The sequence below is a fragment of the Crinia signifera genome, chromosome 2 (assembly GCF_055691185.1).
Source record: "Crinia signifera chromosome 2, ASM5569118v1, whole genome shotgun sequence".
Lineage (NCBI taxonomy): Eukaryota > Metazoa > Chordata > Amphibia > Anura > Myobatrachidae > Crinia > Crinia signifera.
In genome coordinates, this window is record NC_139218.1 from 206574027 (window position 1) to 206641522 (window position 67496).

Here is a 67496-nt window from a genome sequence, read left to right on the forward strand (position 1 = left end):
TGTTCGCACACCATGAAATGCTTTCTTTGGGTGATGCTGCTGGAGCACAGCCGCCTCCTGCTCCTTTAATATACCACCTGAATATGCGGTTCCGTGCTTGTGTCCTGGTCATCAGCCGCCTCCTGCTCCGTTAATATACCACCTGAGTACGCGGTTCCGTGCTAGTGTCCTGGTCATCAGCCGATGACTAATAGGTCCTATAACGATTTATCTATCACAGATGGCAAGTTGTCTTTAATAAAATCCCCCCTCATTTATGGTTTTCAATAAAACAATCACTTGTATTCTTGTGCAGTATATATAGTACACAAGTTTACTGTATTTTTTTTTTGGGGGGGGGGGGGGGGGGCAGGGGGGTGTAAGAGGTTGCAAATTTGAAGCAACTCTGTATGTGTGTAAGAACGGCCAGCAAAACAAAACCTGTTTTTGGGCTGAGGTCCATATCTGCTGCACCCCCCCCCCATTACGAGAGCCTTTACCTCCTCCCTCACGGGTCCTCTTGGGGGGCACCATTAAGTTCCTCTGGGGCAGCAACATCGATAGGGGAGTGGGGGCGGGCTGCAGCAGTCCTCGGCCGGAAATCTCTGCCATCGCAGCCGGGGCTGCAGCCAGATGGAACTTAGACAAGGCCGCAGACAGTGCCCTGCCCGGAATCGGTTCGGTGTGCTCCCTAAGGTGCACAGACAGGCGCTACCAGTGGTGTTCCGCTAAGAGCTGCCACTTGACAATGGGGTTGTCAATCCCAATGTAACAAGAGCAACAAGAAAAGAGAAGTGGCGCTTGTTTGATGAAAGAGTATACAAGATATTTAATAACAATTAAAAAATCATATCACACAATTACATTGACAATAAAAAATTTAAATGGTAGATACACACTAAGAGCATGGGGGAAGGAGCTGGACCAGAATGAATAGGGGAATATAGCAAGATGGGTATTCCGTCTCAGCTGGTCAGAGATGTAACTGATGTTGGGGGGAAGTTTGATATGCCCACTGCCCGCACTGCTAGGTGCCAATGGAACGGCAAACAAGTAGTTCGCCGAGCCCACTCTCACCAAGTGGCTGTACGTGCGCATAATGGTATATGTGCATGCGCAGTCGCTCACCATCGATTCCCAGCGCGAACATGCAGGGGAAGGTGGCGATTAGAATAAGGGCCTATGTGTGTAACAGCGCCCAGCAAAACAAAACCTGTTGTAGGAAACATAAGAATCATCGGGCCTGTGAGCCTGGTTCAGAGGTGGATGCTACGTATGTATGTATGTACGTACAGTATGTATGTATGTACGTACAGTATGTATGTATGTATAAATGTATGTATGTATGTGTATATGTGCAGTTGTTGATTCTTATGTATTCATATCTGCAGAAATATACAGTTACCATCTCTACTGGCAGCAATGCCATGTGCAACTGTGCCCGCCATCGTACAGTTAGATTTACTGGTCTGCAGTAAGGGGTTTCCGGTACTTTCATGCATGCCGAAAATAGCAAAAGAAAATATCAGTACATGGGCCACCTCCGAATCAGGCCCATTGACAATGGTAGATCTCTTCTAAATATGTGAACTAAAAGTAGATCCCGGGACATAAAAATCAGGCCATCCCTGCCATAGACGCTCTGTTTTTGCCGGCTCCGTTCTGTACTATGCGATGCGCGCTCCCGCACATCACATAGTATGGTACAAAAAATATGTGCTGCACATACTTTTTGTACTAGGTACACATCATATCGAATCGCAACGCATGCGATCCGATACGATGTGTACTTTAAAAGTACAAAACGGACTTCAAAAACGGAGCGTGTATGGGGGGCTTTAGAGTCAGTTGCATGCCAGTTGAGGGGAGAAAGTGGGCAGAGTCTCTATGCATTCAGCGGCACTAGAGCACCATAACCAACACTGGCACCTAGTGCAACTACCATGGTTGTACGCCCTCCCCATTAATCCAGTCCTGGATACATGATAGGACAGCAAAGAGTTGCATAAAACAGGCTTTGAACTAAATAAAAATCCTGAACATAAGGCATTTCCGGCACATAAAATGGATGGCATGACCACACAAAGCAGATACTTCTGCCCTTTATGTGGATGACATGTTCATTTTTCTTGTGGGTGCATAGTCAACTGACTAGCGTACGTCAGGTAAAATCAACTGGACTAAAACCAATATATCTCCGAGCAGAAGGGATTGAATGTTACATTACCACCTACAGTGGTGTCCACAATAAAAATAGGTGACAATATCGGTGACTAACAATGTCATAGCATGTCGTCCTACATGCCCAAACGTTGAGAGTTCCTTAAAACCAAAATAAATACATGGAAAAAAAAATAACTCCTATTCATTAGTAATATCGATAACTCTGCCCACACTCTACTACAGGCTTTCCTGGATGAGAACATAGGAATACTATTTAACATGTTAAATTTTATTAACATTTCTGTTGAAAATTGCCAAGCAAACATTTTTATTCATCATAATGACTATATAAGGTAAATTATGATGTAACACAACATTTTTAGCTGATATTTTGCATATTTCTCAGAGATGTTGACACTCATATATTGCACATCTCTCACAGAGATGTTGGCCCTCAACGGGTTAAGTGCTGTACACAAAATTGGATAAATACCTTGAACATCCTCTTTATAGGAAATAACACTTTTGGAATGCTGTGATAAAACATGAGTGGAATTGGAGTCATTGTTCCCTTTCTATTGCCCCCAAAGTGTGTTTGTTTGGATATTTTAAAGGATCTTGAGGACCAGCCAACTTGGCAATGCATAATAAGCATTCCTTTTGCAGGACAATTGGACAACGCAAGACTGTTGAGCACAAGTTATATATACCAGAAGGCATTGCAAGATAAAGAAAACAAAATGACAGAGAATGTGTATGTGATGGAAGTCAGCCTACCTAAAGCGATGCGCTTGGATGCTGATCTTGAGTTACATAATATCATGTGTCGCATCTGTGTTTTATGTATTTCCGTAAGGGAAAAATGATGACAAAATGGACCTTCAGCACTGCTTTGAACATAGTAGATAATGAAATGGGAGTTCTATTGAAGAAAGGATGTTGCCCATGGCAACCAGATTCTATTATCTTCTAGAAGGTCCTAAATAAATAAGTAGTGGAATCTGATTGGTTGCTACGGGCAACATCCCATCTTCCATCTTAGTAAACATTGTTTTTGTGCGCATTGAAAGCACAGCGATATTGCATTATGCATAATCCTGTAGGCACCCTTTTAGTTCTTATCTGTATATCTGCAAGTAATGATAGTGTGAGTCTACAAGACAGTGTAATACTAGGAGACCTTTATGACATATTAAGACCAAGTATGTTAGCGATTTGTTTTCTATTTTTGGTGTTATTATTTCTCAATGCTTGTACTGATGTATAAACCCAAATATAGAGGATATATGTGATCCTTGTTCTGAGGACCGGACATCAAGAGTACTCATACAAATGTACAAGACCGGCTTTTCATGCAAACACTGTGTCTCTGCTCTATGTTTACGCTGATTCTGGGAGACGTTTTTACGTTGTAGGTACACTTTGTTCTTATGTAGGGTACACACCACGACGACCCGCTCACGATGCACATCGTGAGCGGGTCGTCAGTGTCTCGTCCGACCCGCTCACGATGTGCACCGTGAGCGGGTCCGATCCGATGGCGACCCGCACCCGGCTGTATGGTCGTTCTTCAGATCCTACCTGCAGCAGGTAGGATCTGAATAACGACCGACCCGCAGGGCCGCGCATCGGATCGGACCAGAACAGGGGAAAAAAGGGCCCAATCTACCTACAATCTACATCCAATTGGTCGGAATTGGATCGGGCCATAGTGCATGCTAGGTGTGTACCCAGCATTAGATGGTCACCCTGGTCTCGCTTTATACAACTAATCATGGTCATTTTATCTCAGAGGCTGGGTAAATTGCACTGGGCTAACTGAATGATGGTCATTTTTATTATTAACCGTGCTATGCCTTTGATACATGCTCCTCGGCATTCCCATCGGGACTCTCGGGTACTTCTAGAGAATCTCAGAATGCTTGCTGTTTGACACCTAAGGGGTAACACCTGATTTCTAAAAACTCACACTTTAGTAAATGTACCCCTTATTGAACAGTCAGAGTATACACAATACATCGCCCCGCACCTTGTGTACACATGCATCTATAGAATTATATCACAATCTCTAATGCACGCATTTTTATGGTTTCATTCCTTTAGCATTATCTGCTGTATAAACCTGCACAAGCCTACATGCCATTCTAGATGTTGGCATCCTGAAAATTCCATTTTTTTTTTTTTTTTTTACATCAATCATCTCACTGGGACATAATGGAAGCTAAGGACATTTTTGAGTTTATGGTCTCTAATGAGGTGGCCTTGGACTTCAACTTGGAGGCCTACATGGTAACAATCTTGGGTATTTTAACAGGTACAAACACCTCTAGGAAGATCTTTTTTTCTTGATTTAAAAACTGGCATCACTGATATTGCAGAACCAAATTATGTCCTTAGCAGATATTAATAGTCAAAATGACTCGAAGCCCAGTTTATTGCATTCGCATAAGTCTGCCAATACAACAAAGAAGCTGCAGTAGTATTTTTTATGATAAATCAGACTCAATGCTGTTAAACTTAATACAGAAACAAGTGCTTAAACTGATTAGCAAGCTTAAATGTTGTGCACTGGCCAACCAACGTCAAATTTCCGAAGAGTTAACCTATCTGTTCAGAATTCACCTGTGGGGTTCCCTTCCCCCTGGGGGCCCACCAGATAACCTAGACCTGGGGTAGCCAACCCTAGTCCTTGAGAGCTACCAACAGTGCATGTTTTGCAGGTCTCCTCACAGAATCACAAGTGATGTAATTAGCTCCATCTGTGTATCTTTTAAAATGTGTCAGTGATTAATGAGTGCAGCTGTGCAGCAGCTAGGATGTCTGGAAAATGTGAACTGTTGGTAGCTCTCGAGGGCTAGGGTTGGCTAACACTGACCTAGACCATTGGTAGCCAACTCCAGTCCTCGAGAGCTACCAACAGTTCATGTTTTTTTGATCACCAAGCTGGGGCACAGGTGCACTCATTACTGACTGACACATTATAAATGATCTACAGCTGGAGCTTATTACTTCACTTGTGATTCTGTGAGGAGACCTGGAAAATGTTAAGTGTTGGTAGCTCTTGAGGATGAAAGTTGGCTATCCCTGAGCTAGACCCTTATTTTACCCTGAGCCACTCTCTAAATGCACCTACAGCATTCTTATTATTCCAGTATTTCTTTAGAGGAGATCCACGCAGTGAATTAAAACACAAAAATCTTACTTGTCCCTGATCTGTAAACCCCTTGCACAGAAAAAAAAACACGATGTTCTAGACCAGTGGTTCTCAACCTCAGTCCTCAAGTACCCTCAACAGTGCAGGTCTTCCAGGTCACCCGGTAGGTGCACAGATGCACTCATTACTCACGGACACATTTTAAAAGAGCCACAGGTGGAGCTAATTATGGTACTTGTTTCCTAGCACGGCCACACCGATTTACATCGGGGTGGTCGTGTCGGAAAAATCGGGTCGATCGCATCGCATGCGATTTGGTCGCATGCGATGCGATCGACGCGACCGACCCGATTTTCGACCCGATTTTTTGATTGAATGAAATGTAAATCGGGTCCCTGGGACCCGATTTTACATTGGATTCAATGTAAAATATTCCCTAGACCCCCAAATTTAACGACGTAAACCCCACCCCACGATAGACGCCAACCCGAAGCGTGGCGAGCGCAGCGGTGCGCGTCCTCCGACCTTTTCATTCCCCTACCATCCACGTCGGCGTGGAGTTGAGAATAGAATAGTGTGGCGAGCGCAGCGAGCCACCGAGCCCGAAGCGTGGCGAGCGCAGCGAGCCCCGCGAGGGGGCGCGTATACCTGTGAAGTTATACGCGTGCGCTCGCCACGCTTCGGGCTCGGTGGCTCGCTGCGCTCGCCACACTATTCTATTCTCAACTCCACGCCGACGTGGATGGTAGGGGAATGAAAAGGTCGGAAGACGCGCACCGCTGCGCTCGCCACACTTCGGGTTCGCGTCTATCGTGGGGTGACGACGGGGACATCTATAATGTGAAATGGGTCATATTGGCCCATTTCACATTTTTTTAAAGGTGAGATGGACTTAATCAAGTCCATCTCATCTTGTGCCATTATAATGGCACAAGACCGACGCGATCCTCACGATTTCAATGTTAAAAAATATTTTAACATTGAAGCCTATGGGGAAATCGGGGCATCGCGTCGGTCGCGTCGGGACCAATGTTAATGGTCCCGAGCGACGCGATGCCCCCGATTTTGTACCTTTGCCGGCAAAATGGACCTGATTTCAAAGGAAATCGGGTCCATCGTGTGGAACGTGTACCTTAACTTAAAGGTACACGATCCACAAGATTGTGGCCGTGCTAGGAAACAAGTACCCTAATTATTTCACTTGTGATTCTATGCGGAGACCTGTAAAATATGCACTGTTGGGGGTTCTTGAGGATCGAGGTTGAGAATTACTGTTCTAGACCACTTTTTTAACCTTATCAAAATTATGTGGTCCCATTTGACCAGATAACATAAGGTGAACCACTGATCTGATGCACTGTATTCACCAACAGATTTGCCCTTCCTTAATTATGACACTAAAAAGGTTTTTGAACATCTCAGTTGGACGTAATTAGGGTACTCAGATCAAGGGGCTTTAATGGAATATTCCTGGCAGGGATGTTGGCCTAGTATCACACTTTTGCATGTGTGTCAGTCAATGGTGTTGCCTTGTCCTTTTTTTAAATCTCAAATGATTCTTCAGGGATGACCTCAACACCTATATTTGTTTTGCTCATAAAACCCCTGGTAATAAAGGCCTGAGCCCACCCGGATATGTCTGGTAATAAGAGGTGTGGGCAGGAATATAATATATAGTAAGTATGCTGGGTAAACACTTGGTGCTTTATTGTTAACGACATGGATGAGATTATTAACGATATATAGTGCAAATCGGCCAGTGTGTACACTCAATATCGTTAACAATGAGCGCTCCAATCATTAACAATAATCCCCTATCATCTACACATGCTATCAAATCTGACGATATCTTCATTAATTGCATGTTCGGCAGGGGTCCCACTGAAGTCACTGTACGCTATAGCTCATATTGTATTCAGGGTTTACTGGTGGGTCATTTATTTTCAAAGCACTGCTGGTATCGTTAAGGGGGTACAGGGCATCAGGGGTAAATTTATTAAATCTGATAAAAAAAAAAAAAATGAAATCCGACTGTATATTATATTCTAGGATGCTATAAAGAAGCGAGACAGAATCAGATTGGTTGCTTTGGAAAACCTCACCTCTTCATTTTTAGAAGCTTTAGTAAATGTAACCCTTACTGAGCCTTGAGGACTGAGGTTGTGAATGCCTGGACTGGACACACTATATCAGGTGAATTGCATAGATCTGGCCTGTTTTATATCCTTATTGTCCAAAAATCCTAATAGGGACCAAACAGGAGTCGTCGGATGCTATTGAGAGAGATTTTTTTCTTCTTCGATGCATAAGGGTGCAGTTGTGATTTGAGACATATTGGGTGAGATTTAATAGGATGAGAGATTCAGAAAGTGAGAGATTTGGTAAGAAATCTCCAGTTTTTTTAAAGCGGCAATCATTTACACTGCAAAACCAGTTTGATTTTGCAGTGAAAATGATTGCCTCTTTAAAAAAAAAAAAAACTGGAGATTTCTTACCAAATCCCTAACTTTCTGAATCTCTCATCCTATTAAATCTCACCCATAGTCTCAGAAATATCTTGAAAATGTATTGGGCATACCGCGAAGCGAGAGGAAGGTTACTATGCGGACTCACAGAAATGGTCTGTTTTATAGGCGTGTTACTAAAGCAAATGCAAACTCAGATGCATAATTGTTCTCTTGGAGCCCATACTGATCTACAAAAAAGGGCTAGTGTAAAGATTTCACGTTGTAACCGGTGTTTGTATCCAAAGGTGCACTAAGCTGTACATGGGCTTGAGGCCCATACACACTAGGAGATTCTAAATTCAAAAGACTTTGGTGAAAGATAGATCTTTCAGAGATTTTGGCAAAGTAGTGCATACTCACTGAGCTATTTTCCACAAGAGATTTTCAGGAGGCAAAAGAAAGACTTTACTGCGATAATAAAATTAGGGTTACCCCCTTTGTGTTGAGAGATTCCTGGACAGTGGCCTTATGTTTTTTAACCTTTGCTAAAATTCTATTCATGATCTTGCACACCGTAATGCCACACATTCTAATGCCCATTAGTCATAATGCCACATATTGTGATGCCCATTAAGATTATGCAACACACCTTGATCTTCATTGCATATTATACCACATACTATATTGGCTTTTAAATATTATGCCACATTAGTGCCGCTTACCTACATGCTAATTGCTAGTGTTTCACGCTCAATGCCATAGGGGAGTTTAAGAGCAGTGTGGGCAGAAAGCATTGCACAGACAGGAGTGAAATAGTTGCAGACTTGCTTGTCGGGCTAGCTATATCTCCCGATGGCGCACACACACACACACACACAACTCGTCTCATTCTGCGCAACTCTGCATCAGCGGCCGAGAAGAGCAAGCAACTAGTGCTGGCGCCGCTGCTAGACTGCTTGTTTCCAAGCATTCTATAACCCGGGAACACCACCTATCCGGACTCTGGACACCGACTAACCCTATACAAAATATACATTAGTGGCTAGTAACGTATACATGGCTGGCCTGTGCCAGCCATGTATAGGTTGCCACAATAAGAAATATAGATTGGTGGCCAGTGGTGACAGTAATATATACATTGCTGGTATGCGCCAGCAATGTATATATTACTGCATTAAAAAGCCATTGGTGGGCAGTGTATGCTCCACAGTGGAGCAGGAAGGAAAATGCAGTCAGCCGGGGGCGGGGCATTCTGGCCGGGCTGTGTACAGCGGGTGGCTATACATCGCTAGAGGAGAGTGGGCGGTGTAGGAGCAGGGCATGGTGAGTTAACTGGAGCAGGGAGAGTGAGTGGGCTGATCAACCAGGCTGAAAGTCATCTTTCTGACCGGTAGCCGTGCACACCTAGCGATGATGGCTGAACAAACATCATCGCTAGATGTGCTGGTAAAACCAGCAGACAGCCCACCTCGCTAGCGATGGTGCAGAAGTGCGCACCATCATTAGGTCAGCCATCACTGGAGCATACACACTAGGCAATTTTCAGCTGAAAATTTATAGGCATTTAGTCCTTGCTTGTATGTACACTATGCGAGGACATGTAGAGGTATTTAAGTTGCAGTAGCAATATTGGCAAAAGAGACACAGCATCCAACACCATGTCCCAAAAATCAAAAGGAGACATACTGTAGTTGCTGTAGCAGGCTCACGTAGACAAATAGTTGAGCCACACACAGAACTTACCAACGTGATACAGGAAGAAATACACCATATTGATATTTTATTTTGTAACAAATTACAGAACACTATTTAAAAATAATGATGATAGTGTCCCTTTAAATGAGTCAGACACCAACAGAAGCAGTCAAGCACGCATTGGTAGAAAACATGACTTCTTGAGAAGGACGAGTGTCACTACCTGCTGTAGCTGTATGAAGGCCAATGAAGATGCAAAAGCTACATGCTGCTAGGAAATAGCACTCTGCCATGAGTAAATATCTTTATTGATAACCTTCGTTATACATAATTCAGGGAAAGGAAATATAAATATAAAAGCTTTTCTCCACCCACGCCTTGTTGGCTTTTGCTCTGGTCCGCAAGAGGAGTCAAAAAAATAAAAATAAAACACTGTTAATTTGCAAAATACACTCTAGTCAACCAAACAAAGTGAAAGAGGTTCATACACAGACACGTCACAGTGGCACTTTGTTACATAGTGATCCAGCAAGAATGGGCCTTTGGTACATCAAAGGTGCAGAATTTAGGAATAGTCACCATACTAGAATACACCAGTGGATTTAACATGAAAACAGAAAAGATTAGCCTGGGAATTCTAAACTGCAAAAAGTGCCACAGGATAAAGAGAAAATATAAGTGAAAGTGATTCAATCAAATAGCATATAAAAAAAAACACAGTAGTGTTACTGTATACGTGTTAGCCATGACACAACCGGGGGGGGGGGGTTCAGAGTGTGTTTAAATAGGCAGAATTAAAAAGCATAAGTCCAGTTTGCCACAAACAAAAGGTGTTAAAATTAAAATATAAAAGTGATCCTTTATGCCACTAAATCTGAAAGTAAAAAGGTGCACAGTAACCCAAACTTACACCTGTAACCATTTTTTGCCATATTGGTGAATCCAAAATGAAATATTAAAATTTTCCCATATAGTTCATTAATCAGTGCAGTCGATTAGCAGCTGTCTCAAGTGTCCTTGCAGCATATTTTACAAACATTGTGTCATGTTTTTATTATTTCTCATACTGTGAACAGCAAAAGTGTATCTTTACTAAACTGTAAAACATCAAAATTCTAGCCAACACCAATATGGCACCTTTTGCTTACTCTGCAGTTTATTTCACAACAAAAAAATTATAATCAAATTTACAAGTAAAGAAATAAAGGAGGGAAAAAAACAAAATACCTTTCTCAATGTATAGGCACCTGCCCAAAAAGGCATTTGGAATTAATCAAATTGAGAGAGGAAAATGTTAATTTGTATGTGCGCTTGACTAAGAGCGATACAGTGAAGAACTACCCAAAGACACTCTCAGCTACTATCTTCAATGCTTTAAGGAGCAGAAAATCCACGACTCATTCATTTACCTGAAGTTCTTCAAAAGCCCAGTTTACAAATAGGAAGAAAATCACTTGATAAATGGCAGTTCATGTCTCAGACAGAAAAGGCAAGCACGTCCTTCTGGAATGTTCATCTTTTAATGAGATTGCAATCTGCAGGTTGAAAAACCCCAAATCCCCATGAGGGCGTGTTTTGCGTTTCCCAATGTTAATACAAAACATGTTAATGTCCAAATATTCTCCAGGTGGTCAGCAGTTTGACTTTTCGATGCTTTGAAGATTTTACCAGAGAAATAAAATTCCAAACCACATGGATTTTTTTTTTAAATGCAAAACAATGGAACCATTGAAGGAATGCAAGCATGTGACTAGGAACACGCATTTAAGGATTTTTGCACAGCAGATCATGGAAATCCACAAGGTTTGTTCCATCTGTAGTACCCTGCATTTCTTTCACTGGCCTTGCCACACTCCATATGGAGGCCACTGTCCTTGGGCTACTGGGTATAGACAGTCCACAAGGTTAGAGTCTAGACTACGTTTGCAGGTGTGCCATTTTGAGTCACTGCATTTAAATTTGGACTGTTGCCTTGATGACTGAAGGTCCTGTGTGTGGAAGCCCCCACCTCAAAAACCTCATGGATGGCTTTTCGAAAGCAATGAAAATTGTAGTCTATCAATCCTGTGTAGAAAAAATAAAATTAAGATTTATACCTTGCAGGCAAATGAGAACACTATACTACATTTGAATCTAATTTTTTCCTAATTCATTCTAAGACCATCATCACTCAATCAATTGATAGGGTCTCCACTCAATCATTTCCGCAGGGTGGTGCTGCACCCTGCCTGATCTTCGACTGTCAAAATGTAGCCTGTCCTCTTTATATGTGCCCATCTCCTAGAGAACTTGCTCCCTCCTAAAGTCAGAGGGAGATTGCATGCAGAAGTATCCAATGTCAGACAGAATGGATGGGTTTACTTTTGCTGGTCTCAGATAGAAAGGCAAGAAAAACCACTACTGACATAAACCCAAGAGATATTTGTGGGAAATGGAACTGGCTGAGTGTCTAGGCTCTGTGGACAGCCACAGCCGACAGATGGTGATCTGGTCGTCTTTCTGCCTACAGAAATGGCTTCTGGGGTGGTTTGAGGGGCATATGGGGTGACCAAATGCTGGGCACGACCCCATACTAATGGAAACATGGGGTGCCATAAGAACATGCCACTCCATGTGAGACCATGCCCCTTTTCAGACATTCACAGGTAAAATGTTACCGTCACAATTGAAAAAGTACTCTCCTCTGTGATCAGCACCCTGCCCTAATAAAATCCTACAGTGGACATAATTGTCACAGAAAACACACACAAAAAAAAAAAAAAACACATACCTAAAGAACTGCTTAACCTAAAACACAAATTTTCCCCACATGTACATTTGTTTAGGGGAGTGCAGGAGAAATGTGCATCAGAGAAAACATGCAGAACGTTTTTACTGATTAATATTATGCACTTACCTTTTCGTTCAAAGCTTTCTTCCCTAAGAATACAGACAAGTGAGAGAAATTTTGTCACTTCTTTTAAATAAAGCACTGTCGTGTTGTTGAGCTTGATAATGGCCATGGACTCCTTGTCATATGCAGTCCCATTGCACTCTGCATGCAAGCTGGGGAAATAAAGTAAAATAGAGATAAAGCCAAATAAGTTTATAGGTCAGAAACAAAAAAAAAAAAAAAAATTTCTATGCAAAAGAGAAAGCATTCCAATGATAAAAAAGGGAAAAAGCGAACAGTGCAATTTCATAACGTTTTCATGGGACATTTCTTTGTAAACTGAAGGACGCAGCAGAAGAACAATTTATTCCATAACTATGAATATATAAAGCATCATATAGGATTGTAAAAATTAAATGTTTACCTGTATATACAGGATACATCTATCACAACATCGATCATATCGCAGCACAGCTCATAGGATTGCATGTCTACAGGAGAACTGTCTGTGGCTATGTAGATCTTACTGACAACATCAAATAAAAAAGCCTTTTCAATGCCAGAATTCTGAAAACAAGCAATCAGATTAGTGAGAAAATGACGCAAGAGCAAGTGCACAATATACTACATCAGATTGTGACACGTTTTAGATAGGAATATTAGTTCAGAAACAGAAAACCACAATCTGAGTGATCCTGCCCTAAATCCCAGTCCAGCAATGTGCGACAACATTGACGATATCCAGTCGTGCTTCACTTGGTTCAAGCTGATAAATTAATGATAGTTCTGGTGTGTAGCATGGGTGTGGTATAGGGTTCAGACAGTCATTATCCCGACTGGCCGGACCAAGACAGCATGGCGATCGTAACAAAGCCCCTTGTGGGCTTGCTGCGCTCACCACCTATTCTATTCTCCCTGTATGGGGGTCGTCGGGCCCCCGTGTGTCTGGGTTTTGACTTTCGGGATCCCGACATCGAGCACTCGTGTAGCATGAAGGCAGTTTAACCCCTTCCTGACGCAGCCAGTTTTTGCCTTCCTGACAGAGCCCTTTTTTTCAAATCTGACATGTATCACTTAAGTGGGGATAACTTTTTTTTGCTTTTACTTATCCCAGTGATTTTGAGATTGTTTTCTCGTGACACATTGTACTTCAAATTAGTGGTAAATTTGGGTCGATACAGTCTGTGTTTTTTTGTGAAAAATACCAAAATGTCGTAAAAAAAAAATGGAAAATTTAGCAATTTGCAAAATGTTAAATTTTCTGCTTGTTAGACAAATAATCATACCACTCAAAATAGTTAATAACTAACATAGACCATATGTCTACTTTATGTTTCCATCATTATTTCAACTTCCTTTTAAATTTTTTGGACACTAGGAGGCTTAAAATATGAATAGCAAATTCTCAAATTTTCAAGAAAATTTCAAACACTGATTTTTTTAGGGACCAGTTCAGTTCTGATGTGACTTTGAGGGACTTGTATGTGAGACACCCCCATAAATGATGCCATTTCAAAAACTGCACCCCTCACAGTATTCAAAACAGCATTTTGGAAGTTTGTTAACCCTTTAGGTGTTTCACAGGAATTAAAACAAAGTGTAGGTGAAATTTCAAAATTTCATTTTTTTTGCAGATTTGCAATTTTAATACATTTTTCTAAGGAACACAGTAGATTTTACTAGAGAAATGTGACTAAAAATTGATTCCCCCAATTCTTTTGTTTTCATAAATATCCTATATGTGGCCCTAGTGTGCACGTTGACCAAACCACAGGCTTCATAATAGAAGGAGCACCTACTTGATTTTGGAGCCTCCTTTTTATGAGATTATTTTTTAGGCACCATGTAGGTTTCTAGGCACCATAAGATGCTAAAAGTTAGGAACCCCCCCCCACAAGTGACCCCATTTTGCAAACTACACCCCTCAGGGAATTCATCTAGGGGTATAGTGTACATTTCAAACCCCCAGGGGTTTCACCAATTGTGGTACAACTGGGCAGTGAAAATGAAAAATTACATTTTTTACACAAAAATGCAGTTCTGGCTCACAATTTTTCATTTTCCCAAGGAATGAAGGAGACAAAGCACCCCAAAATCTGTGCCCCAATTTCTCCCGAGTACGGCAATGCCTCATGTGTGACCAAAAAATGGCAGGACTCAGAAGGGAAGGAGTGATTTTTGGATTTTGCAGCACAGATTCTGGTGGAATGTTGGTGGGTGCTATGTCGCATTAGCAAGACCCCCAAAGCACCAATACAGTGGAACCCCCCCACAAGTGACCCCATTTTGCAAACTACACCCCTCAGGGAATTCATCTAGGGGTATAGTGTACATTTCAAACCCCCAGGGGTTTCACCAATTTTGATACAACTGGGCAGTGAAAATGAAAAATTACATTTTTTACACAAAAATGCAGTTCTGGCTCAAAATTTTTCATTTTCATAAGGTATGAAGGAGAAAAAGCACCCGAAAATCTATGCCCCAATTTCTCCCAAGTATGGCAATGCCTCATATGTGACCAAAAAATACCAGTTGGGTGCATGGCAGGACTCAGAAGGGAAGGAGTGATTTTTGGATTTTGCAGCTCAGATTCTGGTGGAATGAATGGTGGGTGCTATGTGGCATTAGCAAGACCCCCGAAGCACGGTGAAATGATGAACCTAATAATCCATAGATGTGTGGTATATTTTAAAACACTCCTTTATACATAGGCCGGGTTTGTCTGGGCAAGTTTCACAGTGGAAAATAGTATCCTTTCTTATTCCCTTTTTATAGCAAACTTTGCACCTTTTTTGTGTCCTGCCCTTTCTTGCAGTGGAGGGGATTTCGTTAGGAAAATGCTGCCCTGGTACAATACGGGGGCCAGTACTAGAAGTACTGGGGCCCTCTGCCTGCTGGTTCCCAAATATTAGGCCCTTTATGACTTCCTCTTGAAAGTGCATAAATGTCCCCCTCTGGCTGGTAGAACGGAATAGCACGTAAGCGTTATACAGTGCCATCTGGATGATATACACAGCCAGCTTCTTGTACCAGATTTTTGTTTTTTGCAGGGCACTGTACGGCTTCAGTACCTGATCTGAAAGATCCACTTCGCCCATGTACCTATTGTAATCTAGGATACAATTAGGTTTTGAGGTGTGGGTACTGGTACCTCGTACAGGGACGGAGGTGGTACTGTCTCCATGAATTGTTGTCAGTATAAGGACATCCCTCTTGTCCTTATATTTGACCAACAACATATTTTCGGTGCATATTCCCCTGCTTTCACCCCTTCTTAGGACTTGTGCAATGTGCGTTTTTGGGAGGCCTTTTTGGTTCTTGCGCACAGTACCGCAAGCTGCTGTACCTCTTGAACCAAGGGCCTTAAACAGGGGGATGCTAGTGTAAAAGTTATCCACATAGAGGTGATAACCTTTATCCAGGAAGGGGTGCACTAAATCCCAGACAATTTTTCCACTAACACCTACGAGGGAGGGGGGGCATTCTGCCGGTTCAATTGTTGAATCCTTCCCTTCATATACCCTAAACCTGTGGGTGTACCCTGAGGTGCTTTCACACAGCTTATACATTTTTATGCCATACCTTGCCCTCTTACTGGGAAGGTACTGGCGTAATTTAACCCTTCCTTTAAAATGTATAAGGGACTCGTCGATACAAATAAATTTTTCAGGGATGTACATCTCTGCAAATTTGGCACTGAAATGATCAATGACCGGCCTGACTTTGAATAGCCGGTCAAAGGTGGGATCATCTCTGGGTGGGCACTGTGCATTATCGGTGTAATGTAAAAATTTAAGGATTATCTCAAAACGAGTCCGAGTCATGGCCATACGGTAAAGTGGGGTGCTGTACAGAACATCTGTACTCCAATATTGCCTAATTTCTGGCTTTTTTACTATGCCCATATGTAACACCAGACCCCAAAACGTCATCATCTCTACTGCATCTACAGGGGTCCACCTAGCAAATGATGACGTGGGGTTTTGAGCAATAAACTGCTGGGCATATAAATTACTTTGGTCCACCATTAAATTTATAAAATCATCAGAGAAAAATAATTTGAAAAAGTCAATTTCTCTGACACCTGTTGAATCAAATTGGATTCCTGGGATGGCCAAAAACTCAGGAACCTGGGGCTCAAAATTGTCTGGTGGTGGGGTCCATACGGGATCAATCATTTGGGGGGGGGTCTCAGCTGCTCTACGGGGGCGTCTTTGAGGGGGTCCCTCATCACTAGAGGAGGAAGAGGAGCTTAAGACGAATCCTTCAAATTCCCCGCTTGCATCACTGGCTGTGTCAGAGTCAGAGGCAAGCATGGCATATGCCTCCTCCGCTGAATACATTCTTCTGGATGAGTGGGATGACATTTGGAATGCCATTTTTATTTTTGTGTTTCTGTAAGTGTAATGTTTCAACACGTGTATAGTGTAGGGGGGGTACAAACTTTATTTCAACACGGGGGGTATGTAGTGTGTAGTGTGTATGTAGTGCAGAAAAAAAAAATACTTTATACAGGAATTTGATCCCAATAAAAAAAAAAAAAAAATTGAAGGGGTTAAAAAAAAAAAAAAAAAACAAAGGTCCTGTGCCAAAAATTGAGCACAGATGTTGGTCAGTAACGTCCGTCACTGAACAGCGCTCAAAGGCAACAGGACACCCACAAAAGCAACGTGGGTGTAAAAACAAAAAAAAAAAACAATTTAAAAAAACTGCAGAAAAAAAATGATATCAACCCTGTGCCAAAAATGCTGTTCAGTGATTGTACGTCACTGATCAGCGGCCACAGGACACCCACAAAAGCAACGTGGGTGTAAAAACAATTTAAAAAAATATACCACAGCACTCTCCAAAAAAATAAACAATTTAAAAAAACTGCAGAAAAAAAATATCAACCCTGTGCCAAAAATGCTTGTACGTCACTGATCAGCGCTCAGCGGCCACAGGACACCCACAAAAGCAATGTGGGTGTAAAAACAAAACCCCACTGCACTCCAAAAAAAAAACTGCAGATCTGTGATGCAGTGATGCAACACTGATTAGCAGTGAGGGGCAGCAGGCACACAACCTGACAGGGTATATATAAAAAAAAAAACCTGGACCCCCAAAAAGTTGCTGATTAATTAATTTAAACTGATCAGCACAAAAGGGGGGGCAGCAGTCAGTTGCACACGCAGCACAACCTTTGGTGCAACTGACAGGTATATATATAAAAAAAAAAACCTGGACCCCCAAAAAGTTGCTGATCTTAATTTAAACTGATCAGCACAAAAGGGGGGGGGGCAGCAGTCAGTTGCACAGGCAGCACAACCTTTGGTGCAACTGACAGGTATATATATAAAAAAAAAACTCTGATATAGTGATCAGCACAAAAGGGGGTGCAGCAGACACAAAATATATCACTCTCTGTCACTCTCTGTCACTATCTCTGACTATCTGTCACTATCTGTCACTATCTGTCACTATCTGTCACTATCTGTCACTATCTGTCACTATCTGTCACTATCTGTCACTATCTGTCACTATCTGTCACTCTATGACACTGCAGCAGCAGCACACAGGAAGTCACAAGATCCAGGAAGCATCCAGCTGTTGGCAGCACGCTACCAGCGGTGATCAGCATTGATCAGGTAAGTATCAGGCAGGGTTCAGGTATGTATAGCAGGACAGAGTGGCCGGTGACCGCTCTGCACGCAATTCCAGACCGGAATGGCGTCTGCAGCGCAGTCACCGTTAGTTTAAATGGCGCGCCTTGGCTGTGATTGGCTCGTCGGTCCGACGAGCCAATCACAGCCTTGGGGGCAGGTGGGGTGAGGTGTCGTCGTCACCGATGACCCCCTCATGCCCCCTCACACCCGGCGGTGATTGACACCTGTGTTACCGAGCGTCTGATTCGCCGGTAACACAGGAAAACGCTGCGAATGGCTGTTCACATTGAACAGCCAATCACAGCGATCGCTGAAGTACATCCCGGCCATGACGTATATATACGTCAAATGTCGGGAAGGGGTTAAAAGGTCCACACATGCTGCAATCACATGATACCATAGCTAGACTGATGTCAATTGTTGTTAAAATTCAACAAACAAAAATGTGTAAATTATTTTGCAGCACATGTGATCCAGGTTTGAAAGAAAATCCACATATTAAAAGGAGAAGAAAATATCATTGTAAGTTCCATAAAATAGTGTATTCAATAACGCATTAGTTGCACAGGAGATGTACACCACAACTGTATGTACAGTAGGTGGAGATTCCTGTACTTTATAGGACACTGACAACACTCATTTCATTGCCAATCACAGAGCAATTTTGGGTTAACTGTGATGCACAATGACATCCATTTTGAAATTCTGAAATGATTATGGAGTGAACAGCTATTGAGGTATTCAATCCCAGGTCACGACTGACGGTCCGTCCTGACAGCCGCGACCCTGGCGTTTCCATTTTACCTGAACGCAAAATCGGCAGGTGGGATTCAATGTCCCGCCTGCCGATTTGCGAAAAGAGGGAGTGTAGGTGTAAACCTCTATGAATTGTCAAGATCCAGCTATGATCGCGACAATCCACTGCCGTTCTCTGCAAAACAGTCCGAGAATGTCCCGTTTTGTCGATTGGCTTGTTTAATGCTGTCAGGCAAGACAGCATTGAATAGGCGCCCGCTGCTATTTCCCCCATCGGAAGTAGAGGTGGGAATTGAATATTCCCCCTAGAATGTTCCAGTGAATCCCATATGCACACAGTATGGCTCATTTCCCTACCTTAAGCAACTAGCACCTTTCTTCATTTGATCCGACAATGAAGGTGAAGTATATACACTTATCTCATCATTCTATTCTACTACCCCTCTTCTTAATCCTATACATGCTCTCAAAACAGTAAAGCTCGGTCTCCTGTACTTATCTGTCATTTCTCGCTCTCTCTTTTTACAGTCATCTTTCCATCACCATTCTAGCATGCAGAAATTACTCCCATTCTGAAAAAATCTGAGCCCAATTCTCTCAAGATCCCATGCCTCTACAAACTATGTGACTTACACACATTAATAACTCACACAATTTATGGGACTTACGCCAGTCAAGCTTTAATTTGCAAGACTCCACAGAGACAGCAATGACTAAGGTGGTGAATTATATGGTTACTGCTAAGCATAAAGGCCATTATTCACTTTAGGGGTGTACACATGGTAAGATTGCCTTGCTAGTTAATCCCAATGTGATTGGGATCGAATCGCAAGGCAAACCTATTTGACCTGTACTATATAGCTCAGTCTACCTTTCTGTTCGATTTCAATGCTGTGGGGGCTGCACATCGGGATCAAATCTAAAGCGTTCCATTTTGATTACATTTTGCTTATACAGTATAAGAAAAAAGTCAAATCAAAAGAGAACACATTGAACCATGTGTACAGGGCATTTAGGGATGCAGTCAAACTTCCAGCAGTTGGGATCCCAATGACCAGAATCCAAAGACATCCCAGAGGTAAGTACTGGGATTAAGCATAGGCACTAGGGGGAAGTTAGGTATTCGGTTACTTGGTTCTAATCCTTCCAAACTAATTGCATTTTCAGTATTAAAATCTCTTCTTTGTACACTCAATCAGGTGGAGTACCTCAAGGCTCAGCCTTAGCCTCTGCTTTTCTCAATCTATTCCACATTTCTTTGCAAAATAATCACCTTTTTCAGATTTCAGTATCCGCTAATCTACCTATCCTCCCAAGATTTGTCACTATCTGTATTGGTCAATGTCACTAAAATGCAATTCTGCAATTTCATCTTGGATGTCATATTGCCACTTCACACTTAATATTTCCAGAACAGAATTAATGATATTGCCACTGAACAATGGTAGTTACCAACCTGATATCATTACCATTATTCATCATTCAACCGCCAACCCTACCCCACAGGATCGCTGCCTCTGTCATCTTGACTGGACTGTCCTCTGTGCCCCGCATTCAGTCTGTCTCAAATTCATGTTACATAACATCTTTTGATGTGGAAATAAGGACAAGTGGCTCAACTACTAATGAAAACACAGGAACTAGGGTGCGAAAAAAAATGGCAGCAAGTGCTCTGGACTGTGAAGACAAATTTTAAACATTTGGCTGTAAAAATGCAGTTTGTTTGCCAAAATGGCTGAACAGCGGCACAATAATGAGTAGAGGTTCCTTGAAAGTTTGGGGCTGCAGTTCAGAAAATGAAGCTGGAGATTTGGTATTAACGGTGCAGCATTAACTCTGAGAAAATACAGACAGGTGCATATATATCATGCAATACCATCAGGGAGGAGTCTGATTAGTTGCAAAATAAATTTGGAGCCAAACAAACCCAAACTTACAGCCAAAGGTGATAATATAGCCCCCACGGAGCCCTGATTTTAACACCAGAAGGATTAGTTCTCCAAGGTGTTTAGAACACCCTCCCTTTAGAGCTCCTCCAAAAACTGTATGCAAGTGTACCTAGAAGAATTCATGCTGTTTTGATGGCAAAAGGTTGGTCACACCAAATATTGATTTGATTTAGATTTCTCTTATTCATTCGCTTTGCATTTTGTTAATTGATAAAAATAAAACTATTAAAACACCTTTATTTATGGAAAGTATTTTTGCTTTGCAGAATTTTCCACACCTACATAAAAAAACTTTTGCACAGTACTGTATATAAAATAAAAAGTTGGCACATTTCTGAGATCAGGTCATTGGCAATACAAACAGTGTACATATTTAGCACTTTCGTAAAAGGTACACAGGATATGCACAAAGGATTTTCTTTGCTTGCAGGATAAAGGGATAATGCGTGTGAAATGCAGATTTACTACAGATATAAACGATTGGATAGATATGAGAATATTGGTTCATTCATATCAAATGCATAAAAATGATGAATCAGTCTGCTGCTGCTACCAAATAAAACATTTAAAAAAAAAAAAGGGGAAAACAAATGAAATAGAGGAATAACTAAACATAATAAAACTAAACTGATTTTACTCTATGATCAAACAGATTATAAAAAGGTAAACATATCAAAGTCTGCTCTCTGATACCCCTTTCACATCGCACTTTTAAAACGGTAAATTGCCGTTTTTTTCCCTTTTTAAAACGTTTAAGCCTGCACTGTGAATGCCGAATTACCGTTTAAAGTTAACTGGCATTTCGAACCGTGTAAAAAGCAGAGTCCTACACGGTTCCTTGCCATTTTTTGTGCAATGTGAATGTGTACAATGTGTCTGAAACGGTATTTCAGGCAAACAACACAAGCTACAGAGCAAAATGACAGGCAATGTTGACACTCTGGCTTGAAACGTGTTCGTGATGAACCGGTTTCACTGCCATGTTGAATGAGACTTAACCGGTATTTAAAACGGTAATCTGCGGCAATGTTAAGGCTCTGACCCGTTTCAATTACCATTTTAAAATACCGGTTTTTAAAACGTGTCGGCGATGTGAAAGTGGTATGACAATGTTGTTTACAATGAAAAATAATAAGAATACCAATTATAAAAAAAGAATGTGCGCAAATTCAAATATGATAGGTAATTATATACACACAATCATTCTGCATTTTAACAAAATCGATTTACTTTTAACTAAAAGGCATTTGTACAAAGCTTTTTCCCATAAAACTGTAAGCTGCTGTGTTTTCAGGCCTTAGAGTGGTTGTTTCCTGTTAAACATTCAAGGAGTACTGTTTAATTAAACCTCACTTTAGAACACCACAAAGTAATGCTAACAGCCACACAAACTGGTAATCCCCTAAATCTGAGAATAGCAGTGCTCACTGAGGTGGAGCATACAATTTCCAATAAGCGTATAAGAACAAAACACAAATAGCTTCTAACAAATGTTTAAAAATAGATCTTTATCTAGTGTTTCTGTATTACACAGCATACCATTACCTGTAGATTAACTGTAGTAGGAATTCAATGTTTACATTAAAATGTAACCATGACTAAAAGTGTTCAAATAAAAAGATCATCCTTTCTTTATATTACTAGTATACATTTTATTTAAACAGATAGCAGATTAATATTGTGCAGTAACAGACAACCGTATAGGGTTTTAACTGCGGTACCTTGTGTTGCTGGCATCATCAATTACCAATTGTAAGTTTTACATCGTTCCTCTATGGGTTGTGAAGCAAAACTTGTGATCCAGACCAATGATACCCAGAAAGGCAAATCACATCCATCGCCATCCAAAAAGGTGTCAAATTTATATTTACCAACTACTATATTGGAGGTGGACATATTTTTTATTAATAATATAATTGTATGCAATGAAACTGAAAATAAATCCAGACATATTTGTGGGGTTTTCTTTCTTAGTTTCAGGGACTGCTTTATTCAAAATAGCTATTTGGGTACTTATGTAGTAACTGGGCTGCCGATTTCTAAATCGGGTCGGATCGGGAGATCGCATCGCATCGCATGCGACCATGCGATTCGATGCGATGCGATGCGATGCGATGACCCGATTTTTCCATAGGAATCAATGTTAAAATGGACTGAGTCCATTTTAACATGGAATTCAATGGGAAAAATGGGTCCTTTTCATACCCCTACTATCCAAGTGGGCATGGAGTTGGATATAAACCTGTGGCGAGCGTAGCGAGCCACCGAGCCCGAAGCGTGGCGAGCGAAGCGAGCCCCGCGAGGGGACGAATACCGTCCCCTCGCGGGGCTCGCTTCGCTCGCCACGCTTCGGGCTCGGTGGCTCGCTACGCTCGCCACAGGTTTATATCCAACTCCATGCCCACTTGGATAGTAGGGGTATGAAAAGGACCCATTTTTCCATAGGAATCATTTTAACATTGATTCCTATGGAAAAATCGGGTCATCGCATCCGATATCGGATGCGATATCGGATGCGATGCGATGCGATATCGCATCGCATCGCATCTGATTGTATGCCTTAACTTAAGGCATACAATCAAAAAATCGGCAGCCCAGTTACTACATAAGTACCGCTATTTGTGTTAACCCTACTGAATATTGTTGTCCGCAATCCATAGATTGAGTCAAACATTGTAGAAAACTAGCTGCTGCACTAGCCTCAACACCAGTGAATACTGTAAATGTGAAAGTTTAATGTGTCACTGATTGCCAGAAATCACCTGATATTTAAATAAATAGAAATGATCATAACAATTAGCATTTGAAAAAAATATATATACACACACACACACACACACACACACAACATGTGCATTATTATAGCTGGGATAAAACAAAATATACTCACAGATATAAAAATGTTTAGTAAGTTTTCTAGAGTTGGCAGCTGCGGGATAAGTTTCTGCACAACTTTACTGAATGCTTCAAATATAGAGTGGTCATAAATACTGGTCAAGTAGAAGCTGGAAAAAATGTAAAACAGACATAGAAACTGGCATCATTGGAACATAAGATACAAGCACATGGGTAACCTTAAGTGTTGACACACATTTTTGAAGGCATGGCTTGTAAGCAGACAGAAATCAATTGCTTCGCAAAACACAAAAATAAACCACAACACTGCTTATAAAAGGGGAAAGAATAAAGCAGCCATGAAAACAGAATCTGATCAGCTAATAAAGACATCTGGAGAAAGACAAGAAAACAACCTTGTGAAGCTGCCAATACTAAAAAGGTGCCTGCCCTGGCTAAATAACCCATTTGTTTTATTAATAACAATTACTTATAGAGCAACAGCATATTCCATTACTTTACAATTCAGGCGAGAGGACTTAACCAACAAGGGCAGATATTCAATTGATGTCGAACCGGCCGTCTTGCCGAAAAGACGGCAGTTTTTGATTAGAATAGGTCAAAAAGGGTTCCAACCTATTTAACGCTAGCCATTTATTTTCTGATAGGTTGCAACATTCCGACTTGCCGAAAACCAGATGGAATGGCGGAAGAGCCACAAATCCATCTGCTTTTGATGGAAACAGACAAAACCGGAAGGTTTTGGCCACATTTCCGGCAATCTCAATCTGACAAGAAAAGATGTCGGATTGAGACAGGGAGGACGGCTCCGGTAAACCGCAGTAGTTTTCACAGCGCTTTCCTCCTGTCCTGCCACCAAGCCAGGTGAGAGCAGCTCACCTGGACCCATCCCAGCTCCCATCCGGTCCCCTCACTGGCCCGGTGAGCATCAATCAGCCGCCAAATCAAACATTCGGAATTTCAGAATGGATCTGACATCAATGGAATATACCCCAAGGATGGGAACAGAGGCCCATTAGAAGCTAAGATACCCTGCTACACTGTACTGCAGCTGCGGATGGAAACCACTTTAATTGCCCCCTTAAAGCTCTGCTAAAATTAACCAAGCTAATGTAATCTATTGTATAGGTCTGTATGAATAATTACCTCACAGATATTGGTTTGCATCAGTACTGGCATTAGGTTTAAATAAAATAATGGTGATTATTATGATTGTGGACACTTTACCAACCTTTTCCCCTCCACCTACACTGTGTATCCATACTGCATACATATAGGTTTATCTTCATGATGCCTAATGATAATTGCAGACCACAGAACAGCGAATGACCATTTTTGTACAAGACAATCATTTTATAAACAATTTCACTCACCAATCCACTTTAAACATTTTCTACCCAATGCCTGGTAGGCATATTTTGAAGGTGTAGAACCGAATAGTGAATAGGAAAATCACTATCTTAAAATAATTAATTTACACTAAAATATGTCACTAAGCACATAACAAGCTCTTTGCTAGAACCTTTTAAAATGGATCAAGAAACATTGTTGCTTTAAGAAGTGGATTATTATACCCAGCTCCAAATCACACATTAATGAATTAGAGATATTACTATCTACAATAAAAATAATAATCATTTAAAAAAAAAAAAAGTTCAAAAAAACTTGTTTGTTATAGCTAGCCACCTACATATGGTAGAGTATTTTCCATCGGTCTCACCAGCTATAGCCCTAGAATTGTGTAACAAAAATGCAGTCTATTTACAGAAAAACACTGCTGCTCCGAGCAAGGAATGTACCAATGCATCAACTACTTGGCAAATTTGGACTTTCTGAATGGAGTCTAAACTGAAAACTACAAAACAACTAAAGGTGCCCACACACTAGAAAGATCTGCGATCGTAAGATGTGCGCATAAATTAGCCTTGAAATCTTTTTTCCGTCCTGGACAAAAGATTTCAGGCAAGCGCACATCTTTACCAAAGATTTTTCTTAAAATCCTGTGTGCGTTCCTATGGATCTTTTGTTAAATCTTCTGATTTTTTGTGCAGCACGTAAGATCAGAAGATTCAGCTAAAGATCCACGGGAGCGTGCATCGGACCAAAATCGGACGATTTTCGACTGATTATCGGTAAACATCGGACGATATATCGGCCGATTTATCGGAAATCGGCCCAAAAATCGTTCTAGTGTGTGGGCACCTTAAAACAAGAGGCAAATTTGAAGAGATGTTGTTCCAAGTGCGAGTCGCAAACAAAACTTGCATTACACATGGCAGCAGCTCACCTCAGATGAAGCTTTTCTAGCCCAACATCTGCAAGGTCATCATTAGCTCTCTGGTGAATGTCCCTTTGAGTTTCTATCTTATGGTCATCAGATAAACCGTCTACTTTGTGAATAAAGACCTCAAAATTCATGTCAGGATTTGCTTTGTAGGCTTTGGTAACTGTGACATGAAGTCTTGCAAGGGCTTCCATGTAATCATCCTGCAAGCACATAAAAAAAAGAAACCATAAAAATTTTATTTTTTTAAGGACTTCAACTTGTAATGTATTCCATTGCAATGCAAGTCTCGTCTACATGTGTTCTATTACACGTGGTGGTCGTTCTCTCTTGTAGCAATCCCTTTTGGCCTACTGTTTTTCAAGCTCACAACTCAACCACAAACATTTAATAAGGTCTACCAACTGGTAAACAAAGAATATATTCACTGTATCATTTTCATTAAAAAGATCAAATTTATATTAATATACATTTTCTGACTTCAATCTATATCTGATGCAGACAGTGAATCAGTTGTGCGACCAACCAAGGTGGCTGAAGTCAAAGTAAATTAAAAGTAAAAGGCTTTTTGGATGTAATGACTGAGTGCACAGAGCACCCGCTCTCCAGCATCATCAGATTTGCTAAGAGCAACACAAATCTATATACCCTACCTACACAATACAATTGTACATCAGATTTTATAGAATTAAATAACCAATGCACATAGGCATTGAAGTCAAGTGACTATAAAATTATGCACAGTCCTCCAGCACTGTAAAAAGTACTCTGTGGGAGTTTTTGATACCAGAAAAGATGGAATGCAGAATTAAGGCATGTGAAACCACCACCAATAAAATAATTATATCCTGACCATCTGTAAAAAGGTAACCTATACACTGACTTATTTTCACAACTATAAAATAGCCTGCAATAACAATACTTGAATTGAAGGGGAAAAAAAAAAAAAACCACAGCTACACAACTTCACAATTGGCAGGGTAACTCATCTGCGGGTCTCCTTGTCAAGACAGTTTGCTCTGTAATGAGGATATTCCCAAACCAGACAGATTGCATGGCTATAAATAGGCCATAAAAAAATGGGGATGAGGAATGAAGTAGTGGCCACAAGTGGTGGGTTTAGCTACGAAAAGCGGCTAAACCAGTCTAAAATACTGCTTTGGGCACCTAAACTCCCATCCGAGTACTTTAAGTGTGCTAACTTATCACACATTATAGCTCACATATAAGGAGGCCGCGAGCTAAAATGTGTCCCCTTTGTGGCTATTTCCATGAACAAAAATTTAATTGTTTTATTCAGTACCATCTAGTGGCAACTACAGGGAAGAACAATTGAAAGCGTCCCATTCGTCTTTTTTATTTATTTACTATAAACAAAGCTACACTGACCATAAGAGTATATAACTGAGAAAAGTAAAAATCACCTGAGCATCAATCACATATATTAATGCTCCTGTCCCTCTGAAAATCATTTCATAGTCAAAGGTAGGGTCAAAGAAGTCCACTTGTCCTGGAAAGTCCCATATTTGGAAATTGACAAAAGAACTATTGGAGATGTCATCTTTGTAGATCTTGTTGGTGCTTTCCAAGAATAAAGTTTCATTTGGTGACATCTTGTGAAAAACTACCTGTAATACAAAAATACAGCATGTCAGATAAAAGGGAGAAAAGTGACTTATTCCATATCACACAACTTCAAGAAAATATCTGGATACCAACCAAACATTCAGGCTTAACCAGGAGTTTTTATTCCAGCATATGCATGTAAAGAAGTTAGTTTCAGGACCTATGGGTTCCAGTACTCAAATAACCACTCTGCTTTTCTATTTCACTGCGTTCACAACTCAACTCAATGCAGGGAGGTCTCTATGGTGTCCCAAGTACTGGATAGAACATGACTGATGGAACCGTGATATCAGGAGGTAAATGACTGAATTCTCAAAAGGGGTCTAGGGCATAGTGATGTAAATGAGCAAATGGACAAACGATAAGCAAATTCTATCAGCAATTAAGTGGACAAAGTGCCTATCACAGTACAACCTCCCACCTAAAATGACCAGAAGCTATTCTGTTATTTTTTTTAGCATTTATTTACTAAACACTTGATTCCATGCACTTTTTGGGAGCATGAAACAGTGATCGTGACGTGTGCCCAAACAGAACTGAATCCCTTCCAGTCACTTTAGACAGAAGCGGTGGCTGCAATAAACAGTTGTCCCCTCCCAACAGATCTTAGAATGTGGCTTGTGTTCACATTTTACTTTGTATTGCTTTCCTTATTTATTCTTTCTTATACCAAATACCATTTGTAGCATGGTAATCCCAAAATCCAATCATTTGCTATAATTTCAGGGACTGAAATTCCCAGTATATGTACATGCGGTCTGTAAACTCCACTGGGCAGGGATTAAAGTAAACTACTGAAATATTATGGAGGTATGCAATCCCAGCTGCCGATCCCTTTCGACAGTCGTGATCCAGGCCAGTTTACGTTTTGTCCAACAGCAAATTGGCAGGAGCGATTCAATGTCCCACCTGCTGATTGGCGAATAGTGGTCGTGTCCGCGCAAACGGCCGTGGATTGCCGATCTGCAGCCGGGATCGCGACAATCCACTGCCGTTATCGGCAGAACGGGTGCGACAGCTTCTAAAGTCGGGCTCGTTCTGCCATGATTTCTCTTTAATGCTGTTGGTAAAGACAGCACTGAATAGGGACCCTCCGCTATTTCCCCTTTATGTAAAGAGTTGCATAGTATGTGCATGCTATATAAATAAAGTATGCAATCTCAGTTATGTTCCAGCTGACAAAAGAATGTGCTTGGAAAGCTACACACAACGGCCAAATGCTCAGTATTGAACATAGTCATCAATATACAGTCCTCTACCGCACAGCTGGAACTTTCATAGACTATTACGTATGCAATTGCATGTGACATATTTCACAACAACCAAGATGTGGTTGACTAAATACAAATGCAGGGAGATAAATTGGGTTTAACATCAACTAGATTGATGTCTGCATTACAGGGATAGGTATTAACAAAACAACCATACTCTAATAAGCAATTGGGCTGGTTGATCCAGGAAATATTTACAATAGACATTGAATAGGGTTAAACTTGATGGACCGCAGTCTTTCCCCAGCCTTTCCGTAAACTAAACATTTTGGGGTCAATTATCCATAAATTCACTATTTGAAATCACAGTATGAAAGGCACAGCCCAATGGACCACAGAATATACAGTATATTACAATTTGCATTACCATTTGTGAACTGTAAAATAGATGCTAAAAGGAACATATAAAGGGCAGACAGGCATCAGCTGTAGTATTATGAAAGCTTTTGCATCTTGGTTATTTAATGTAAAAGTCCATAGACACTGGGCGATTTGAGCAGCTCAAAAGCTGCCCAGTGTCTATGGGCCAGTGATGAGCGCTGATGCATGCTCCCGCTCATCTGCTGGTATTAACAGTAGAAGAATGACAGGGTGGACGGCTTTCCATAGCATCCTGCTATAGAAAGTCGGCCACCCCAGGAAAATGGCTTAAACCGGTGAAAAATTACTCAGTGTCAGGGTTCGGAAATACGCGCTATAGCACGTATTTTACTCGCAATGCCGGCCAGGGATTTACTTTTTAAAACAGGCAAGTACCCTGGGACGCAGTCAATGCATATTGGTCGGTGGAGTGGCATGATGGACACAGGCTCCCGGGCGGGTGTAACTGCACCGGAGGCGGATGATGGCGGGCACACAGCACGGCAGCGCAGGAGGTACTTGGGTGGAGGGGGAGCCAGGAGCTGCAGACGCAGAGGACAGCAGCAGCAGCCCTGTCACAGGGGTCCACCTGACAAAGGCTTAATTCCCCCAGCAGCAGCTCTCAGCAGCTTCCTGCTGAGAGTTTAGGACAGTGGCGCTGCTTGCTCACGGGGTGTTAGTGCTGCTGGGGGTCCAGGCTATGCAGAGTGTCCAATTGGGCAAACTATGGGCTGCAGTTCCCTCAGGCCTGTCAAAGTGTGTGAGACCTGGCTCCTATCTCCCGCCACCACTGCTAGTGCCGCTGCTGCCCGGGTGTCTCAGCCCTCTGCCTGCCTGCTGGTGACTGCTGTGGAGGAGGAGGTGGAGGAGCGCGATGTCTAAGCGGTCGATGTAAGGGAAGGGGCCAAGTTTTGGGGGATTTTCGCGTCCACTAAGTGTGTATGCACCGAGCGATTTTCCTCAATCATCGCTGTCCATATACACTGGCCAAAAATCACCAAGTGTGTATGGACCTTAATAAAAACTAATAAAGAAAATCACCAGGGCAGGAAAGTGTGACTGGACACAAGCTTTATTATGTTGTCTCTGCTGACTGGGATCCATCAAAATTCTGGCTTATGACAGACACTAGTGTTCCAAAAATAAACATTGTATACTCCAAATGCTTGCTTAAGACTTTCTTTTATTTTTATTTGTAGTTTATACATTTTTGAAAAAAAATTATATTATTAAAACATGGGAAAATTTCAGAAAGTTCAAAACAAAAACATTTAAAGAACATTCAATCCTGAGCACAACTAAATATGCCTCTGAGTTTGACATGGAACAGATTCTAAATACATATAGCCTTTTTCAAATTATTGAATGCATGACTTAGTATATTAGCAAATTTAGCTACTGTCTACCAACTGCATACAATCTGAAGTATTTAATTGAATAAGTGGGTAGATGGCTAAATGAACACATAGGGTCAGATGCACTAAGCTTCAATAGTGACAAAATGGAGAGCGATAAACAGCCAGCCAATCAGCTCCTAACTTCTATGTCACAGACAAAATGTCAGGCAGGAGCTGATTGGTTGGTTGTTTATCACTCTCCATTTTAACACTGTGCATTTGGCCCATAATATATGCCAGGGCTCAACAAATGCCGGGAGGGCCAGGTCGCATGGCGACCAGATTCTGCTTCCTGGCGACCAGCGGTCCGCAGCTACCCTGCAGGTGTCCTGCCTTGCCTAAAAGCCTGCCGGCTCCTTCTCCCCACTCCGCCCACTGGAGAGCAACCGCTTGCTGACAGACCAGCTCCTTCTCCCCACTCCACCCACCAGAGAGGAGCTGCTTGCTGGCAGCCCCCTCCTGACAGACCAGAGGCCCGCGGCTACCCTGCACCAGTCCTGCCTTCCCTAAAAGCACACCGGCTTCTTCTCCCCACTCTACCCACGGGAGAGGAGCCGCTTGCTGTGCCACAACGATCCTCCCCACTGCTCTGCCCGGCTGCATAAAGCTCACATCTAAAATACAGAGCACTCTGTATTCGTCAGTGGCCGCCGCGGCAGTGCTCATGGTCCTACTGACTCATGACAGCTGTACAGCAACGCTCCTCCGGAGACACCAACAGTAACGTGCAGGTACTCTTTGTCCGGGAAGTGGGAGGGAAGGGACAGAAAAGGTTGTGTGTGCGTCCCAGGTCCATGTGTCAATTCACACCACCACATTTCCTGTACAATAGATGTACTTTAAGTTTGTGTGTCCCTGGCCCTTGTACAATTTGTGTGTGTCAGTGGGCCACTGCAAGAACGTGTGCGAGAGACTGTACTCACGCTATCTCTCTATATATAAATGTTGTCAGTGTGCTCTGGTATATGTATAATATATATGTGTGTGTGTGTGTGTGTGTGTGTCAGTGTACGCCTTGTATATGTACAATAAATATATCTGTGTGTGTGTCAGTGTGTCCCTGCTATGTATGAGTGCATGGGTGTGTCTGTGTGTCCCTGGCATGTATGTGTGCGTGGGTGGGGGGGCGTGTGTGTGTGTGTGCGTGTGTGTGTGTGTGTGTGTCAATCTGCCGTAGTGTGGAGGATGTAGCTCCCGGCAGTGTCGCGTTTTCATTGTCTCCCCCTCCGTGAACACCCATCTCTTACTCATACCCCTTTTACACCAAAAATCCTGGATCTGACCCAGCATTTGGAAGAAGGATCCAAGCTGGATCAGATCCGGGATTTACACAGTGTAGACTGAGGCGGCACTTGGAGATGACTTCTCCAAGCCCCGGGACCGCAGTGATCCCCGATTGCTGTGCTGGGGGCAGCCCAGCATCAAGGTAAGCTGCTGAGCTGCCCCCAGCCCCCGTGCACCCCCCCAGCTATCGTCCAGGAGGTGAATGGATGCCACACACAGGCATCCATTCACCTCCTCCGCTGCCGCCACTGCTGTCTTCAGAGTATAGTAGAGAGCAGCGCAGGCTGTCTGTGCCCCCCACCCCCCCTTTCCCGTCCAACCTGCGGACGCTGAGGTCCGCAGGTTGCACGTCCCCCATTGATGTAAATGGGAGCCAGGATGGACGACCCGGCATACCCATTTACACAGCTCTCTACCCAGGTCCTAGGCGTGTTCTACCCAGGACAGGACCTGGGTAGATGTCTTGTGTAAAGGGACCCGGCGTGTCCCATTTACACCGCCGCTGACCCGGGTCTGACCCGCCGAAGACTCTGGGTTTTGCGGCGGTGTAAAAGGTGTATCACTCTTTTTCTTGTCCTCTCTCTGTTTCCCCTTAAAACCCTATTTGTCACTAAATTTCCTTTACTCTTTCTCTCTTGTAGTGACAACAATGCTACACAAGATCCTTGGGAGCACGAAGCTAGGATACGAAAGGCCGCAGGGCAACACTAAGGTGCAAAAAGGCACACGCAACACTACAATCCAAAAGAGCACAAGTGACACTAGGGCATGGGTGACAATAAGACAAGTGGATTGGGGTGCAAGAGGGCATGCTGTATTTCTTGTGGGTGAGTTATGGTGCCCATACATGGTATGTTTTGTACGAAGCAATGTGCGCTCCCGTGCATGGCACGTTACAAAAATATAAGCAGTCCCTACCTTCTAAACTAGATTGCATTGCATCTAACTCAAAATGCACGATGTTGTAGCACATTGCATGCGCTCTGAACCAGATGCGATGCAATCCAGATCAAAACATAAGGTGCACATAGCACCTTGTATGGTCACCCTTTGTTTGTCTGGCTCCTAGATTAAAAAATAAATAAATTGTCAAGCCCTGTATTATGCTTATAAGCAAACAAACACTATTATATTCCCCCACAAAAATAGCATTATGTTTTCCTGTGATAGAAGACAGGGACAACCTGTTATAAATGACTCAGATTGGAAATGAATTAGATAAACTATACCAACATAATATTTTGTTTCCTGGCACCAGCGTCTGAGCAATGTTCAGGTAGTTTGTTTGCTCTGCACAACTACCAGAGCAAATAACCATCCCGTAGGTCCATACGCATTAAAATATGTAGAAGAACATGTCAGCCTTAAGGTGCCCATACACTATGCAACTTCTCCCCTTGGAGAAGTTGGATTCAACCCCCCTCCGGCTGCACGGGACTCTCCCAGACGTCAGGATTCCATACAGCCTTTCTGCATATGATACGATCCCCACTCCCTGCCGCTGGGAAGGGGTCTAACACTGAGACAATGCATGCAGCATGTATGAATAAATTCATACAGTAAAGAGAGCTAAGCAGTTGGGTTGTATTGGTCACTAAACAAGTAAATAATATTCTAGATCTGGGGTAGCCAACCCTGGTCCTCGAGAGCTACCAACAGTGCATGTTTTCCAGATATCCTCACAGAATCACAAGTGAGCTAATTAGCTCCATCTGTGTATGTGTCAGTGATTAATGAGTGCAGCAGCTAGGTTGTCTGGAAAATGTGAACTGTTCGTAGCTCTCGAAGGGCTATGGTTGGCTACCACTGTTCTAGATTCATTTTCAATCAAGGAATTAGCCTTTAAGAGATATACACCTTAAATAACTTTTTTCAAAAGAAAGTACGGTTCACAGCTGGTGTGAGATCTAAAGGTCCAATAATATAGAACACAGAGGGAGATGTATTGAGCCTTTTAAAGAATACAGAAGTAGACTAGTTGCCTGTAACACCCAATCATAGGGGGTCCCAAACTTTTTTGAATCACGGCTACTCGAAGCATCAGAATTTTTTTGCGGCGCCTCTAGGCTAAAGGTTTCTCATTGAGAAAGTCAGAAACAAATATTAAGTTAAATAAATTGTGTTTATGTCTCATTTTTAGGATCAGTTATGTGGTAATGGACATGATTAACTTCGGTTTGTCCATAATTTGACTATTATAATGGACATAAAAAACTTGAATTAGTCCTGGACCATCAACCCAGGGCACCCCTGCAAGTCCCCCAAGGCACCCCAGGGTGCCACGGGACACAGTTTGGGAACCACTGCCCAATCATCTTCTAGAGTGTATTTGATAAATAGTAGCTACAAGCAGGTTGCTATAGGCAACATATCTATGTTTTAGAAAGCATGCTAAATGTTGTCCTGGGAATCCAACAAAATATGAACTATAAGTATTCTGAAACACATAAGTACTTAGACCAAGAAAAAGTTTGGACTAGTGCAGGTTGAGTCTGCCATACCCGAAAATCCAGTATTCAAAATTAGTGACACCTCTACTTCCTGGTAAATCAATGTACAAACTGTTTTATGCACAAAATCATAAAAAAAAAAAAGTTTCAAATTGTCGACATCGAAAGGTTCTTAGGACACTTTCGATCTGCATTCGATTCGATGCGCGCTCCAGTTTTCTCAAAATCAAATAGAAAAATCTACTGTGCAGCCAAGGAAATCTTGAATTCGATCCACTAAGTCAAATGAGTACATTGTGCCTATATTGAAAAATCTAATTGAATGCAAAAGTATAGATCTAATGCCAAATCGAATAGGATGATCTAATGCCAGATCTAATAGAAAATGGAATCTAACATCAAATCTAAGCGTGTGTACAGGGCTTAAGGGAAGAGGGTGGACAGCTGACATTTGGTGACGTCAGCTGCCTGCCCCCCGTACAATCAGCCCATTACCATGAGAATGCTCAGTGGTCTCATGGCGAACGCCCATGAAACGCTGGGTGTTAACATATGCTAAAGGGCCGTCCCTCCGCCCCACCCTGAGTGGATGGGTGCATGCACCCAGCGAAGAATCTGTTTGATGTGGCCGCATGCACATGTGCAGAGAAAACATCGGCCCTGTGCAAACGGACCTGAATAAGGCCCTATGTGTATATAAAACAAATGCATTTAGTGTTCAGATAGGTCCCATTACCAAGATATCTCCTTTTGGTATGCATAAATGATGAGTATCCCTTATCCAAATTATAAAGAAAAAAAAAAGGGGAAGGACTTATATGTTAGTTGGGCGCCCACTAAGCTATTTGCTTACTTTTACGTGTCCGCTCGCCACACTTTGGGCTTAGTGGCTCACCACACTATATAAAACAAACTCCATGCCGACATGGACAGTGGGGGTATGAGCGTACTTACTATAGTGGGCACCCAACTAACATAAGTACCAAAAAAAAAACAGTTTACTAAAAAAAAGCATATCTAACTGGCAATAAATATGTGCAAGAAAATGATTGCTTACAATACAAATTCAGTGCCTGAGATAAGACCCCACCTTTGTTTCATGTTTTAAAAACTTGTTTCATGCACAAATAAAATATATATTTGCATGTTTGATGTGTTTATACAACAGAAGTGCATTTTTTATTTACTCATTGGTCTCATCCTCGAGATACCTAATTGAAATCTAAAAATATTTAGAAATACGGAATAATCAGTTATGAAAAATGCTTCTAATTTTGGATGGGTGTGGATCATATTGTCGACCCGACTTAGGTTGACAATCATTAGGTTGACCGTTGGGTCGACAGGCTGCAATGTCGACAGGGTTCTAGGTCGACATGTGTTTAGGTTGACAAATGCATTAGGTCAACAGGTCGTGATATCGACATGGGTTTTTTCAGTTTTTTTTACTCGAATGTCGACACAGACACAGTTGGAAGTCAACCGCAGCCCCTCGTTTTGCTCACAATGCTTCAGGCACGGTGCCTCGCTGCGCAAGGCACACTATTTTATTCTCCCACCACGCCCTAGTGGATGGTAGGGCATGAAATAGCGCCTGTCGGAACATGTCGGCTCGAAAACCTAATGACTGTCGACCTAAGTCGGGTCCACAATACGACTGTATCCCTTTTGGATAAAAGGATACTCAAACTGTAGTACAGATACAAAAGAATCAGGCATCCAAAATACTTCTGGTCACAAGCATTTCAGACATGGCAGACTCAACCTGTAACTAGAACGGTTATTTTAATTATCTGGTCAGTCGAGTTTTTAAACACTAGGTGTACAAATCTTTAAAATGCATTCAAAGCGATATATGGAAAGTTGTATAGTATTTCTTGCAAACATTATCTATTGCATTGTGGCTGCCCTAGAAGAGCCCACAAAGAATTTGGTATAAAAATAAATAAAAAAAATAAAAAACACTGCTGGCTTCAATGTATGCAGCAGACTGATAATCAAGGCAAAAGCTTGGTGTGAGAGGGATATTGCCATGTCCATCCATTCACTGTTCATTTAAAAATAACCTGGGTGGAGGGTCCTGGCATTTCAACCAAGGAAGCTAGCAGGGTTCAACACTGAAGCGACCTGGGTTACCTGGCAGCATAAACTTTATCTCCAAATGCCGCTGGAGAAACACTGCACAGAGAATGATGTCAATTTGGGAATAACCTCAGTCAGACTCACAGTGTGAATGGGAGTCATTGCAATATGTGGATCACATCTGACCCAAAGGGTGTTGCAGCCTATTTGCCACTTTAGCTTATACATAGAAATAGTGGAGAATAACCTTCATTACTGAAAAGAAAAAAAAAAAAAAAAGAAAAAAATACTACTTACATTTTACAAGAATATTCAATCTTCCAATCTCTGCACTGGCTACGAAACCTTACTCAGTATTTACTATTTTTATTGAAAATATTAAATAATAAACCCAAAACCCTTTCAATATTATGCTCTTAAGGTGCGTACACACAGGGGCGATTTTGTGCAAAATCGCGGGAAATATGGTCGCTGAGCGACCATATTGCCCGCAATGGGAGTGTGCACCGGAGCGCTCCCGTTTTTGCCCCTGTGGTGATGGTAGAGACTAGTTCCCATGCAATATTGGTTACAGGATGTGACGTTCAGTGAGGGCGGAAGTTGTTAGATGCCCTCACAACGTTTTTTAATTTATGTGTAATTCATGTAGGTGTCGGTTATTTGGTTTTATTTTTGCACCATTGTACGCTCGCACGCTTCGGGCACGGTGGCTCGCTTCGCTCGCCACAGATTTATATTCCCCCTCCAGGTATACGTGGACCCAGGGCATGATGGGAAAATTACCAAAACTGCATGGGATCTAGACACTACCCTGTGGTGATCGCTGGTCGCAGGAACATGCTCCTGCGACCAGCTGATTACCACTGCAGGGCTCCCCCCGGCAGTTTCTTTTTCATCAGCGACCATCTCTGGTCGCTGATGTAAAGTAGAAACTGAGCAATATATGGCTGAGCAATATATCTCCCCCGTGTGTACACAGTATTATATAGACCTTTACTTATTTACCTTTCCTTAAGATGCGATTTGTCATCAGCCAATGAACCTATCAATACAGCAGGTGTAAACAGTGTGTAAATACATTACTTACACATGACCTTCACAGATATAACTGCAGCACTACCCACAGCAATACTGATCAATGTGCCACCATGCCACCCATGATTTCATATCATTGCAAAAGGTTAAGATTTAGCAGTTGTCACCTAGAAGGATTGTATACTCACCAGTAACACTATGCCCTAGTACATGAGCAAGGTGTGGGGTACAGGTACATAGCATACACAAGCATCTATGGACCACTGGCAGGAGGACCTGCGATATGACAGGGGGCAGAGTAGCAGCACCAGGTGTGTGTCACCCATCTCGTTACGGTGCAATCATGGGAGGAGACCCCCGCGCTGCACAACCAGTCAATCCCCCTCCCCGGTGCCGGGGCGCAGTGAGGGTGAGAGGGCGGCCGGTCAGTGTCTCACCTTCTGGATGGAGGACTTCCCGCTGCGCCGCATTCCCATCAGCAGGATCCGGGGCTTGCTGTCTGACGATGACGAGTTGTCGTCCATCTCCGTCTCATCAGCCCCGTAGCCGAAGTCTTTAGGGAAGGAATCTGCCACCCCGTAGCTGCCGGACAGAGGCTCCTCCCCGGAGTACTGGATAGACATTGCCGCCGCCCGGGGTTATAAATCACACGCGCCGACGGTGCAGAGCGCCGAGCGCATAACCCGGAGCTCGCCGTCACGTGATGCACCGGACTCGGTGTCCGCTGTTCCGGTAGAGGGGCGGGGGTTAATGTTTGTAAAATAATAAATTAAAATGAATGATAAAAGTTCCTCCCCGGTGCTGCTGCCCTGTCACTGTACCGGGAGATATTCCTCCGCTCTCCTCCTTTTTCTCTAGTCCTACCAAACCCTACAGTAACACCAGCCCCGTTCCTGCGTAACAGAGGCTCATTGGCTAGACGCTTGTACACGACGACGCGCTGATAGGATAAGGCCCTCATCACTCATCCCATCTGTTCAACAGGCTAGGTTGCGCTAGAATCATGTGGTTAGAAATCACCTGACTGACACAACAGACACGGGAGGGGGGTCAGAGAGTCACACATGACCTTTAACCTGCAGTCACAGAAGAGGGCCCTGCTTTGAGAAAGAATGGGCGTTCTCGCTTTCCTGAGTCTGCTAAACTGCAATTGCAGACTTAGCGATATATATGCACTGATCATTGAAAAATGTAACCATAGCATATTATTTATACCCAATTCTCTGACAATACACTGTTACTGCCATACATGAAAATAGAATGTGATATGTTGCAGTCATTTTAAATGTCAGTATAGTGCAAGTAGCAAAGTTTTTTGCGAATGCACAAATCATTTACTTTTTTCCATCAAATAATTTTAAAGTTGTAACTTACAATTGCATTAAAAGTTTTGATGGCAGAAGCTCAGCCATAATTTGATGGTGGGATTCTGATGTTCATCCCTAATTAAAGCCAATGATCCTCCGTGACTTTGAGGCTGGATTTCAATGGGCAATATTACACGTGGAAAACCAGCCATATATTACATATATTACTATACTATTGACCTTTTAAATAAAGCTCTCAACCCATAAAGAATTGAGTTTTGAAAAATCAAGTTTTAGCAAATGTAGCCTTTTAAGATGCGTACACACGGGAGCGATTATAGCAAATATCGCTGGAAATATGGTCGCTGAGCGACCATATTGCCAGTGATTGGAGTGTGCACCAGCGATAAATCGCTGGGTGCAAGCTCCCATTTTCAGTCCCTAAATGGTCGCTGGTCGGAGGAGCATGCTCCTCCGACCAGCGACTTCCACTGCCTCTTCTCCCGGCAGTGTGACATTTTCATCTGCGACCATCTCTGGTCGCAGATGAAAACGGGACACTGAGCAATATGATTGCTGAGCAATGTATTGCTAGCAATATATTGCCAGCGATCATATTGCCCCGTGTGTACGCACCTTTAGAGCTCATACAAGGTTAGGATCAAATGGTAGGCAAGTAGACCGATGGTTCAATTACTGCTTGAACAATAGCTGGAGCCGACAACTTCTGCACGCTACCAAAAAATTGGGGACGGTAATATACAAGAGCATACTTGACTACTCTCCTGGAAGAGTCATTTTAGACCTCTTCCTTGCCCACAGACTCATAATTTTATAGCCCTTTATCATAGCAGGGCAAGTGTTTAATGACACAAAAAGCTCAGTCCAGCCAGGCATTTAAATATTTATTTGTTCAAACAGAAAAGTACTGTACCACACCCATATACACACAAAAAAAAAAAGAAAAATCAGGATTCAATCCTAATAAAATAATAAGAAATATCCTATAGCAGTGGTTCCCAAACTGGGTGCCTCAAAACATTTGCAGGGTGCCTCTGGTTGGTGGTCCAGAACCAATAAATAATTTATTGTCAAGGTGGTAGGCAAAACCAGTGCTATAGCCTGCAAATCCAAAATATTATACAATAAGAACAACTATGTCCACATAACATTGGAGTAAGGGAAATCATAATAATGGATGCCAATTAGGTGGTTTTCCTTTTAAACTCCAACTTCTAATAGGGTGCAATGCATTTTGTGAAAAATAGGACACAGAAACTCTCAAATTAAAGCTGGGTACACACAAATATTTATCTGTCCAATCTGCCTGGTGGGGAAAAAAAATCTAGTAATGTAAGGGATCATATGACAATCATCCATTCCCTCCCGCACCCTAAAATAGACAAGAACAATTGTTCTGATAAATGTGTTAAACCAAATGGCTTTTACTAATTTGTCTGAATGACAATTGTCTGTTTCCAGATTGGGAGCAAATATTCGTTTCTGATATGCTCACAGATTTTTCCACCAGATAGATTTGACAGATACATCTTTAGGCATGTGCCCAGGTTAAGAATGTATGAAATATTTGTTACCATGGATCAGTGGGCATGAATGGCCACCGAGGCAATCCAGTAATAGGTAACCCCGGTATTGAACAACCAGTAATGCTTAATGAGAACTGCATTGGGTCAGGTAACAATGAAATATATGCCACTGTAACAAAATCAACTGTCTAAACTCTTACAACTGGGATTACTGATTTGTACTTCAGTGAATTAAGGCAGAGCCATTCTAGTGACTTTCAGGAATGGTGGCCATGATGTTAAGGTCCACAGCCAATAACAGGAGAGGACAGGGTTTGTCATGAGTTTTATAAGAGAGCAAACCGGTGGTTTCAAACCCTTGTAATGAAATTGGATTCTCATATCACACTCCAAAGCTTGTGTGTGTTCTCCTGTGTATTCTGTGCAGCAAAAAAATTTTGTGCAATAGCACTTACCTTTCTTATATGGTTCAATTGCATTGTCCCTCAGTGTGCTATGTTGTAGAGTTGTACAAAGTTAATGTACCTATGAGAACAGCGTGCACTTTTAGAATTTTTTTTCTGCTTTTATAGCCTGTCCGTTTTATTGAAGCATTCGTTTTCTGTGTTTATTAGTGCCCGTAGCCCAAGTTTTACTGATGTTGTAAAGCAGGGGTGAGGTCCCTCAGGCCCAGGGGCCATATGCAGCCCACGTAGCCGGTCTGAGTGGCCCACCCACCTGGAGGCTTTGCTGGGAGTCTGGGTACAGGGGAATTCTCACAACAGGTCAGTAGTTCTCGCGAGATTCTTCTTAATCAACAGCAGCCGAAGACTGTCAGTTCTATTCAGCGGCAGCAACTGGTGCATGGGACGGCTGCAGCAGGACAATTTGTAAGATACAAATTTCCCCCAAAGGATTTTTTTCCCCATACAAACGGCCCTTGGCACAAAAAAAGTTCCCCACTCTGTTGTAAAGGGTGTCTCTATAGAATAAAATTCTCTAGTCATGTTGGGTTGAGAGTTTGTAAGATCCTCCCCAATTGAGCAGGTAATGCCCCCTTCAGAAAGCACTTTTTACCTGGTATTTTGCAGGTTTTTTTTAAAGGTTCAAAACGGTAATTTGTGCAGTCTGAAAGGTGCAGCGTGAATTTACCAGTTCTATTGAACTGGTATTTCTAAATGGTAATAAAGCAGGGTCCTACCCGTTTCAGACCAGTTTTTTTCGTCCACTGTTTTCTATGGGTTTAAACAGGTTCAATGTTGTGAAGGGACAAAAACAGCATTGAAATACATTTTAAAGACATGCGGTGTGAAAGGAGTTTTAGCTGGCAAACCCCTTTTTTAGAAACGTTTTAAAATACAGGGTCAAAGCCAGTTTTGCGGTCTGAAATCAGCATAAGTTTCCTTATATTTTTGACACTGCTTACATAGTTATATCTTTTGATTGCAGGGAGTAAGGGAGTAAGGGACTAGAGACTTTGAGGGAAATTTACTAAAGAAAATTTGTAAAAAAAAAAAATAGGTGTATTTGTATCCAGAAATACACTTATTTTTGAAGTTTACTATCCTGAAAATACGGCAATTCGTATTCCTATTGATGTGCTATCAATACGAATAGCCGTATTTTCGGGATAGTAAATGTCAAAAAAAAGTGTATTTCTGGATACAAATACACCTATTTTTTTTACAAATTTCCTTTAGTAAATTTCCCCCTTTATGTTTGATGTATGTAAGCTTTTTTTTATTATTGGTATTTAAAACAATCTTTGCTATCCAATGGAATTAGGAATGTATGCTACTGTAGGTTTAGAATTCAGACAAAATAACACTTTCAATATTAAATTTTAAAAAACCTCCCAAAACACAATCCTTCAAGCAGCAGATCATGCTATAAATTGCATGTGGGGAAGGACCCGGCCTGCGGGGTGACCATTGTGATAATTTTGATGAAAGGCACATACTTTTATTTGACCTGTTTCTTGATTGGAAAGTACAGCAAAATAATAACATATTCTTCATAGTTCTTACCTGGCTGGATGTGGTTTTCAGTAAAGCGTGGAAATGCCAAACTCCCTCACAGTGGAAGCCAATCCAGGCTGTTTATTGTGCTTGGTCTGGTTGGGGATTTGGGAAGGGGGGGGGGTTAGACATCTTAAATTTAGTACACACTAGAATATATAATTCTGACATGGATCAGAATAATATATTGTATGTACACATTGTATAGTGTGTGCATCCCCAAATCTGTTGTTCCCAGCCAGCAATCATTGAATTGTCCCATTGGTTATGCTGCACATTCAATGGAATGATTGTATGGTTGACGTGGTGTAGTTACACACAGCATGCAATGATATACTCAGCTGCTGCACAGCAAATCGTACAGTGTGTACAGCAGTGCTTTATGCACAGTTGACATTATAAACAGCTTTTAAAACTTACATTTGGAGAATTTATTAAAACAGCCACAGCATTTTTCACACATTATTTTCTTGCAACAGACTAATACCCCTTTTACACCAAAAACCCTGGTCGGACCCTGGTCTTTCAACGCTGGTGTTTCCAGGGTCTGACCCTGCTTTATACCCCATTTACACAGCACTTCGACCTGGGCCTGCACCATTTACACTTAACCTGGGTCAGCCCTGCCTTTCCTCGTGGATGTCGTTAAAAATGCTTGCTCGTTGCCAAGGGGGTATAAAAATTATATATATATATATATATATATATATATATATATATATATATATATATATATATACACACACACACACACACACACATATATATATATACATATACACACACACACACACACTACTACTTGAATAACATTTTTGAGGGGTTAGATGGGGGAAGCTGTCCCCAGGTGCTGGGAGGAGGGGGTCCCTGCGGCTGCTGAGGGGAGCGGGGGTACCTTTCAGCCTGAGGTCGGAGGGGATGATGTGCACCACCGCCGCTGCTGCTGTACCTCCCCCCGCAGCCGCGAAGTTCCTGCGCTGAATGGACAGTCAGTGGTGGGGGTCCCTCCGGCGCATGGGAACTAGTACTAGTTCCCATGCGCTGGAGGGACCGCCGATGACTGTCCATTCGCTGCCGGGGGGAGGTACAGCAGCAGCAGCGCACATCATCCCCTCTGACCTTAGGCTGATAGGTACCCCCCCCTCAGCAGCTGGGCACAGCTTCCCCAGCGCTGCACGCTGTGGACCCGCTGCGGGTGCCGGGACCATTTATACGGGTCCTATCCAGGTTCTACCCAGGTCAGGACCTGGGTAGAGGACCCATGTAATACCCCTTTTACACCAAGGAATAACCCAGGTTGGATCAAGGTCGGACCCAGGTCAGCGTTGGTGTAAAAGGGGCCAACCCAGGTCCAGCAACACTGGTCTCCTACCCAGGTCCTGAACAGGGTTGAGCACTGGTTGGACCTGGGTCGTGGGTGGTGTAAATGGTCCCAACCCAGGTTGGGACATCTGGATAGTGCTGAAAGGATACCAGAATCGCAGGACGCCTTTCCACAGTGAGCTGCAGTGGCAAAAGACAGCAGTCAAGAAGGATACGGGCAGTGCACACAGAAATCATAATTGGATGCAGTATCAATTATATTATAAAAAATATTTTTTTTGGGGGGGGGGCGCACATGAGAGTTTCAGTCTGCTGCTGCAGGGGAAGGGGCTGGGGAGAGCACATGGGAGATGCTGCACTTTTATACCGCTATGTGTGCTTGAGCACTAAATATAACTTTGAAAAATATTTTACAAAATATACAAACCAACATTCTTCAATGCGAACTAGTCATGTCTTTTCATTTTTATTTTAAATCATTGAGGGAAGGTTGGCTGGCAATTTATCAGTCCTAAAATGGAAATTTTTAATGTCATCCATAGGGAAAAGCAGTGCTGACCCAGGTTCAGTGTAAACGGCGCAGACCTGGGTCCGACGTTGGTCACAGTGCTGTGTAAATGGGGTATGAAGCTGGGTCCAACCCTGGAAACTCCCGTGTTCAAAGACCAGGGTCCGACCAGGGATTTTGGTGTAAAAGGGGTATATATGGACACTGATATACCCTATTTACACCGCCAATGACCCGTATTTTTCGGCGGTGTAAAAGGGGTATAAAATTGATTCAACGTGAAACCTCACTAATGACCAACAGAAAATAGTAAATGAGAAGACTGGCAAGAATTGCTCCTGAGAAACAGAGAAAAGGAATGCTATTGAGCACAAGGTCAGTACCCTTTTTTTATCACTCCTGTTTACCCGTCCCCTAAAGAATGTAATCTCTCACAAGCAGGTCCCTCTGTCCTCATATGCAACATCCTTTTGAAAGCATCTTGTATTATAAATGGCATAAATGTGCACACCCAACATATAAAGTGCATATTACATCAGCATAATTGGGGAGAAACGGATAGGAAGGACATCCAAAATATGGGGGTATATGGTCAACAAGGGGAAGGCTGACATGCAATGATTTCATTAAATAGAACCTAACTACCTTTATATTCCATGTACTTGTAGTACATTGCTTTGTACAGTAAGCTGTTTTCATGTATTTTCTCATTTATGTATTTTTATTACACTGAAAACCAGGCTGTTTTTGCCATGTAATTGATTGCAGCTTTAAAATAAATTTAGTCACAGGAAAAAAATAAATTGTCATGGAAACATTTCTGACACACTGAGGCATGAATAAGCAATACGTATTTAGGTGTCATGTGGTATGGTATCACATACTAGGACATTACAAACAGAGCCTTTATCTCCCATTAGTTGTAAAGAGGATCTAGAGTTTCATATGGTAAATTTGGAGACCAGCGCAACACCTTAAGCTCATCATGGCCCATCGTGCAGTTTGGCAGGCATATAGGTAGGCGATACGTGGAATATCAACATGAACATAAATGATTACATCTAGGGTTTACACTAGAACATTGCCAAGGCAAAAACCACTTCCAATGTTGATTGTAGCAGAAATCTTTGTTAAGTCCCCGCCTCTCTTGCTGAGCGACGTGCTTAAACATAATAACTCAGAACACATTGCAACACACCCGCGATGCGCACCGCCATGTGTGCCGAGCGATCTATGCTATAAACAGGCAAAGCCCCACAATCTAGCAGGATAGACAGTGCAAGCATTGTCTATCTCTGCAGGTGAAAGACGAGCAGGACCACACATCGCTGTTGCCCAGGGCTATACACATGGAGCAATCCAGGCTTCCTTTTTAGAAATGGCGTGAAACGCTCCCTGTGTGTATGCCCCTCTAGACACAGTAAAGGCCTGTTTTCACCCAAATAAAGTACACATCACAGCATAATACAGTGTGTATAGCAGTATTTTAATATAGACAAAAAAAACACCTATCTGCTTATTAGAAATACACTTGGTACTGTCAGAATATGTAAGAGCAGAATAGATGTGACCAACCCAGAACTACAGACTGCATATTTTCTTAAGTGCAAATCAAATTTTTTCAGATACTATTTTAATTATTTATCTAGCATTATTTACCTTCCCAAAAAAAAAAAAGAAGAAAAAAAAAAAAAAGCTAGAATCCAATTGGTTGCGATGTGCAACATTTCCACTTGTAAAACCTAAACTTCAGAAAATATGCACCCCAAGTGTCTCCTCTTTCAGAAGACTCCCCTTTCAAAAAGAGATTATCAAAGGAGAATCACTTGGGAGACACATAAAAAGGAGACATGTGAAATACAGTAGGGGGACTTCTTTCTTTCATACAAGAGTATACAAGTCGGGAGGACCAGGAGTGGGACTGCTGCACCATTCTCTGGCACTTTAAATTTAACATAAGGGTTTTGACTGCAATAGTACTAGGCTACAGCTTCCAGCAATAAAGGGAAGTATTTCAAACATGTAAACTACTGGGACGCATAGGTTGTATACGGCTCATATATACCAGTTTTCCTGTATATAAAAAATATGTAAGAGGAGAATAGATGGCGCAATCATGCCACCAGCCTTTATCAAGGTGGACGAGGCATGTTGAGTTTCCAAACGTAAGTGGTATGATCTGAATGCAATACACCAATTTTGTTACAAATCTCTGAGTTCCGCAGTCCTTCCATCTATATAGATATATTCTATCGAATTACCATAAAACTGGAAACAATACATTTCTGGACTCTCATCAATAATATGTTATAACTATGGATTTATAAATTATAGGAATGCTAGTTTATATGAATGTAGTTTAGATACAGCAGAAAAACAAAATAAGGTTGTAAACAAGTGGTTTATTGCAGAGCATAAGAAAAAAAAATGGAACCAATCGTTCCTTTCTGCCCAAAATAGAACACATCCTGAGCATATTTAGATTATTTACATTTCCAGTGCAGCATTTAAATAGGATTTCAAAGAGAATCTTATTCAGGACCTTTTTCATCAGAAGGAGGTTCATGCTGTGCAAGCTGCAATAGTAAAACAAAAAGGTCAAGTTAGATAGATTTGAATGGGTATGGTAGACAATTCAGATGAATGGTACACAGGCGTATGACAGAACGTAGGAGGCCATTGGTGGACAGGGCAATGGGAACCCCCAGTTAATTAAATGTGCTGGTTCCATAGAGACGCCACAGGTAAAATGTACACTGATACATAAGGGGAATAAGCCCCACTAACCTTTGCTTTCAGTTCTTTATTCTCTTCTAGAACAGCTTCATACTTTTGTTTGAGTTCTGCGAGCTCCAAGCGCAAAGCTTCCACATCTGGTGTTTCTGGCCCAGCGGCTCCCATGTGCTGTTTCAGGAAGCTGAATGTAAAATTAAGGATGAACAACCACCAACAACAAAAGGCCTAATGGGTATGTCATTAAAACAGAGAGAGATATAGATATTTTTTTTTTTAAAGAAAACCAAAAGAACAGATTATTTCACTTTTAAGAATTCCAACTTTTCCTTTTTTTGTAAACAACTTATGCTGGACAAACCTTGAAAAGTACTAGAAGAAAAATAATACATTCTGTTGCATTTACATTCTACATGGACCAAAGTAAAGACACATAAATTGATTACATTTACCATACAACCCATTAAATTACAATTTTAAGTATATAAAAGGATACTCCAAGGCATTATTTGGCTTTTCAGGCTCTTCATACAGCTCGACTAACACTGAAACAGACAATGGAAGTTAGTTAATATTTGTTTCCAGCAGAGCCCACTGTATGTCATGAACACTAGTCATGATATATATATTTTTCATAAATTACCAGTCCTATAATTACAAGCTTTGTGGATCCTCGTTATCTAGCTTTACCAAAGTGGCCACATGGCATATCAGCAGAGAAGAATTAAGTTGCCAAGGATTCTATACCATCGTATTGCGCCATTTTACAACAAGCTTTTTGTACTCTGACATACTTTGGGAGGTGGGAGGTGCCACTAGATGGTGCCCAACAGCCCAGTGAGACATTTGAGCTCACTGGCACAGGGGATATATTTATTTACAGTTTCTTATATAGCGCAGCAGATTCCGTTGCGCTTTACAATTGTAAACAGAGATAAACAAACTGGGTAACAACAGACAGTCTTGGAGGTAGGAGGGCCCTGCTGCAAGCTTACAATCTATATGACCAGTTTGGGTTCCCAAAATGGCACTTTTTGGGACTCACTCAGCATTTTGGTTGGGTTTAGCCATTTTAAATCTGTGCAATAAAAAAAAAAAAAACACACACAACACCTATTAAATATATTGTCTGTCCCTATCTATCTCCCTTCATATTATAAAAAAAAAGAGATTGAGGGGTACTCAATTTCTTATTGCACCAGAGCATGCATAAATGAACAGGACACCAAGATATCCTTATGTCACAGCCTTCTCAATCATAACATCTGAATCTACAAGTATTTAGGGTATATTCGGCAGCAAGAGGGCATTTTAAAAATGTATAACCTCATGTCCCCTGTGTAATTACTGTAATGTCCCTGCTGTAACTGAGCTGTCTTTGCCCATAATGTACTGTCCCTGCTTATATCGTTACCTACCTGGTGGCTGCAGCGACCAGTGGCGCCACTGATGGCTGCCTAGGCGCTCTGCTGCGTGGCGAATATGTGTTCCCTGTGTGATACTGTACTGTCCTTGCTAATACCGTCACCTACCCGTCTGCTGCAGCGACCAGCAGGGGCGCTGGAACGTTTTTAGGTTGGGGGGGGGGGGGGGCAAGATATAATCTCATTTTGGCGCCCCCTAAATTGCTATAGGTTACCCCCTGTTTATATACATACATATATATACACACACACACACGTACGTGTGTGTGTGTGATATATATATATATATAAAAATGATGAAACAGGCAGCGGCACTCGTAGGAAATTTTCAAAGTGTATTCAAAAACGTGACCAAACCAACATTTCGGGAACTAGCCCCTTTGTCAAGGTGTAGGTAGAACCTTGACAAAGGGGCTAGTCCCCGAAATGTTGGTTTGGTCACGTTTTTGAATACACTTTGAAAATTTCCTACGAGTGCCGCTGCCTGTTTCATCATTTCTACAAACCTGTTCCAGAAGGCACCGAGGTCTATCAGTGTGCAACATTTTCAGGGGGCGAGTTTATTTCTAAACATACCGTCTGGGGTGGTAGGGCTCTGTCTGTGCCTTAAGTTATGTGGTGGGCACTGGGTTAGGAAGGTGGGCAGGCATGCGGGCAGGCTCCGTCCTGAGTGTAGCTCTTTCTGCGCGCTGTGCGGCGCCAGCGTCTCCGTCTGACGTCAGACGCCGGCGCAGCACTTTATAGTTTATACCCAGTGGCAGAGCACACGGCGCTGGCTGGCTCCCGGCTCCACTGCACTGACAGGGGAGTGAGCGGCGGGCGGCGGACAGTAGTGCGCACAATTAAAATGTTGCAGGGAACATTGCCGGGCGCCCTGGCTGTTTAACAGAGGCGGACAAGCCGTGCAGCGCCCCGGGCTGCTGCACGGCTTGTCCGCCTCTAGAAACGGCCCTGAACGGTACTTTAGCGCCACAGTAATTTTTTTTGGGGGGGGGGGGGGGGCAAGCTGCCCCCTCGCCGGCCCCCGTTCCGGCGCCACTGGCGACCAGTGGTGCCGCCGATGGCTGCCTAGGCGCTGAGCTGCTCGGCGGGCATGTGGTCTCCGCATGTAATGTCTCAATGTAATGTATGTAACGCCTTCACCCCCTCATCCCTGCTGATGCTGCACTGTAAATCCACAAAAAATTCCTAGTGTACGCAAGCACACATGGCCAATAAAGTTGATTCTATTCTGTTTACAGTTTTGCAAAAAGGGACAGAAGCTGATTGGAGAAGTTGCTCAAAGCAAACATTCTCTCAAATATATCATAAATCTCCCTCAGTGTGTGTACATATTTCCCAGAGTACACTACCGAGATTTTTCAGATAATAAATTATTTACTACTGTACGTCTGCTAAATACCGGAGAGGACTGGATAAAAGTCAAACAAAGTCCCAGGCAACCTTAAACCCAATGTTTTTACCACCAATTATGGCTTAAGGTGCCCATACACTGTGCGTTTTTACTGTGCGATGCGCACTCCCGGGAGCATCTAGTCCCACAGTTAAAAAAGTATGTACTGAACATACTTTATGAAATAGGTCCCGACCGCATCGCATGCGATTTTCTTGTGATGGGGACAAAAATGCATGCAATGATTGCAGCGTGTATGGACACCTTTAGGAGACACTGGTAACCAGCATTGGATTTCACTGATTATTATGCTCTGCTAAAGGATACATCGCTATTGACATTTGGAAACAGTTGTAAAAAGCAACAAATCCCTTAGGCGCATAAAGATTATATGCGAATACCATAGGTCTACATTCCTTTTTTTTTTTATTCCTACTATGTATATTAGTGTTCTATGTTCTTTTTGTTTGTATTGTATCAAATAGGGAATCTTCGCCTCTTTTTCCTTCTTAACTGCATGACAATTAAAAGTTAAATTGTTTACTTATACAAGTGTGCCCCCAACAAAAAGTAGCTACATCTTTAGCAGCAGCTTCTGTGCTGTGAATTGAGGAACATATTCAATTCAGTCATCTGAAGAGTGGCATTTTGGTGGGTATTCTACCCAATGCCTAGCCCTCCCACTAGTCACACTATAAACCCTGTCCCGCCCCACAGCCGAAGCCGATTCTTGCCATTCAGAGAATGTTGGCATTTTTCAGATGCAGATATTGTGAAAATATAAGTGAAAGGACAAATGAGAGGCCCCAATACTGGCAATAGCCTGTAACCATATTAAAATAGGGAGTATAAAATGTTTGCCTATTTAGGTTGTAGTGCAGCTTCAAAAAGGAGGGTTTTTTGCCAAAATGTGTCCTCAACTGCGGTACTGGCAATAAAGATCATAAATGGCTATAAAACAGAATTTCTGCCAATCCTATGTTGAGTGTGACATATATTCTTGAGATTTTAATATATTGACTTTCTCCTTCGTAGTTTTAACACAGCTAAAATATCAACTTTTTGTTCTCTCCCTCAGTTAAGCAAAAAAGCAGAAGATTACATTAGAACATAGGTTCTCAAAGTCGGTCCTTCGGACCCCACACAGTGCAGGTTTTGCTCCTCATATAGAATCAAGTAAAATAATTAGCTCCACCTGTAGGTCTTTTAAAATGTTTGTCAGTAATGAGTGCACCTGTCAGGTGACATGGAAAACGTGAACTGTGTGGGGTCCTGAGGACCGAGTTTGAGAACCACTGCATTAGAACAATAGTTGTTAAGCCTTTGCTGCAATAGTAAAGGGAGGAGGGTGTAGACATACATTGGGTCGACATGGCTTATGTCAACACATGAAATGTAGACACAAGCATTAGGTCGACAACGGCAAGACAGTCAAAATGTGTCAACATGAGTTTCATGGGTTTTTTTTTGTCCCAAGTGTCGACATACTCTGCAAGGACACCATCAAAGTGTACCACGTCCCCTCGAATGGCTCGCTGCGCAACGCACACTTTCCTATTCTCCCTCGGCACCCTAGGAGATATGAGTGCATGAAATATTGTGCCTGTCGACACAAAAAAAAAAAAAAAAAAACTCATGCTGACCTTTTGACTGTCAAACTTGCCATTGTCGACATTTCTACGGCATAGGCGCAGAAGGACTCGGAGATGGTGTATGATGCACAGCTTTGAGTGGCTGGGCAGGGGGGTCCTATGTAGGATGCGGTAGGGGTGAAGGGGGATGTTTGACGATAGTCGGTGACCGAGTGCAGGGGAAGCCAAGGATGTCACGCTGTTGCGGATGCTATTAAGGATCTCCGCCACACGGGGGTGTCCAGATCTCGCAATGCGTGGGGGGGGGTCCGGATTGCCAGGATGCTGCCGCCGGATCCAGATCTCCACTATGCTGCCAGGGGGCGGGGGAGTCCCATCACTATAAGCATTCAGCAGCTATGTGGCCTATTAAAGCATAGGCAGGAGCTGTGGCACACTGCCACTGTCCTATCTCCTTGGCAGGCGGCAGTCCACACCCCACACAGGATCTGGTCGCCAGGGAGGAAACTTTGGTCACCATGGCGACCGGGGTTTGTCAAGCCCTGCTATACTGCCATAGCTAATAACTGTGCTCACCAATGGAATGGATTCCAACAGCTTTGCTGTTTGAAATGCTTAACTCGGCTCACTTCCTATTGAGGAGCAAGCAGAAAACAACCTACAATAATTTTTTATTTTATATATGTTTCCGTTTCCATTTGTGCACAGTGTAAGCTGCCAAACACAGCTAATGGCTAATTGAAGCTTGCGCATGGTTTTAGAAAAGTATAAGACTACCACCAAGCTAACAATTTGCCTAGCAGTATCCCATGCCAATGCACAATTTGCTTTTTAAAGTGTAAATAATTTTAAATCTTTAACAAATAAATGTCACCCCATAAACTATAAAGCTACCCATTATTCACCACTGATCAATTCTATATATTCTATTACTATAAGCAACTAAAAGGTGTGCACCTGTGCCATCTGCACATGCAGCTCAATCCCAATTATGCCATCAACACCAGCGTGGTCCTGGATGTTGCCATTGAACAATATGTTTATAACATGGTTTCCTACCTCAGTGGTTCTCAACCTCGGCACTCAAGGACCCCCAACAGTGCACGTTTTCCAGGTCTCCACACAGAATCACAGTTGAATTAATTAGCTCCACCTGTCATCTTTTAAAATGTGTTAGTGAATAATGAGTGCAGCTGTGCAACTGCCAGGAGACCTGGAAAATGTGCACTGTTGGGGACCGAGGTTGAGAAACACTGATCTACCTGACCCTCTCCATGAGGGAAAAAATGCTCTGTTCCTGGACTTCCCTGGTAATGTAGGATTACCATCACCTGTGGGGAGCTAGGTAAAATTGATAAGAAAGGTGTTTCACCAAATGAGATGGCAATCCTACATTACCAGGGAAATCTAGGAACAGAGCATTTTCTCCCTCATGGAGAGGGTCAGGTGGGCAACCATGGTTTATAAAATAATTTAGTGTATGCACTATATCGTTTTTCAGGGAGTTCAAAGAAAATTGTTGACGACGTTGCATTGTTTGTGGTGTAGTCGAATGTGTACCCAGTTAAAGTATTCTTGTTTACCTTTAGTAAGTGTATCAAGCACTCCAGCCTTCTCCAAGTACCTTCTGAACTGTTCTCTTTTGGAATCGGCTGCCTAAGAAAAAAGAAAAGAAAATTAGATTACAATAAAAAAATATATATATATCACTTCAGAGCAGTAGCGTTTATGCGAATACCCATTGTAAAAATATCTGTAAAAAAAAAACCTTAAAGTAAAAGTCATTTTTAAATTAACCATGCTTACAAATACAAGCATGGCAATTGTCGCTGTGATAAACACCATTGTGAATTAACTTGGAAATCCATTTAATACATACTTGCTTAGCTGTCCCTCTCCATGAGGGAGAAAATGCTCTGTTCCTGGACTTCCCTGGTAATGTATGATTGCCTTCACCAGTGGGGAAACACCTTTCTTATCAATTACCTAGATCACCACTGGTGATGGCAATCATACATTACCAGGGAAGTCCAGGAACAGAGCATTTTCTCCCTCATGGAGAGGGACAGCTAAGCAAGTATGTATTAAACGGATTTCCAAGTTAAATTCACAATGGTGTTTATCACAGCAACAATTGTACGGGTGCCGGACGGCTCCCCACAGTCAGGATTCCGACAGTCAATCCTCCTAAGTCGGAATCCCGACTGCTCGCTCGTGGGGGTCTACGACCCCCTATAGAGGGAGAATAAAATAGGTGGCGAGCCCGCAAGGGGCTTCATTGCGCTCCCCCCGCTGTGCAGTCGGGATTCCGACATCTGACTAATGACTGTCGGAATCCCGTCCACCGGAGATTTATACCACACCCCAATTTTACTGCCAGCACCCTCTTATGTACAATCAGCCCTAGCTAGTAGCTGAGTAAAATTCAAGAGTGGGCACTTCTGATCGAACCATTTCAGAAGAGTATTAGGTTTGCTGATCCAGAAAGTACAAAGTAATGGGTATAGAATTTATGATAGATATTGAATAATTTATGTCCCCATAAACCCTGCCATACAGGCACAGCTGCAGCATTGTAAAGGGAGTATACTTCTCTATTAAATCCCACAGCCCTTTATGGAAATTAATGGAGGATTCCCATCCCTATGAGACACCATGATTATTTCTTGAAGACACATGAGCAGGTCCTATATGAATCTCTTGGGTTCGCTAACTACTAAAAGCAGTATTTTGTTTGCCTACATAAAAGGGTTATTCTTGTTGGTGTACGATGAAAAGGATTATACTAGCCCTTTAAACTGGGACAATAGGAATTACACAGGTTCTGTGGCTGACTTCAAATGTCCATTTCACCTGGTTTTAATCAACCTCAGAACCTTGTATAATCCATGAGCTATAGTTTATGGGGATGGTATGGTAAGCATAACTACGGATGTAAAAAGGAGTCCGAATTAGGGCCTTTATCAAGACTTGTTTTGACAGCCATCATAAATACATCGAACAAGTGCACACCTTGCGGTGTGGAGAAAGTAGCAACACGATCTGTTGCACATGCCTTGCCACAGTTGTAACACTCCCTTATAGCAAAACTGTGGCAAGGCATGCTGGGATTTGTAGCTTCACAACATCTGGAGGGCCACAAATTGAAGACCCATGGGTTAAACCTGGGGTAGCCAACCCTAGTCCTCGAGAGCTACCAACAGTGCATGTTTTGCAGGTCTCCTCACAGAATCACAAGTGAGCTAATTAGCTCCATCTGTGTATCTTTTAAAATGTGTCAGTGATTAATGAGTGCAGCTGTGCAGCAGCTAGGTTGCCTGGAAAATGTGAACTGTTGGTAGCTCTCGAGGGCTAGGGTTGGCTATCACTGGGTTAAACCATCTGGACTGCCATATCTGGGTGGGTCACATACAAATGGGCGGTATTCAATGAGCCTGATTCACCATGTTTTTATGGCGAATTTGTGCTGTTTGGCGAATTTTTGACTAAAACGGTGAATCACCCTATTCAATGACCACATGGCGAATACATTTGAAGGTTTTTTTCGCCATGATTCACCGAGTAGCAATCACTATCTTTTTATGAAGAAGTGGAATGTGAACTTTTAAAATAAAGTGTTTTGTTTTTTACATTTGGTGTCAAAAAATCAGGAATTTTATTCTGAGGAGGGGCATGCTACTTTTATTCATGTGCTGTAAGCACATGAATATATATTTAATTAAAAAAATATATATTTTTTTTTTACACAGCAGCCAGCAGGGGGCGCCGGAGCCGAGCCGCTCATTACATATTCATATATTCACTGCACCCGATCGTTACAATCGGGTATAGTGAATATACAGTCCCCTGCTGGCACCCCCGGGGGGCAGCCTGTGCTGCCTGGCACCCGGGGAGCCCACCTGCCCCCCACAAATGTTCTGGGGCAGGCAGAGAGACTTCCATCTCTTCTGCCTGCCACCGTCCTCAGGCTCCCTGCGGCAATCGCCGCAGGAGCTCATATTCGCCAGTCAGGGGCAGCGAGCCCCTGACACGTTGAATACCGGAGCCTGCTGGCTCCGGAACGTGGCGAATGTGCAGCGAATCCTAAAAAGGATTCGCTGCACCTCGCAGGTATTCTCATTGAATACCGCCCAATGTCTAGTTAGACAGTCAATAGGTTGACAAGTCAACATTAGCAACAGGTTGATATAAGTTATTGACGCAATTTGCACAACAAATTTTGGACCTTTTCATCCTTTACCATCTATGTCAGTGGTAGCCAACCCTAGCCCTCAAAAGCTAACAACAGTTCACATTTTCCAGACAACCTAGCTGCTGCACTCATAAAGGACTGACACATTTTAAAAGATACACAGATGGAGCTAATTAGCTCACTTGTGATTCTGTGAGGAGACCTGCAAAACATGCACTGATGGTAGCTCTCGAGGACTAGGGTTGGCTACCCCAGATCTATGTGGACTCTGAACAGTAACCGTACAGAGACTGAAGCGTGGCTTGTAAGTGCATGTGCTACACTAATTAGGAGTCCACGTGCTCAGGTGTGGACATAGACACCAAAAGAAACTAAAAACGTGTCAACTTTTTCACATTTCAACCTTTTCAATTTCGACCTAGTGTCTTTGACGGTCTACCTAGATCAGTGGTCAGGGAACTCTGTCCTCATTACCCCACACAGTGCATGTTTTGCTGGTAACCCAGCAGGTGCACAGGTGTACTAATTACTCAGACACATTTTATAAGGTCCGCAGGTGGAGTTAATTATTTCACTTGTGATTCTGTGAGGAGACCTGCAAAACATGCACTGCGTGGGTAATGAGGACCGAGTTCCCTGACCACTGACCTAGACATTGTCTGTGAGCTAACCTACACCCCTGAACTCGAGCATGGATATCCTTAAAACCTGGAATCTAATGGCAGAGTTTTGGAATCTCTGACACAGCAGATCTACATTGATTGAGGAGACAAAGTAAACTTCACTTACCACAGCAGCTGTACACAGTCATTCCTAATGGTTTAATCTTCTCAATCGACATGGCTAATTGCTGGAAGAGGGATAGGTACTGCCTCACTAAGGGCGGGATGTATTACTATACATCGCCGGCTGGCCGCCGCGATGCCAGCGCATATGTACTAACATATGCGGCTGGCATCGCAGTGCGGTAACGGAGACTCCCCGCGATACCTGTACTGTGGTCTGGGGGGGTCTCCGTCTCCTCCCTGCTGCCTACACGCCGGGGACAGCTAAGCAGGCTGTCCCCGGCGCCTCCTCCTCCCCCTGCAGCCGGAAGGACGTCCGGCATGCTTTGCTAGGGGGAGGAAGGGCTTACCTTCCGGGGTCCAGGAGGACCTGCAAGAAGGTAAGCCCAAGGGAGGGGGAAGGGGGGGGCGGTCGGTGCGGCGGCGAAAAGAATCCCATAACCTGCCCGGCAAAATCTGCGCGGCCGGGTAATAGTACATAGGAAAATGCGGTAAACCGGGCGGTTTACCGCATTTTCCCTTTAGTACATCCCGCCCTAAAACCCTGAACATTTTGTATCAGTGCGACCTCAAATTAATTGCAGCTAATAGGATCAACCCCATGCATGTTGTCCTGGTAAGATAACTCGTAAATGCATTATTCAAACTGCTCTGGCTGACAGGGTACACACACACACCACAGAGAGCCCCCACCCTTCAGATATTGGCTTACATTAAACCACTGTAGACTGTATAAATATTAGACTCAACTAATATTCAGGAGGGACCTTAATAGGAACATACTTCCGTGACTAGATTTCCCAGTTTTATCCCTGTGTCACAGAGAACAGCCAGCACAGCACTGCACACACCCACTATATGACTAGTCCTGGAAAAATGATTTAATGGAGGAACGAGCCTGCGGCGCCCGGCCGCTCTCACCTTATAGTTCGCCATCTTCCGCTCTCCGGTGACGGGTTCTCTGCAGCTGCTCCTGCTAGTGACCTGTTTGTTTTCCTTGTAATGAAGCGATCTCCCCGGTAACGCCGGCTTGGCGCATGTGCGGAACTAGATGGGGACGCTCGACACTGAGCATGTGCAGCACCTGGGACCTGGCATTGTCACACACGCGCATGCGTAGCCGCGGCTGCTGCTGACGGGTCAGGGTTTTACTGCGACTGACGCGAACGCACACGGCAGCCGTGTCGCTGCTGGGGAGGGAGGTGGAATTGAATGTTGTTGTGACATAATAAACAGCGCTGGCATCCTTGGTTCGGGAAACGCTGCTGTATCATGTTCTTTAGGGCAGATGCGTGTTTATGTTGTCCCAGTGCTGTTCTTTCTCCACCACATTGGCCTGTTTGTTTGGTCCAATTATCCGTCTGCAGCAGGAGGACCCCAGTCACCAGGTGCACACACTGCTTCTGCAATTCCCTATTCACCTAAGGTTGCAGTCACCTGTGTTGGGCTCATTAAATTGTTGGGATGAACTTGTTGTTTAACTATTGAGAAAGAACAGTTATAATATAGCAATCATTGTCGTTCTGTAATTGAATTAATTTTTTTTTTCTAAAAATGTCCCCAAAATATGATTAATTTTGGGGACATTATTACTTTCCTTATTCTGTCAAAATTAAAACCCCTTTGGTCCTGAGGAAAGGGGATAAAGTCCATCTGAATGTAAACTTCGGATGGGTGAAAGCACTACATTTTGCTGTTTGTTAGATTATACTGCCTAGATTAGAAGAACCATATTACTACTGCTTTTATACAAAATAGCCAGGTCACACCCAGTATTTTGTACCCAGCGCCAACCTGGGAGCGACCCAACTTGTGACCCTTTTCTGCTAATGTCCATACCTGGCATAATGCCAGCATACCCTCCAACATAACCCATTCCATTAGGTACAAATTCAAAATGCTCTGCTCATGGATGTCCCTCCTGTATGACTGTTGTCACCTGTTTTGAAACCCCCTTCTCAACAATTAACTATTTCAACACAGGTGATGGCAACCATGCATTAAGAGGGAATTCCAGGAGCAAAGCATGTTTTACCTAATGGAATGGGTCATGTTGGGGGGGGATGAACATCCCTCCCAACATGACCTTTTGCAGGAGGGACACATTGCTCTGTTTCTGGACTTCAGCTGCCCATACACGCTGCTAAGCCGATTTGTGCTTTGAGGTGCGCGCTCCCGCGCACCTCATTGCACAGTACAAAAAGTATGTGCTTGCACATACTTTTTGTACTTAGGTTTCATCAAATTGCATCGCATTACATGCAATGCAATCCCTGCTATTGCAGCCCACAACGCACGCCCGCATCGGGATGTGTATGGGCTGCTTACCCTCTTAATTTAGGATTGTCTGTTTTGTTAAGTAAAAGGAATGGCGTTTGAACACAGGTGATGGCACTCATAAATTATTTTCTAGAAGGTGCTAATTAGATTCTACTTATTTATTTAGCACCTTTTAGAAAATAATATATAGAATCTGATTTGTTGCTATGGGTAACCTATATTTAATAGAACTCCATTCTTAGTAAATTTACAACAGGGTGACTGAAATTATCCAAGAGAGAGCTGATTTACAGAGTACACACTAATCCAATAATCATTGGGCAGTATTCAATGAGCATTTTGGCGATGTGCAGCGAATCCTGTTTAGGATTCGCTGCACATTCGCCACTGCTTGCCGCGTTCCGGAGCCTCGCCGGCTCCAGTATTCAACGAGTCAGGGGCTCGCTGCACCTGACCGGCGAATTTTAACTCCTGCGGCGATGCCGCAGGGAGCCTGAGGACAGTGGCAGGCAGGGAGATGGAAGTCTCCCTGCCTGCCCCAGAACGTTTGTGGGGGGGAGGTGGGCTCCCCGGGTGCCAGGCAGCACAGGCTGCCCCCCAGGGGTGTCAGCAGGGGACCGGGTATATTCACTACACCCGATCATGCATATGTAATGATCGGGTGAAGTGAATATTTGAATATCTAATGAGCGGCTCGGCTCCGGCCCCCTGCTGGCTGGTCTGTGTAAAAAAAATAATACTTTTTTTTAAATTAAATATATATTCATGTGCTTACAGCACATGAATAAAAATAGCATGCCCCTCCTCAGAATAAAATTCCTGATTTTTTTATACCAAATGTAAAAAACAAAATACTTTATTTTAAAAGTTCACATTTTGCTACTTGGTGAATCATGGCGAAAAAAACCTTAAAATGTATTCGCCATCTGGTCATTGAATAGGGTGATTCACCGTTTTAGTCAAAAATTCGCCTTACAGCACAAAATCGCCATAAAAACATGGCGAATCAGCCTCATTGAATACCGCCCATTAAGTTCTAAGTGATCTACTTTGGCTCCACTCCAATAAATTTTGGAGATATTGCCTTTTTACACTATATGCTATACATCAGCCCAAGGTCCACAGGCACTGCATTTTCCAAATCATACCAAATTATCTGAATAACATAGTAAGTGCAGTACTCACTGCTAGAGATGGGGCGTTCGTGAACAAAGCAAATCTTTTGGACGGATCCCTCAAAAGAATGAGTGAGCCGCCAATCCCAAAAAGGTGACCCGTCATTCTTTTACCTTCATTGATTTAACCGGTTATGGCCTGCCCACCTGCCCGATGGTTGCGTAGCCAGTCAAGTACAGGGGAAATCTCACGAGAGCTACCGACCTTTCGTGAGATTTCCCCTGTATCAGACTCCCTGCACAGCCGCCGGAACACACAGACCGGCGACTCGTAAAGAACACGAGGACACGCACTGAAACTAGAGGGAGGAAGATTCAGGGGAAATGTGAGGAATAATTACTTCACAGAAAGAGTAGTAGATAAGTGGAATAGCCTACCATCAGAGGTGGTAGACGCAAATACAGTAGTACAATTTAAACATGGTTGGGATAAGCATATTGATATCCTTACAAAATAATAAGGATCAAATATGGTTTGAGGTAACATGTTTAAAAAAGGGGCAGACTAGATGGTCCAAGTGGTTCTTATCTGCCGTCAAATTCTATTGTAGGAGCTGTCACAAACAAGTAGGAGCTGAGGAAAAAAATGGATGCTCAATGTAGGCTAAGCTGACAAAGACAGCCAGGAATATTGATACAGGCAGGTGTGGGATAATGTCACTGCATCTTTCTTTGTAGGAACTGGCAAAGATGATGAGGAGGAGCTGAGGAAAAAAATTAGATGCTCATAGTAGGCTGAGCTGATGAAGACATTGTGGATTATGATAAGGGCAGGTGTGGGATAACGTCACTGCATCTTTGTAGGAGCTGCCAAAAATGAGGAGGAGGAGCTGAAGAAATAAATGAATGCTCATTGTAGGTTTAAGCTGACAAAGACATCATGGAGAATGATCAGTGGTGGCTCCTGCCTTTAGACTTGAGGGGCTGCAATTGCCTGGGTACTGCTCATTGCAAACGGAACACAACATACAGATAATCTACTTTAAATCACCTTAAACTATGGAATAAAGTAAACTTGATTGTGATTGCTCCATACCTCCCAACTTGTGAATTTCAGACCGCGTGCGCCCGAAAAGGGGGCGGGGCGTATGTAAATTGAGGCACGGCTAATGCAAATTAGCTGCACCTCCGTTTTCGGCCGCGAATAGACGCTGTGCGCATGCGCACAGCGTCTATTCTGTCAGACTGGGGGGGGACTCCCAACTGCCCCCCCCCCCCCTGCAGCGGGCCACTGCCGGCCGCGGGAGGGACGCTGGAATGTCCCCAAAAACCGGGACGTTCCTGCGTTTAGCGGGACAATGCTCTGTACCACTGTTTTTGTGCATATACTGTAAACAAATGATGTACCCATATGCAAACAAACACAGGTACAGAGCAAAATACACACTTTGATTAACTTTAATATTAATTAAAGTACAGAAAAGTATACTCCTGTTAAAGATCTACACACAAATAATAGTTTATAAAAAATATTATTCACAGAGGCTCAAACATTATAAAAATGAACTTCCATGTACCTCTGTGGTGCAATGCATTCCTTCCTTCAGCTGCATAACACTGAGTGACTCACTGAAGTCTGGGCATGCTCACTGCAGAGGATTTGCTTCTGCTGGGCTGCACAGGCAGCAGCCCATGGAAGCACTGTAGCTCCGGTGATGTGCACAGAAATGGCTCCATGTACTGGCAGCCCAAGTGGGGGAGGAGTTTTCAGTCTTCTGTATGATGGGCAGTAGCAGCTTCCAATAGGAAGCTACTACACGCTGAACTCCTCCCCACGTGAGAGGAGGTCGCACATGGAGGTGTTGTGATTCCTGACAGGAAAGACATGTGATCATGTTCCACATACGGACTGGGAGAGACACAGACAGCCAGCAGAGAGCTCTAGAGGTATTTCCCTCCCCCCGTGGGTAGAATGTGCACCTCCCTATCTGCACAAGTAACATCTGCCCCCCTGCAGTGCAAATGGTTTTGTCCATCTAAGAAGGAAATTGTCAGAAGGAGTGAACCAGAATAACCCCCTTTGTCCTTAGTTTGCTCTGTTTCACTTGTACACATGTCCGTGGTTAAGTGTACAGTGGGTGCAATAAGGGGTGCCAAGTGAAATCTTGGGCCCCGGTACAACAACTTCCCGGGGCCCCTACAAAGGCTGGCTTGGCTTCCCCAAGCGGGGTCTGCAGACCTGTTGTTATGCCACTGCTTCCAAGGGGGATGCTTACTGAATGGCAGTAATTGCATTGACAATATATATACCAGGGCTCGACAAACATGGACAGTGTGCGTCTCCTGTGCGCACCAAAAATTTACACTGTAATGACTATTACACATGTCACACACCCATTACATATTATACCACATGCCATAATTTCCATTACACATTATGCCACACACTGTATTGGCCAGTACTCATTATGCTATACACCTTAAAGCCTATTACATATAATACCACACATATTATGCCACATAAGTTCTGCTTACCCACATGCTTGTTGCTATGGGTTTCATGCTTGATGCCAATCATTATCCACACAATATTTAATTTTCATAACACTAGTTTTACTTGTTAATGGTAAATGATTAAACCTTTAATAGTCTGGTATATCACATAGAGCTACACCTACACTCTTTTATATTATACTGTAGTGACACCTTTCCGTACCTTTCCTGACTTCTGTAACATTTGTCTTTGTATCTGTCTCTTTGAAATGTTCTTCACATTTTTTTTAATTGCCACTGTATTGCTATCTGGTCCATGCACTACCTCCAACATAAGAGAACCAGATACAGGTAAGCATGATATGGGGAAAGAACATGTTAATGTTGAACAAGCTCAGACCATCACTACCTCTGCAACTGTTGTGGAGCTGGAGGCTGGGACTTGTAGTTCAACAACAGTTGACACTGACTGCATAACTATAGATGACTATAGTGCATGTAGCCCTTGGATGTGATACAAAAGAGATGTACACACTCTGCTAGGGTTAACATGCTCTGCCAGGGGATACATGCTCTGCCAGAGGATAGATACATGCTCTGCCAGGGGTTCACATGATATGTATTAAGCCAGGCAGGGCAGAAAAATTTACAGAATAGAGAGTCACTCAGGGCAGCGTTTTTACTTTCAGTTTGTTTGCAGACAGTGACCAGTAAGCTCAGGCTCACTGAGCTCCTCCGGCTCCACAGCACTTCCTCCTCTCATGTGCAGACTGCAGCATCCGGCCCCAGGCTTCTGCAGTCTGCAGACACACAGTCAGACGCAAGAGATGATGAAATCATCCTCTCGCGAGAGTGTCTCTGCAGAAGCTCCGCAGCGGTGGACGCCTCTGCCACTGTCTGCACACAGTGACAGGCTGACCCTGTGCTGCTAACCCTCTCTCCTGCTCCAGACGCGTCCATTAATTAATCCCCGGCACCCAGTGCCCCCATTCACACTCCACCCCGCTAAACAGCTGACCAGGTGACTTGCGCGGCGCACCGGCTGTCAGGCACGGGCTTGGGTAAAATGTACACGCCCTCCTCACCTCTCGGCGGCCCTTGGTGCAATGGCATTTTGAGGACACTAAGGATATTTTTCTTAGTGTCCCTCTACAGTTTGAGAATCGCTTGCCTAGTGAAGTGGACTCTAGATGGGATACCAGAGTACCAGGAAAACAGTACGTCCATCAACTTTCTAAATGCCACTGCAATGATGGTGGATACTGGGTGCACATCTAACACCAGCATAGTTGTTATGGCCTCAGTAATCTGCTTTGCAACAGGATGACTGCTGTCATATTTCATCTTCCTTGCAAAGGACTGTTGGACAGTCAATTGCTTAGTTAAAGTAGTAGAAGTGGTCTTCCGACTTCCTCTCTGGGATCACGGTTGACTCACAGCAGCAGCGGCAGCATTAGGCGTAACACTCAAGGATCCTTTGGAGGAATCCCAGATTGGAGAGGAGTCAGTCATGCCAGTGACATGACCTGCAGGACTACTTCCGATCATGATTGAGGTGGAAATTGACAATGAGGTAGTTGGTGGCCTTGATTATAGGCGTTGGGATACAACAGGAAAAAGCGATTTAGGTGTCACTGGACTGCTTATACTTTTAGCCAAAGTTTTTGAACTTGACAATGACTTATGATGAATGCGCTGCGGGTGACATATAAGGGAGGATGTTCCTTGCTGGTTTGCAGCCTTACCCCTACTTATTACGCTTTCACAAAGTCTACATGTAGCGAGACAATTGTTACTGGATTTGGATAGAAATAATTCCAGACCTAAGAGGTCAATTTGTTTTGTCTTTTGCCCAGGCATGACAATTGGATTTTTCTCTCCCATGGCCAACAACTTTCTCCACCGCTGTCTGATCCAAACAAACTACATCATCATCAAAAGGCTCATTGTCAACTTCCTCCTCAGCACCAGATACACCAATATCCTCCTCATCCTGGTGTACTTCTACAGTGTAATCCTCAAACTCAATGTCAGCAACTGGACTGATGGTGCTCTTCCCAACACATGCAGAGGTCGTGCAAATGATGGAATACGACAGCAGGCCCACCCGACTACACCACCCACAGACAGACAGATGTCCGTCCTGCACTCTTTTATGCTAGAGTGAAGATGGTGCTGATCACGGGAATTTATATAGGATCCAAAACCTGAAAGAATACAACAGCTGCATGATGACATTTTGCCTCTTTCTGGGTGCTTCGAATCATGAAGTTCGGGGGGGGGGGGGGGAGGTTCAGATCTCGGCGATCCATCCCTATTTTTCATTTTTTTTTTCTATTTGCTTTTTTTTTGCATAAAATTTGCACAAAATTGCTGTAAATAGTGTGAATTAGCATTTCTATTGTGCAAATCTCGGGTGGGTGCAGTGTGCACATTCACCTATGTGAGATTGCCTTCTACAAACTCACTCCTAATTGAATTTCCTTCATAAAACTCTTTTTCACCTCACAAACTTTTTGTGATTACACATATATGTTTACAATTATATTCTGACTGCAAGGATGCGCAGAGTTGTTACACACATGGGAATATATTTAATGCTACATACAGTATTAAAGCAGGGTTGCCAAACCTCCAACCCCCCCCCCTCCTGATTGCGGCTTTCCCCCCCTGACCGCGGCGTTTAAATTACCTTATCTGCAGATCTCCGGGGAGGGGGCAGGGCTAAAGTGTCATAATTGCGTCATTTAGCCCCGCCCCCTCCACAGAGATAGGCAAATTGAGTAACTTTCCTTCATGGGGACAGGGCTTAATGATGTCACGTTTAAGCCCCGCCCCGAACACCTGCTGAAAGTCTCCTCTCTGGGCTTCTCCCGCAGAGGAGCTTTTAAAAGTCGGCAAGACTTTATTAAAGCAAAGCTACGAAAAAAAACAACACAAAGAAAACTATCTATTTGGCCAGTAACAGCATCCATATTGCCAGTAACAGAATAGTACATTAAGGAGGTTATTCTGGTTGGTGCGTAAATTTCCGAATACTTTCGGAGCGGACCGCACGCCACGCTGTGCGGACATCGTACGAAGAAACGCCCACCGGTCCTCCGCATTCGGACGGACTCACTCTTTAAGAAGAGGGCGTGTTTATGGACGACATCCAAACCTTGCTTGTGCGGTGGACACACACATATTCTGCACGGTCTTACAGTGTCAGAACGGACGGGAACCTGCCCGTACGCACCGATGCGGTGTATTTCCGCAAAACATACTACTATCATCGGAACTCATACATCACACACATGACACACTTATGCAATTAGGCTACCTCATTAAAAAGGGATTGTTTTTAATGGTCATCTATTATTTTTCGAATTGATCATTAAACACATTACTACCACTTTACATTAACCCTTACATCATGTGAACTGCTATTCATTCATTGTTACCAAATGTGTGCTGTTATTGCTGAATGTAAAAGTGACATGTATATTTATATTAGTGATACCAAGTTCTATCCATTGCTTGCAGTGTAAATGTGTGTAAAAATGCAGCCGTGCTTTCAGCATATATTTGTGTGTTTAGTAATGGTCCATTTAGGCTGCAATGGTTCCAATTGAAGCAATGAAAAGGGTGTAATTAATGAGTAATGAGTAGAGGAGTGGATTGTATTGTGTTCAGCTGACTGTGGTTCAGGTGCGGCCGTACTAATTGGGCGATCCGAATGCCTAGCGCATGACCGAGTGGTGTCCGCAAAGTGAAACTTGCTTATGAAGACCGCATATTTCCTGGCTGTTGGTTCGTTTGCAGTATTTAGTAGCACACGCAGGGGGGTTTCTGAGTACACATAACTCCCCCAGGAGTCTAAGGGCCCTAGCCTGAAAGCTAAGGGTCCCCTCTTTCCATAGGTGCAATAATTTTAAAAATCAGCCCTTGGGAACCGGAGATATCTGACTTCAAAGCAGTGGTCCCCATCCAAGCCTGTTAATTGCTCTTCCCAGTCAGATATTTCAGGTTCTGTCTGACTGAAGGTGCCCACAGACGCTACAATTATCGAATGCGTTTTGTACTTTTTAAGCACAAATTGCATCTTATGTACAATTATTGGATGGTGTTTATGGGCTTGTGCGATGCGATGCGCGTTCCCGGGAGCCCGATATTGTATGTCTAAAAAAGTACGTGCTGCACATACTTTTTAGACTACATCTGAAATTTAACATTACAAACATGGGTTCATCACATCACATCGCATGCATCCAAGTGCACATCTCATAGCAAGCTGGAAGAAAAATTGTATAGAACCATTGTACAGACAAAAATGCATAGCACAGTACAATTGTAGTGTCTGTGGGCACCTTTAGAGTTTTTCTGAGGGTACATTCCAAAAGCTGGGACCCTCCCCCTTTGATGGACACTAGTAGCTTGTCTCTACTGTTCCCAGAACCAGAGATATCAGCCTTCCAGCATCTGGTTACTGCTCCATCTCCACACACCTGGTATGTAGTTTTATATACTCGTTGGCAGATTGCTCTGCCTCCTGAACTCTGATCCCCTAGTCCCCAATACCATTTGGTAGGTGGGATTCTCTAGTTTTTAATTCCATTGAAATCTAAGAATTTATTTCCGGGAACTGGAGATGTCTGCAGTCAAGCAAGCTGTCCTCCCACCAGAAAATTATGAATAATAAGCCCACTCCACTATAGACCCCTCCTCTGCATATTAAACATCCTCTACCACCCTGGAAGTTATGTATCAGGGCCCCTTCATTCAGCCTAATGCCCCCTTCTCTGAACCCAATCTTCCACCATCTGTGCAGTAAAAGGGTAATTAGTGGAAATTACTGATCCAGGCCCTACATGCTGAGCGGTTGATATAATACCCCCTACCACCCGCGGGACATCAAAGCCTACCCCACCCCTACCGCTGGAGGATCAGTAGGGGCCCCAATACATTGCTGTGCTCAGGGGTCTACACTGCTGTTGACGCCCCTGTATGTATATATATATATATATATATATATATATATTATTTTTTTTTATTATTATTATTATTATTATTATTTATATACATTTGGTCTATCTATAATACTTTAACTGACCTGGCATATACTGGGTCACCTAAGTGTCCATCTCCGTGCTTTGCTCCGCCCCTCTGGAAACCCCCTTCTGAAAATCCTGCGTTTGCCCCTGAGAATTAGTGCACTCCCTCGTGTACGCCCATGTTTACGCCCAGTTTAGCCCACTTTGAAACTACGCCCCTGTGTACTTCCGAATGACGCCCATATTTCCAGAGTGAATGCGGTGCACATTTCTGTACGGTATTAGTGAGAACGAGTACGGAGACCGTGCGTGGCACATGCGCATAGCATTGCCCACGCATGCGCAGATGGCTAAAAAACGCCATCCGAAAGAATTCGGAAGTTTACGCATCGACCAGAATAAGGCCCTAAGTGGGGTAACCACCAGAGGATTCCATCATTAGGGCCCAATGTTTTATTTAGCGCATCAA

General features: G+C 43.0%; 2 protein-coding genes across 3 annotated transcripts; both read right to left on the minus strand.

The window, feature by feature from the left end:
- Positions 1-9707: 9707 nt before the first annotated feature.
- Positions 9708-38245, minus strand: RRAGC (Ras related GTP binding C). Of its 2 annotated transcripts, none has more exons than XM_083173593.1 (7): positions 37743-38245; positions 27225-27428; positions 25804-26003; positions 23551-23665; positions 12735-12877; positions 12335-12483; positions 9708-11502 (listed from the first exon to the last, which is right to left on the minus strand). In XM_083173593.1, exons 1-7 carry the CDS (start codon positions 37926-37928, stop codon positions 11351-11353), a joined length of 1149 nt encoding a protein of 382 aa, XP_083029719.1. In that variant the 5' UTR covers positions 37929-38245; the 3' UTR covers positions 9708-11350. The 2 variants fall into 2 exon arrangements, with proteins under 2 accessions (XP_083029719.1, XP_083029720.1); XM_083173594.1 differs by lacking the exon at positions 37743-38245 and adding an exon at positions 37494-37638.
- Positions 38246-46369: 8124 nt separating this feature from the next.
- Positions 46370-57214, minus strand: MYCBP (MYC binding protein). Its single transcript, XM_083173595.1, has 5 exons — positions 57028-57214; positions 52713-52785; positions 47217-47265; positions 46775-46904; positions 46370-46563 (listed from the first exon to the last, which is right to left on the minus strand). The coding sequence occupies exons 1-5, from the start codon at positions 57040-57042 to the stop codon at positions 46519-46521; spliced, it is 312 nt and encodes a 103-aa protein (XP_083029721.1). The 5' UTR covers positions 57043-57214; the 3' UTR covers positions 46370-46518.
- Positions 57215-67496: the final 10282 nt, after the last annotated feature.

What these genes read in the sequence shown, in the direction of transcription:
- RRAGC (XM_083173593.1), bottom strand. Translation starts at nt 37,928, where the DNA reads ATGTCTATCCAGTACTCCGGGGAGGAGCCTCTGTCCGGCAGCTACGGG. An exon ending in GGAAGTCCTCCATCCAGAAG is followed by an intron (nt 27,429 to 37,742) that starts GTGAGACACTGA and finishes TTTGTATTACAG; the next exon opens with GTAGTTTTTCACAAGATGTC. An exon ending in CTAGAAAAGCTTCATCTGAG is followed by an intron (nt 23,666 to 25,803) that starts GTGAGCTGCTGC and finishes CATTTTTTCCAG; the next exon opens with CTTCTACTTGACCAGTATTT.
- MYCBP (XM_083173595.1), bottom strand. An exon ending in GCTTGATACACTTACTAAAG is followed by an intron (nt 47,266 to 52,712) that starts GTAAACAAGAAT and finishes TGTCTGTTTCAG; the next exon opens with TGTTAGTCGAGCTGTATGAA. An exon ending in ATAAAGAACTGAAAGCAAAG is followed by an intron (nt 46,564 to 46,774) that starts GTTAGTGGGGCT and finishes TTACTATTGCAG; the next exon opens with CTTGCACAGCATGAACCTCC.